This window comes from Impatiens glandulifera, chromosome 1 (assembly GCF_907164915.1).
Source record: "Impatiens glandulifera chromosome 1, dImpGla2.1, whole genome shotgun sequence".
Classification (NCBI taxonomy): Eukaryota; Viridiplantae; Streptophyta; class Magnoliopsida; order Ericales; family Balsaminaceae; genus Impatiens; species Impatiens glandulifera.
The window spans coordinates 70,727,653-70,799,741 of NC_061862.1; the positions used below are offsets into that span (position 1 = coordinate 70,727,653).

General features: G+C 31.5%; 7 protein-coding genes across 10 annotated transcripts in view; 6 read left to right on the forward strand and 1 right to left on the reverse strand.

Moving 5' to 3' along the window:
* The first annotated feature begins 8,168 nt into the window (after window positions 1–8,168).
* Window positions 8,169–9,445, forward strand: LOC124921495 (thaumatin-like protein 1). Of its 2 annotated transcripts, none has more exons than XM_047462167.1 (2): window positions 8,169–9,017; window positions 9,165–9,445. In XM_047462167.1, exons 1-2 carry the CDS (start codon window positions 8,290–8,292, stop codon window positions 9,388–9,390), a joined length of 954 nt encoding a protein of 317 aa, XP_047318123.1. In that variant the 5' UTR covers window positions 8,169–8,289; the 3' UTR covers window positions 9,391–9,445. The 2 variants fall into 2 exon arrangements, with proteins under 2 accessions (XP_047318123.1, XP_047318124.1); XM_047462168.1 differs by having other exon boundaries at window positions 9,168–9,445.
* Window positions 9,446–21,757: 12,312 nt separating this feature from the next.
* On the reverse strand, window positions 21,758–23,011 carry LOC124931713. The gene has a single exon (XM_047472243.1). It carries the CDS (start codon window positions 23,009–23,011, stop codon window positions 21,758–21,760), a length of 1,254 nt encoding a protein of 417 aa, XP_047328199.1.
* Window positions 23,012–33,879: 10,868 nt separating this feature from the next.
* Window positions 33,880–34,698, forward strand: LOC124931724 (secreted RxLR effector protein 161-like). Its single transcript, XM_047472270.1, has 3 exons — window positions 33,880–34,171; window positions 34,217–34,461; window positions 34,630–34,698. Exons 1-3 carry the CDS (start codon window positions 33,880–33,882, stop codon window positions 34,696–34,698), a joined length of 606 nt encoding a protein of 201 aa, XP_047328226.1.
* A 1,382-nt stretch (window positions 34,699–36,080) lies between these two features.
* Window positions 36,081–41,773, forward strand: LOC124918854 (histidine kinase 1-like). Of its 3 annotated transcripts, none has more exons than XM_047458916.1 (13): window positions 36,081–36,215; window positions 36,305–36,534; window positions 36,608–36,850; window positions 37,204–38,001; window positions 38,289–38,536; window positions 38,605–38,764; window positions 38,850–38,976; window positions 39,055–39,144; window positions 39,213–39,365; window positions 39,441–39,510; window positions 39,599–39,641; window positions 40,155–40,310; window positions 40,396–41,300. In XM_047458916.1, exons 2-13 carry the CDS (start codon window positions 36,367–36,369, stop codon window positions 41,290–41,292), a joined length of 3,153 nt encoding a protein of 1,050 aa, XP_047314872.1. In that variant the 5' UTR covers window positions 36,081–36,215; window positions 36,305–36,366; the 3' UTR covers window positions 41,293–41,300. The 3 variants fall into 3 exon arrangements, with proteins under 3 accessions (XP_047314872.1, XP_047314875.1, XP_047314873.1); XM_047458919.1 differs by adding an exon at window positions 41,369–41,773 and having other exon boundaries at window positions 36,113–36,534; window positions 40,396–41,271; XM_047458917.1 differs by having other exon boundaries at window positions 36,114–36,195.
* A 2,644-nt stretch (window positions 41,774–44,417) lies between these two features.
* On the forward strand, window positions 44,418–46,347 carry LOC124921418 (proteasome subunit alpha type-7-like). Its single transcript, XM_047462081.1, has 3 exons — window positions 44,418–44,714; window positions 44,954–45,368; window positions 45,982–46,347. Exons 1-3 carry the CDS (start codon window positions 44,542–44,544, stop codon window positions 46,138–46,140), a joined length of 747 nt encoding a protein of 248 aa, XP_047318037.1. The 5' UTR covers window positions 44,418–44,541; the 3' UTR covers window positions 46,141–46,347.
* Window positions 46,348–47,608: 1,261 nt separating this feature from the next.
* LOC124931731 (prostatic spermine-binding protein-like) lies at window positions 47,609–58,688 on the forward strand. The gene is made up of 3 exons (XM_047472282.1): window positions 47,609–47,728; window positions 47,815–48,001; window positions 58,567–58,688. Exons 1-3 carry the CDS (start codon window positions 47,609–47,611, stop codon window positions 58,686–58,688), a joined length of 429 nt encoding a protein of 142 aa, XP_047328238.1.
* Window positions 58,689–70,303: 11,615 nt separating this feature from the next.
* Window positions 70,304–72,089, forward strand: part of LOC124921419 (protein POLLENLESS 3-LIKE 2-like) — a 1,982-nt gene continuing 196 nt past the window's right edge. The window contains exons 1-4 of the mRNA XM_047462082.1: window positions 70,304–70,635; window positions 70,715–70,927; window positions 71,001–71,156; window positions 71,238–72,089. The exon at window positions 71,238–72,089 is cut by the window's right edge and continues 196 nt beyond it. Of these exons, the coding sequence (XP_047318038.1) occupies window positions 70,468–70,635; window positions 70,715–70,927; window positions 71,001–71,156; window positions 71,238–72,089 (1,389 nt within the window). The 5' untranslated portion in view covers window positions 70,304–70,467. The remainder of the gene's footprint in view (window positions 70,636–70,714; window positions 70,928–71,000; window positions 71,157–71,237) is intronic.

Here is a 72,089-nt window from a genome sequence, read left to right on the forward strand (position 1 = left end):
TAAGTTCGAAAAGGGAAATGATCACAATAGTTGTATGATATTTCCCCCTATATCCATAGCTCGTCCCAATAGTTATGGGGATAGAAATCGGTCGAACAACTTGACAAGCAATTATATATTTTTTTTTATCAAAATGAGCCAACTCCAACCATCAACCGACTTCAATTGGTTATAAAAAAGGATCCCGCCTAGGACAAAGGAGGAGGAACCAACCTCAAGTCATCAATCAAACTCTACAAGAACTCCGCCATTAAATTTTTTAAGATTTTAAGATTTTTGTGAAACTTTGTACAAATTTTTAAACTCGATTTTAAATCATCATAAAGCTTCAACATGAGTGTGGGAGTGATCTACAATTCACTATAAGTCAGGATTCATGTTGTAATTCATGTCATGAATAAAATTTGAAAATTTATTATTTTTGTTTATGTGTTTTTCAATACTGCATTATTGTCCAATTTCTTGATTTGAATTTAATCATAAATTCATATGTGAGTTTTTTTTATGGAAATTCAATTAAATCAATTCACTTTAAATAAAAAAAAATACTTATTTCAAGTTAACATTTTCAAAAAATACAATGATTTTTCTTGAGCTATAGTTGAAGAAAAGTCATTTAAAAAGTTTCCTAACACATTCCAAATGATGTTTTGAAAATTTTCAAAGCGATCCAAAGACGTTTGAGGTTGTTTGCCCAAATTTGAAAATGTCTTGAAAGGCCTCAGGTTTTAGTTTTAAAAACGGATAAAATATGTAGCTAGTTATGTTTAAGCAATTGTTAGTCTTAATGAATCATAGGAAGCTTTTGGCAAGCTCATAATTTGAGTTAAAACCTCGAATCAAAAATGAAATTTTCACAATAAAAAATATTGTTTTTGTCGAGACTATGTTGAGGTCTCCATTGGTTGAATGATGACTCCAGAGTCCTCCCAACTAGTTTTAAATGGTAGCCGAAGCTCTTTATGCCCTCAGATCGATAATTAAACCTTCCTAACAAAAAAACGCGGCCAAAACTCAGCTTCAACGCACGAGTTAGCCCTGCCTCACCCGTTCCACTCGTGTGCGCCTCTCCCCCATTGACTAAATCACATACCACATTGACCCGAGCTCTGACCGCACCTAATCCGACCCAATGTGCTCTCAACCACTTCACGCGTTCACGCGTATGGTCCATTTCATGGCCATAGGCCGTTTGTTTTCAATCTTTTGTTTTAAATGTTAAGCTCCAAATTATTTTTAAAGAATTCAGAAAAAATAGAAAACGAACTCTAAAATATTTTCATAAAATATATTTTACTAAGGGTCCATTTAGATTTATTTTTAAATCTAACTTGTTTAAATTGCTCATTTCAAGTATCATTTTTATAATTTCCGACATCAATCGAATGTATTGACTTTTATTTAATGTTTTAACATTTAAGATTTAAAATTCAAATATATGTTTAAATTTTGAAAAATAATTGTATAAATAAAATGTAAAAATCTAATTTTCTTAAAAAGTCAAAATTTTGTGAGATAGAAATCGTTTTTTAATAGGTACAGAGAATATAACGCATTATTATCCAACGTCATATAAAAAAAATCTCTAATATATGTTTGTATACGTAAAACATTTTGATTTTATAAAAATCAATTGACGACTTTTAAAATACAAAGTATAATTATTTAATTAAAATATTTTTAATCAAATCTATCATTTTGTTTTTTTATGAGATTCTAGAAAATAATAAATACAAAATTTCGATTATTAAAATAGTTAGCCTAAAAATTAAATTTATGTCTAATTTTTCCCATAAATAGTGGACGATGCTTTCGGACACTTAGAACATTGAATAATAATAGTTAATTCACATTTGAATGAATTCTAAATTTTATTTATCTAAATTTTATTTTTATTCTTAAATGAAATTAGATTAACTAGCATTTAGCCCGTGCATTTGCACGAGTAATAATATAAAAAACCGTGAAAAAATTACGGATAACATTTTTAATTTTATTTTTAACCGTTTTAAGTTTATGGGTGGGTTTACCCACAATCCGACCCAAGTATCCAAATTAACCACAGCTCTCGACCCGGCAATCCGGACACTTTAAAAATTAAGCATCATTATATATATATATATATATAGATTTTTAATTTTATTTTTAACCGTTTTAAATTTTAAAACGGGTCAACCCACAATCCGACCCAAGTATCCAAATTAACCACAGCTCTCGACCCGGCAATCCGGACACTTTAAAAATTAAGCATCATTATATATATATAGATTAGTTAGTTAAAAAGTTGAACTTATATTAATATTAAAACGTCCCGCATTTATCAAATTTGGTGTTGAATTTAAAATATAAAGTCTTTGTAACTTAGTTGGTTAAAGAGTTGTACTTGTTTTGTTAGGTTGCAAGTTTGAAACATACCTCTAGCATTTTTAATTTTATTTTTAACCGTTTTAAATTTTAAAACGGGTCAACCCACAATCCGACCCAAGTATCCAAATTAACCACAGCTCTCGACCCGGCAATCCGGACACTTTAAAAATTAAGCATCATTATATATATATAGATTAGTTAGTTAAAAAGTTGAACTTATATTAATATTAAAACGTCCCGCGTTTATCAAATTTGGTGTTGAATTTAAAATATAAAGTCTTTGTAGCCTAGTTGGTTAAAGAGTTGTACTTGTTTTGTAGGTTGCAAGTTCGAAACATACCTCTAGCATTTTTAATTTTATTTTTAACCGTTTTAAATTTTAAAACGGGTCAACCCACAATCCGACCCAAGTATCCAAATTAACCACAGCTCTCGACCCGGCAATCCGGACACTTTAAAAATTAAGCATCATTATACATAAAGATTAGTTAGTTAAAAAGTTGAACTTATATTAATATTAAAACGTCCCGCGTTTATCAAATTTGGTGTTGAATTTAAAATATAAAGTCTTTGTAGCCTAGTTGGTTAAAGAGTTGTACTTGTTTTGTTAGGTTGCAAGTTCGAAACATACCTCTAGCATTTTTAATTTTATTTTTAACCATTTTAATTTTTAAAACGGGTCAACCCACAATCCGACCCAAGTATCCAAATTAACCACAGCTCTCGACCCGGCAATCCGGACACTTTAAAAATTAAGCATCATTATATATATATAGATTTCAAATTATATAACAATGGACACATTTACATTAATCAATATAATTTAGAAAAGCAATTCGAGTAAAAAATGAAGAAATCCTAATTAAACACGATTCTCCCCTTTCCCTTAATTAAATAACCCATATTTTTTCAATCCTCGAACCTTCTAGGTTCAAGATTCAAGATTCTTGGAAACTTGTGAAAAAGATTGCTTTCAAGTGGAGATGGATTGCTTTCAAGTATGTCGTTTGAAAACCAAATGCTTATTTCAAACAATTCCACATCTTATTGTTTTTTAAATTGACCCACCGACTTTTATCCTTTTTATATGTTGCCTTAAATTTTAATTGCCTTTACTTTCGACAGGGACTTTGGGCTAGGCTGGGCTGGTATAAAAACAAATCCCATTAAATTTATTATTATTATTTTTATAATAATAATAATAATATGATTTTTCCATTATTATTAGTAGTAGTACGTTGATTCATTTAATTAATTTGAGATTTATGGATAAGAAGTGAATTCACGGATAATTCTTTATTTTAATTTGGTGAGGTGTAAGCATTTTTAAAATGAAAACAACATTTTTCTATCACTTTTATTTTAAAATTAAAATATTAGAAATTGAATAAAATTAATTTTGTAAAATAATTATTTATTTAAAAATATTCAAAAATCAAAAAAGAAACAATATATAAAATAATATTTTAAACTATTTCACATTTTTAAAACTAAAAATAAAAACATTTCATTAAATGAATATATATATATATATATATATATTTAAAATTTTACCACTTAAAATATTTTAAATTAGAGCTCTGTTATAATTGTGTGAATAATGTTAACATCTTACATTAAAAATATATATCACTAAATTTTGATAATTTATTTTAAATATAAAAAATTATTTTTTACCTATATTTTTATTTAGAAAAAATAATTTATTCTCTATTAAAAAGGCTTGTCCCATGAACTTTACTTTCAAGTATAATATAATAAGACTTGTTTTTAATGAGAATTAAATTTCATTTTATGATCTTTGCATACAAAAAAAAGATCACTAGTTATTTTTATTGATTTAATTTTAAAATTATTTCAATAAATTGTTTTTTTTTCTTTTTTTAGCTAAATTCTGTTTTTCTTTCTAGGGTTGCATCATGTTAGTTAAATACATAAATTCTGAGGGAGAATAGTCCACATCTTGATTAGAGATAAAATAAAATGTATAAAATTGTTAGTATATTAGCTATATTTGGTTGGGGTATTATAATATTGGTATAGTATAAACTATATTAATACTGTTTTAATATGGTATTTTTTACATTTTATTATTGGTATTAAAATATACTCTTATATAATTTATACTTCATATTTACTATAAAATAGTAACTAGTCCTTTCTAGGTACAACACTATGTTTATATATATTATTTAATTTTTAATTTCTCATTATACTCTTTATTAATAATATATAACATATTAAATATGTTTTATTTAATTTTAATATTTTATTATATATAATCATTTTAAATATAAATATTTTTAAAATATTTAAATATTTTAATTAAAAAATATTTATTTATTTTTATAACAATAATTTTATTAATTATTATTTTTTATATTTACTTATATTATTATAAATAATATTTTAATTTTAATTTATTTTATTACAATTATTAATCATATTTAAATTAAATAAACATAATTTATCATTTGTATTATAATTAAAATTATGTTAATTATTAAATAATAGCGATACAATAATTTATAATAATAATAATAAACAATATTATTTATTATATAAATAATAATATTAATAATAAAAAAAATTAAATTAATATTTATACAAGATATACTACATTCTTATAATATATACCAAACACAAAATTATAAACCATATACAACTTATATCATTTCTTATAATTTATACCAAACATCAATAACTTATACAACTTATATTATTTATACCTCGTTACAATTTATATTCCTATACAACTTATACCATATATAATTTATAATTTATATAGACTATTATTGTTTGGTTGGAAATATAAGACATTATATAAATTATATAGGTTTATAATTTTTTGTTTGGTAGATTGTATAAAGTATAAATATAAGAATAAAATATTTTTTTAATTTGTTTTATCTTTATTAATTTTTTAAATATTATTTTTAATTAATCTTATTGTTATTTTAATGTTACTTAAAATTTATTTTAATTACTTTAACTATTATTAATATTATATCAAATAAATAAATAATAATATAATTACGTTATTATTTTAAATTAATAATAGTATATAAAAATAAATATTTAGTATTATTTAATAATTTTATTGAAAATATGAATGATAGTATAGATATATTTTTAGTTATTGAACTAACAGTTAAGAATTAATAATTATAATTATTAATATTATTATTTTTTTTATACTACTAATTATAAAATAAATCTTAACTTTTTTTTGTAAAATAAATAAAATTTAAAATTATTTAAAATTTTAAATATTAAAATTTATAAAAAAAATTTATTTTAAAAAAAGTAATATAAACTAAAATTAAAAATAATAAAATCTTAATAATTAAACTTTAATGAAAAATTAAAAAACTAAATTAATGATAATATTAGAATAATAGGATTAAAAAATATTTAAAATAAATTAAAATTTTAATACCTTTTGATATAACATGTGTAATGTGTAGGGTATTACTAATTTATACCATTTTCAATTTCAAGATATAATTTATACCTTAATTTTATTATAAATGATAATTATACTATCCCAATAATGTAGAACCTTAATAAAGGGTTTGTTACATTTTTATTATTACTATAAATTTATAGTCTATATAATTAAAATTAATAATTAGTCCTCATAAGTTTAACATTATTCTTATATTACTTAATTTTTAATTTATCTATCTTATTAATATTATATATAACTTATTATTATATAATATATTTATTTAATTTTAATATTATTATTATATATAATCATTTTTAATTTTTTTTTAAATAGTTCAATATTTTAATTAAAAAAATATTTATTTATTTTTATAACGATAATTAATTATTATTTTCTATATTTACTTATATTATAAATAATATTGTTTATTTTATATATTAGTTTTTTTTAGTTTATTTTATTATAATTATTAATAATATTTAAATTAAATAAATATAATTGTTTATATTATAAATAATTTTTATATTTTAATTAAAATTATATTAATTATTAAATAAAAACAGTAAAATAATTTATAATAATAAACAATATTATTTATGATATAAATAAATATAAAAAATAATAATAATAATTTTAAATTCATATTTATACCACTTATACTACATTTTATATTATATACCAAACACAAAATTACAAACTATATACAACTTATATCATTTCTTATCATTAATATCAAACATTAAAAATTTATACAATTTATATTACTTTATATTATTTACATCTCTTATAATTTATACTTTTATACAACATATACCTTATAAAACTTATATAATGTACAGAGATATTATAAAATAGAAGAAGAATTTGTAAAAAGAGAAAAAAAAAATTATATTATTTTTTTGATTATCTCATTAAAAAGATTTTCAAATCTTTCATATTTAAAAAAAAAAATGAAAACCTTGAACTGTTTATATGATCATGATAATTTGTGGTTTTTAACATTCTTCTATTCCAAAAAGAGTTCTGTACTTTTTTCATATAATAACTTTAAAGGTTTGTTCGGTTGACATTATTTCAATAATGCAAGATAATTATTTTATATATATATATATATATATACTCAATTCAGTAATTAAAATATTTTTAATTTTAATTATTATTTTATATTAATAATAATTATGATTTTATTTTAAAAAATAATAATAAAATTTCATTCTCATCAAAACTATCCCTCATCATTCATTTTTAAATAATAAATTGTTAAAATAAACTCGAAGCTCTAAAAGTCAAAGATCCACAATAATTCTATTAGTAATCCATGGATATTGGATTGTTTGGATCTCCATAATGATTACAAATACTCTTTGGCCCTAAATTATTAATATAGGGGGCTACTTTAACTTTAGACCAAAATTTGACAAAATTGATCAAAGCAAAATAGGCTTAGTAACGAAATTAATTTAAAATAATGTTCTTAGATCAATTTATTTCCGACCACAGAAATTTAGAGTTTTTTTATAAAAGAAAAACAAGAAAAGTTAAACTTATTTTTGCCTCGCAACGGATTAGTACGTATAATTTAAATATGTGAAAATTTTCAAGATCAGTTTTGTTTGAAAATCTTGCTTAAATACTTATTATATTGATATAATTATTTTTAAGATAAATTATTATCCAATAGATATTAAGAGTTTGATTGTTTTTTTTAAATAAAATTAAACAACATTTTTCAAATCATTTAATTCATTAACAAAAATACTCAAATATTAATTCTTTATTTAAAAATATAATATATTTATCATTATAAAAAAATAGTATACGAATTAATCACATAACCAGCTAACACACTTAATCATTTAACTAGATGTCTGATGGACTCGAACTCAGAACCTAAAAGAGTCTAAGAATATTCATTTTTATTGTTGCTAGGCTGAAAGAGGGCATTTTATTTATCATTATATATTAATACATTTTAATTTTTTTTTTTACCAAAATAAAATAAAATAATAAACTCTTCAAAATCACCCAAGATTATCTAAATAAAATCAACCACCAAACAAGCTTTAAGGGCTAGCTTGTTCCATATAAGTTAGAATTTAAAATAAAAAAAAAAAAAAAAAAAAACTTAACTATCACATATATTTTCATTAATCAAATAATTATTTAATTTTAGAAAAAAACATCTTTTATCCCAACAGAGCTCTAAGTAAATTTTTATAAATTAGTAATTAAATAGGATAAATAAAAGCATGAATCATTAATCATTAATATTTGATTGATTTTCAATCTTGTATGTATAAAAAATGTTATGTCAAGCCAACGGCACCAAACGCACTCCCCAGCCGCCCTATTCCCCTGCCCCATCGGTCTAGAGAGAGGAGAGAGTTCCGACCAAACGATCATCTTCTCCGACCACAACAACGATCTTCAAACCCAACCCAAAAAGCTCACAGTTTTAGCCATTTATATTCATGAGTATTTACAGTCACATCATTCTCTCTCTTGTTATTTTGTTAACAGAGAAAGTTTGGGCAGCTAAATTTACATTCATCAACAAATGTGATTTCACTGTATGGCCAGGAATTCTCGGAATTCCTATGCTCGACACTACTGGATTTGAGCTCCCAAATGAATCCTCCCGTTCATTCCAAGCTCCAACCGGATGGTCCGGCCGTTTCTGGGGCCGAACTGGTTGCAATTTCCAATCTCCAACACCCAGATCCTGCTCTACCGGCGACTGCGGCTCCGGCGAGATCGAATGCAACAACGCCGGCTCCGAACCACCGACGACTCTAGCAGAGTTCACTCTCGGTTCTGGTTCGGGTCAAGATTTCTACGACGTTAGTCTAGTCGACGGCTATAATCTCCCCATGGCTGTGGATGCGAGGGGGGGATCCGGCGCTTGTGAGTCCACGGGATGTGCGGTGGATATAAATAAACATTGCCCGAGTGAGCTGAGGGCAGCGGACGGCGACGCTTGTAAGAGCGCTTGCGGCGCTTTTGGGTCACCGGAATACTGCTGTAGCGGCGAATATAACTCGCCGGCGGTTTGTATGCCGTCGATGTATTCGGAAATGTTCAAGAATGCCTGCCCTAGATCTTATAGTTATGCTTATGATGATGAATCAAGTACTTTTACTTGTACGGCTGCTGATTATACCATCACATTTTGCCCGTCTAATTTTACTTCTACCCCAAGGTACATTTATAATATATGATCTATAGTGTATTTTTTTTATTTTTTTTATTTAGACCTATTTTGTTTGTTTGGAATATCACAAAAAAAACGGTGAAAACATATTTACCATTTTTATAAAACCTTTAATTGACTTGTTGTGGTCTCTAGCAGTGATAAAAAAGGGACACCCACATCTAATACTCCAACAAATGGTTCGGATTCAGGCTCGGGTTATTCAGATCGAGGCTCGCCGAAGCTCGAGGATGTTTCGTGGTTTGCAAATTTGGCCACGGGAGACTCAACGATCGCATGTCGGTCTAGTTTTACTCTTAGGCTAGTCTTAATGGTAGCTTTTGTAGTGAATTATACTATTATAGACTTATTTGTGGGTTAGTCCCAAATTTCACTTATTAGATGTAATGCAATATGCATTAATATTCATTTCTCAATTTGGAACTCTTAATTAGGAGTTAGAGGGTTATGGAGCCAGCTTCATCTATATAGGTAATATTTCATTCAGCTCAGCGATGAATAAAAGCATTTGTCTTGAAAGATTTACAAATTGTATAAATAGTAATAATAAGAAATCCAAATTATCGACGATAAAAGTTTGAATGTGCTTTCAATTCTGTGTAACATGTCATTCATAATCTCCTTCCAAACATGTTTAAATTGTAATTTTATATATTAACTTAGATAAATGAAGCTAAATTACATATAAATATGATCTTAGCCTCTTAGGGAGGAATATTTTCTTTCTGCGCATAAGCATCAATGGATACTTTTTGTTCACATTAATCAAAAAGTGATTGGATACTTTTGGTCACAAATAAAAAGTGATTAGAGAATCATTACAAAATTTATTCTCTTAACCACTATCACATCAATTAATTTCATTATGATTTATTTTTATTTAAACAGTTTAGTGTTTAAAATTTAGTGTCATTTTATTAAAAGTCTAAAATAGAAAAAAAAAATACAAAAATTTAAGATCAGATCTAAACAATTTCTAAATTTAACAGTGAAACAAGAACTGAATTATAGATATCAACAACAACCATCAGCGCATATAGCGTTGTTACTTTGATTCTACTTGTGACTTTCTCAAACGAAATATCTTATATCTGGCAAAACTTTCTATTGTCTTCATTCTTTTCTATTCATCTTCAGAATTGAAGGAGTGCATTTTCATCCGAAGTTATATCTTCCTAAATATCTTCATCAACTTTACTTCTTCCACGGTGAGTTCTTGAATTTTTTTTATTTTCAAATATTATAAATTACTATTCCAAAGGGGAAATTTGAGGAGATGACCCTCAAAAATGTGTGAAATGCGGAAAGTGTAGAGGATAAAAAAAAAGCGCTGGAGACCACTTTTACTGTTTTTGGACGAAAATGCCTCAGTTGCGTCACGCAACCTGAGGTTGCGTGACGCAATTTTTTATTTTTTTATTTTTCAAAATATTTTAATTGTGAATTTTTTTGGGACGAAAATGCCCCAGTTGCGTCACGCAATCGCGTCACGCAACTCCAGTTGCGTCACGCAATCGCATCACGCAACTCCCCAGTTGCGTCACGCAATCACAAGACGAAAAAAACATATTTCAGTTGCGTTACGCAAAGGTACAATTGTCATTAAAAAAAGGGTCACCGGCGCTATTTAAATTATGCACTCACACAATCGGTTATTCACCCTATCAGTGGGGTCATTTCCTCAAATTCCCCTTCCAAAATAGTATTTCAGCATATTTACAATAAACTATTAAAAGTTAGAAACTAAAATATTATTTTTATACAAATATTAATTGGAAACTTAACCATTATTAATAAACAAACATATCATGAGGTTCGTTTTAATTCTGATTATTTGCTCCAAACTTATTTGTTAATAATTTTTGGTTCGGAAACAACAAACTAAATAAATGATATTACAACCCATTGGGCCAAATGCGCTCAATCAAATAGTTGACCCATTAGCAACATTAAAAACAATTAGCTTCTCCTATGAGTTTGTCACATACATTTGCTAATTAATCAAAATATGGTGAAATTTGAGGTCAGCACGGAAGTGAATGGTTTAGTCATTTGTGCTCATTAATAAGCATGTACACACAACCCATCATTTGTACTAATTAATAAACATTGACATACCTCATCTTATTTGAAACCATTTCTTTCTCTATTCAACTTCCATTCACTTTTTTTTTCCAATATACCCACCTACCTATTTAATTTCCCTAAATATTTAAATTCTCTCAATAAACACATAATTAACTTATTAATTACACATTTAATAATTAAAAATTCTCAAATAAAGATTAATATATTTTATCTATATAATTAAATTAATAATACTTAAATAATTAATTTAAATAAAATAAAATAAATTTAAATATTATATATTAAAATAATATATATATATATATATATATTATATAAATATTAATTACACTACTTAATTTTATAATTATAATTCTATAATTAAAATTAGACATATTAAATTAAATAATTTAAATAAATATACATTACATAAACGTTAAAATAAAATTATATAAATAAAATTAAACTACATAGATAAAATATACATTTTATTTTATTGTTTACGTAATGTATTTTATTTTAATTTATAATATTTATTTAAATTATTTAATTTTAAGTACATTTATCATTATTTGACTAGTTAGAAAATTTATAACTATATATTTAATTTTAATTATATATTATATTTTGTAAAATTAAATAAAAATAAAAATAAATATACATTATATAAACATTAAAATAAAATGTATAAAAATAAATTAAGTGTATAATAAAGTTTAATTATGTCCCAACTATCTAAGAATTTGTGTCTTATAATAAAATTAATGATAATATATTTATAAATTCAAGTAAAGATAAAAATAAATAAATATATTAAATAAAATGTATAAAGATAAAATAAACTTCTAAGAATAAAATGCATTTTATTTTAATTTATAATATTTATTTTTGAATTATTTAATTTAATATGTTTAATTTTAAATATACATATTATATTTATAAAATATGTTAATATTTATTTAATATATTTTATTTTAATATTTATATAATATATTTTATTTTAATATATAATATTTAAATTTTATTGTAATTATTTAATAAAGTATTATTAATTTAAATTATATATATTATATTTATAAAATTAAATGATTATTAAATTTATTGAGAGTAATATGCAATTAATAGGTTAATTAATGAATTTATTGAAAAAAATTTACTATTTTCGTTAATGAATGAAAAGGTTTAGGGAAAAGAATGAAAGTTGGGTATACAAGTAGATGGTTCCATTTTCTCAACCCATTTCTTTATTTTAGTAAATATTGTCTCACTTCATGTATTTAATGGAGTGACCATTGGCTAATTATATTGGAAATTGTATAGGATGCTCTTTGTTCCATTTTGATTTAGACCAATATGATCAATGACCCAACACCACTACTTAGTCCACTAGCACTCAATTGGACAACCATAATCGTATTTTTATTTATTAATATAGAAAATAGCATAAAAGTTTTTTAAAATATTAAATTAAATAAGATAATATTTTAAAACGTTAAATTCTTCACGTTAGAACATAAAGTGACTATTACTATCTTAGATTTAATCGAATTCTAAAAAAAATCGACAAAACCTTCACAATAGAAGATTCCGTAAATATTTCGTCCCAAAAATAGAAATTTTGAAACAATTGAGATTTTTTTTTGTATTGGGCTTTGACGGTATTTATCATGCACTTCTGGATCTGACACTCTTGTAGAATCTTTTCCATTTTTTTGGTTATATGCTTCTCCATTGTCGTGTCAAATTCGCATTAAAAAAAAGTTGATCTAGAAAGAAAAAAATAGAAGAAATTATTTTTTTTTCAATTTAAATTTGTTCATTTGGAATGGAAGACCTGTTGATAAGGTATTCAACTAATTATGAGTAACTTCACAAATGAATGTAGGACAAATATTTGAATGTTCGCTCTCTTTCATGAAAGTTTAGTTTTTAACGCGAATGGTTTGTAGGAAACTCTACCTTCTCTGATCCACTTGATGCTAGCATTATCAAACTGACTGCAATCTTTTTCTGTCGGTGAGATTCAACCATAGTAATTTTATGTTGATCAGCAGATGTTGAAGCTGAATAAACTATTTGCATTCATTTTGTAATGAAGTAGTTAGTTATGAGAATTCAATAATATTTTGATTCCAATCAAAATTCTTTGGGGATGATTTTGTACTTCATTTTGGTGGAGGAACATTAGGAAACCCTTGGGAAAATGCACCAAGTTCTGTAGCTAATTGAGTCGCTCTAGAAGCATGTGGGCTATTTCATTTCGAACTGAAGTTTTACCAAGCTTATTTTTTTTTTCACTTTCTAGCTAATGACCTGACTCTTCAGTTAAGCGCTTCTTTTAATAAAAATCGTGATTTTATTCCGGTTATACAAAATAAGATTAAGAGAGAGGAGTTATTTCTTGGTTTCGTCCCGTCATTAATAACTTGATTATTTTTCGGTTGACCTATCTATTCATCAAATAACTAAGTTTTGAGAGTTACGAAGGAAGTTTCGAGTCATATTGGTCATGGGTTGAAAATTAGATTTAGGAAAAGAATATTATACAAGATACTGAAATGATGTACTATAGTTTCAAACTTTCTATTATTGGAATGCAATATTAATTATATGTCGAGTTAGGCTTTTTTTATCCGGTGATCATTCGGACCTTTCAATTCATAGATGCGGATCTCGGACCTATTAATGGGATATTTCCAAAATTCAGAGGTGTTTTAGAAATGTCTGCGATCGAGTAAATAGTTCTACGAACGAATTAGGTTCGACCTCAATGGGAAAAAATGAGTTGGGTTAAGTCCCGCAACTAGCGCAACCCTCGTGTTTAGTTATCATCATTTTGAACGGACTGTTGTTGATAAGATTAGGAAGACGAATAAGAGAGCAATTCAATCTCTTACTAACTGGAATCTAGATTTGTTCTGTTTTGGACGGTAATGGACTAGGGTTAAGGGTTAACAAAACCAACAAAAATCCTAACATGTTTTTCTTGAAATGTTAAATTTTCTTTTTAAATATTGATGAATGGTAATATGTGTTTTTTAAATAAAATCATAATTGATAATATCTATCCAAGAGTATAACAAGAGAAAGAACAAAAAGAAAAGAAAAAAATTGAAAATGAAAAGAAAATTGATAATATTGATGAATGGTAATATTTTGAAAATGAAAATTGAAAAGAAAACAAATAAATGTTTTCAACTAATTCTTATTTTTTTAAACTACCACTACTAACTGCATTCATGACTACTATTTTGGTTTAGGGCGTTTGTAGTGTCACTCAAACTTATGACTTAATTTATTAGGCCAGACTTTTTCCATCTGAATTATCATATATATATATATATATATATATATATATATATATATATATATATATATATATATATATATATATATATATATATATATATATATATATATATATATATTACTGAATTAAAGTTTAAAAATATTCTTAAGAATACACATTAAAACACTATAAGTGAAAGTAATTAATGTTGGGTCATATTGGGTCGTGCTAGCTTCTAACCTTTAACAAAAAAAATTACAAATATTTTTAATACAATTAAATTTAAGATATTTGAACTAACTATTATCTAGAAATTTAAAAGCATTCTTTATGTGGATTCATATAACCCAAAGTTTAGTAAAAGATATCATAAAAAAAAAATGCAAAATAGGCTGGCTAAAATCCATTAATTATTGTCGTGAATGGTCAATAACAATCAATCATTTTTTTAGGAAAAAAAATACTTTGTGGTAAATAAATTACGTAATAGATTCAACCTATAAGGTTAAGTTATCATTAATAATGTTTTGATTTTAATGAAAGTAATAATTATAAGAGATCATAATAGTTTTCCAATAAAACAAATTTCCATTAAAAAAATCCACTTAACATATATCTCATTGCACCGATTTCAACCCATCACGCCCTTTTATATAATAATACTTTCTTTTTACAAATTTAATATGTTTTTTTACTTGTTGAGAGAATAAAAGTATGACAAAAAAATAGATAAAAAAAGCAACTAAAGAATGTCGACGAAATTGACCCAAGTGAAACTGAGACCACAAGTTGTATTAGTTATAGATAAACTCTACAAATATTTTAGATTATTACTTTAAGTTGTAGATAAGTTTTGAAGTATTTTATTCCAGTTAAGATTAGCCTTTACTTTATGATCTTAATTATGATCTATAGTTCAATTGTAAGAAATTTGGAAACAGCATTTTCTCAATTTTGAAATATCAAATTTAATTTCGTTATAACGTTCTATTGTAATTAGCTGATGTTAATATAAGTTCACTTTTAACACTAAGACAAATAGATTATTATTTTAGGAATGGGATGGGAGGGTATGTGAGAGAGAATTACGTGACATCAACTGCTTATTTTCATTTCATTAAAAATCTCAAAATAGAAAAAAAAAATTGACATGAATTGTTTGTATCATATTAAACAAAACTTAAACATGGTTTATGAAGACAACCAAAGTAACCTACCTCCAAATTACAAGCTAATGAATTATTACAAACAAAATTTAAGTTTTATCTCGCCTTTGAATTTCTCACTTGAGTGAAAATGAATAAGTATCACGAGAGAGAAAAGAGATTAATTTTATTAATTTTTCAGACAGTCAGATTGTGTCACGTTATTCTTTCACCCAAATTTTTTCTTCCTATCCTCTCTTTAATATTTTAATCAATTAATTTCTTTATTTTTGTTCTAGTATATATTATACTCGTATACTCGTTTTTATTGTTTCAGACTGGTCAATAACAAAGTGCATTCCTTAATTCTTTCAAGCCAACATAATAATAATAATAATAATAATAATAATAATAATAATAAACATGTTGCATATGTGTTACCCACAAGAGACTAATTCAATGGCCTTTTTATCACTTATCTTATAATTAGCAATAGAGTATTGGAAGTCTGAATTTAAAATTGATGCATTTCAAGAAGATAAATGATTAAAATAAGCACAAGGGCAAGTGTAGACAATAAGTGTAAAGTTGAGGTGGAATCACTATATATGGCAATGATCTAAATGTTTTGGGCTATACAATTAGAAAGTCAAGCCATAAACATAATTCATAATGCATGTCCTAACTTCTTCTTTTTGGTATTTACATATTAATGGCCTATATATGTTCTTTTTCTTCAAAATCATAATTTATTTATTTTTTGAAGAAAGTTAGTACGGTCTTCTAATCATGACTCTCACTTCAAAACATCGTACAATGTTTTTGAGTGAAAATCGAACATAAAATCTATTATACTAGATTTTTTTTCCTCTTGAGTTATACCCTAGTAGGTTATATGTTAAAGTTAAAAACTATAATATGTCAATTTTTCATCTTATTTTACTTTTTTTTTTTGTTAAGAATTGTCGTTTTGAATTGTTTTTAATGAGGTTATAAATAAATCACGGAAATTATAGTAAATATATAATGTAGTCAATAAAGTAATTACTTCTCAAACTTCTTCCTTGTGGTAAATTTGCCCATTTTCTTTCAAATTTCACTTTTCTTCTCTTAAATTCAAATGAAGTTCTTTATTTCATAATCTATACTGTCTTCAATGAGTTGTTTTCACCAAAATTTTAAAATTTTCATAAATATATAAATTAATGAAAACTTTCTTTAAAACAAAAACTTAAAAAAGTTTATTCTCATGGTTGGTCGAGGCAGCAAATGTCAATGCACAAATTTTGCAATGATGAGCATAGTCGTCAGAAAATATAGTGAAAATGAATGAAATAGGGGATTACAAGGAGAGATCTCACACTCGATGGGAGTGCCTACCAAGAAAAAAGAGGTGAAACAATCAAATTGGAATGCAATTGGGAAAAACATATTCTACGTTAGAACTAAAAGCTTTGCGGTTACAACTAGTAAATACATAGTCATCTCGTCGTGGATAATGAAGTGCAATGCGAGGGTTTCCCCTATCTGAAATGGAAAGGCCATGGGCGGTCTAGATATTGCTCCGAGCTCAGGACTCTTCAGAATGAATTCACAACTTACATGTACATTTGTTGTTACAAAATTGATATGGTTTGCTCATTGCATAAATGGATTGGACGTGTAAATGATCACTAGTTTAAACAAATCGTAATATTAGTTGATATAATTAAACTTGATCTTTAACTTCTTCATTTCCTATAGAGAATAAATAGCAAAAAGAGCAACACGAGGTTGAAAACCCTAAAAATGCAGTTCATATAGATTATTGGAGACCTTATGTCCATCCTATTAGTATCATTCCCACATCAAACAATGATGTTAGTACGATTCCTGTTAGTATGAGCTTGCCTTCAACTTAAAACTTCCTTCGTTTATTAATGTCTTTTAATTAAGTTTATGTTTAATTTATGATAATATTTGTTATAATTTATACTTAGCCACTTTTTTTATCTTAGTAATTTAAAAAAAAAAAGATTAATAAAATTGTTACACATTTTTTCCTTTAAAAAAAGGGAAATCACAAGCCTCTTGCCTGAGTGGACAAAAGGTTTTTATTTTTTTAATTTTTTATTTTTGCCTTTTGAGCATCTGTAGTTAGTGGTTATTTACATGAATGCCACTAGTTGGAGCAAATCAATTAAGAATCGTATTTTATCTGACCATGTGTGGGTGGGTGACAGTGCTTCATAATCTTCAATCTACTAATTATAATCATTTTTTTGTCACCAGTTTTTCTAAGAATAAATTTTGCTAAATATCTCAATTCCAACATCCATGAGATTACAAATTTAACGATTTTTTTAAAACAGTTTTTTTTTTTTTTTTTTTTAATTTATGAAGTTAGCGTTATCGCATTTTTTTTAATATTTAAAAAAATAACACAATCACAGTTAATATTATACTTTAGAACTTTACATCAATATTGCACATTGTAACCAAGTCTTATTGTCATAGGTTGTCCTCCATTGTGCATGTGAGTCCTCCACTAAATGTTGAATTGTTGATCCCTGTCGGTAAGATGGATGTAAAGACCTTCAATTGGCCTCGCACATGATATTCATCCCACCCAAAAGGTTGGAAATCATTTCAAGGTTTATGCAACTTTTATTTATTTTTTATCCTCTCTTCTAACCTAACAGTAATAAGATGTGGATACTTACCATAAGATCCTAGATTCGAGTCTGCCAGATGACAAGTTCTGCGTCTGGTTAAATGATTAAATGTGTTTGCGGGCTACATATTTAATCCGTTGTCTAATTTTTTTTTTCAAAAAAAAAACTTTTATTTATTTTCAATTATTTAAAAAAATTATAAAAATTTATACTAGGTTAATGGAGAATGTTGTCAAGTAACTTATATATATAAAAGGTGGTCTCAAAATTTTGGATAAATAGATTACAAAATTGTTGACACATTAATTGTTGGCCCAGAAATAGAATCACTCACAAAACTTTGAGAAAATATCTATAAAATCTTAAAAAAACGATTACAAGAGTTGTTATCTCTCTCTTATTTTTCTTCCTCTAATGAGATCAACATACACTTTATTTATACTAAAATAAAAAAAAAACTCTTAATTTTCTAATTTAATGAAATTTATTGAAAATATTCTATTTTCCTCATTATTGCAAATATTTTGTTTTCCTCATCATTGCAAATCTGTCGTTTTCCTCATTAATGCAGATCTTCCATTTATTTGTAAACGTTGTAACAGCCAGGAGTAATACAACATTCTCCCCCTTAGTCCTGGCGTGGTTCGAGATCACGAACACCGATCAGGTGTCGCATCATCACCAGTTTTGATGCTGGAAAAGCTTTCGTAAGTATGTCGGCCTTCTGTTCATCCGTTCGAACAAACTCTACCTTGATTTGACTTCCTTCAACACACTCTCGAATGAAATGATATTTCGTGTCGATGTGTTTGCTACGACCATGAAAAACTGGGTTTTTCATGAGTGCAAGTGCAGACTTGTTGTCAACGTAGAGCTTCACTGCCTTAGGTTTCGAACCACTTAGTTCAAACAACAATGATTTCAACCAAAGTGCTTGACACGCTGCCGCTGCTGCAGCCATGAACTCTGCTTCACATGAGGATAATGCCACTGTTTTCTGTTTCTGGGAGTTCCACGAAACAAGACTATCGTTAATGTAGAACGCCATGCCCCCCGTACTTTTCCGGTCATCTAGGTCACCTGCGAGATCACTATCAGAGTAACCCACTATTTCCTCGTCACCGCCTCCTTTTCGAAACACTAGACCTAAGTGTATAGTGCCTTGAAGGTATCGAAGCACCTGCTTCGATGCCTTGTGATGTATCTCAGTTGGCCTCTCCATGAATCTACTGACAACACCAACAACATAAGAAAGATCTGACCTTGTATGAAGGAGATATCGCAGACAACCAATGACTCTTCGATATTCAGTTGCATCAATCGGTTGTCCTTCGGGATCCTTATAGAGTTGAGCCCTATGCTCCATTGGTGCCTTTGTTGAGTTACAATCAAGCATTCCAAATTGGTTCAGCACCTTTTTGGCATATGTTGTCTGCTTGATCGATACACCTCCTTCGAACTGATCTACCTCGATTCCAAGGTAGTATGAAAGCAATCCGAGATCACTCATCTCGAACTCCCCCATTATCTGCTTTTTGAAAAGTTTGACACCCTTTGGATCTCCACCTGTTAAAATAAGATCATCCACGTAAATACCAACAATAATTCGGGTATTACCGTTGCCTCTTGTGTACACCGCTTGCTCCTGTGTACACTTTTCGAAGCCCATTTTCTTCAAACTTTTGTCCAACTTTAGATTCCACGCACGAGGAGCTTGCCTTAGGCCATACAATGCTTTTTTTAATTTAAGCACCATATTCTCCTTCCCTGTTGCCTTGAATCCTTCCGGTTGAGTTACGTACACTTCCTCTTCCAGTTCTCCATTGAGAAAAGCTGACTTTACATCGAGATGATAAATTTTCCAACCACAATTGGCTGCCAAGGCAAGAATGACTCGAATTGTGTCCATTCGAGCAACTGGAGCGAAGGTTTCTTCGAAGTCAATGCCTTGTCGTTGCACATATCCCTTTGCAACTAACCGAGCTTTGTGTTGGATCACCTCACTATCTGAGTTTTTCTTGAGCTTAAATACCAATTTGAGTCCAATTACCTTGTGTCCGACTGGCAATGGGACGAGAGACCACGTCTCATTCTTCTCGATGGCTTCAATTTCTTTAGTCATTGCTTCTTCCCATTGTGGTTGTCCAACCGCTTCATTGTAGCAAGAAGGTTCCTCCATCTGTGCTAACATCAAGTCTTCAAAATCAAGTGTCACTCGAGGTGTTTCTTCCAAGATATCGGTCATGTTCTTGTATCGAACAGGTCCTTCATCACTCCCAATGTGTCCACCTGACCATGGAGTGGGTAAATCATCGCCTTGGTCTATTTGTTCAGTCACTTGCTCGAGCTGTGGAGGATTCGAGACAGCCTCTTGGAACATTTCTGAAGTATACTGTCCTCTTGTCGATCCACTCTCAAATGGGATCGTTCGAATTCCATCATGCTCGTGATTAACCTCTTCGTAAACTTTGAAGGGTTGATCACTCTTTTCATTTTGCCAATCCCATGCTGCACTTTCTTCGAACACAACGTCACGACTCACATGGATCTTGTCATTTTGTGGTTCGAGCAACCTGTGTGCCTTACTTCCTTCTTCGACACCTAAATAGACAAACGACTGACTTCTGTCGTCTAACTTTTTTAGATGGGGAGTGGTCACCTTGGCATGCGCAGTACACCCAAAAACACGAAGGTGCGCTAGGTGTGGCTTCATTCCAGTCCACATCTCAAATGGAGTTTTGTCTCGAACAGCTTTGGTTGGAACTCGGTTGAGAAGATAGACTGCATGACGAACTGCCTCCCCCCAATACTTGCTCGGGACTGCCATGCTTTTGAGCAACGACCTAGCCATGGCCATCACTGTTCGATTACGCCTCTCCACCACACCATTTTGTTGAGGAGAGTATGGTGCTGTGAATTGTCGCTCTATCCCTGCTTCTTCACACATCTCTCTAAATTCCCTCGAGAAAAATTCACCTCCTCTATCTGAACGAAGGACTTTGATTCGAAGTCCGGTCACATTCTCGACCAATTGCTTCGTCTTCTTAAACGAAGAGCATGCTTCGTCCTTTGTTTTCAACATATGGAGCCATGTCCACATGGAATTATCATCAACAATCAGCATGAAGTATCGATTTCCTCCTGGGGTTGATGGCGTGATTGGCCCACATAAGTCAATGTGCAACAATTCGAGTGGCTTTTTCGCTCGAAACTTGGCTTCTAACGCAAACGGCTGTCTCGTTTGTTTTGCAACTAGGCATGTTCGACAAAGTTGTTTTGGAGGAGAAATTTTTGGAACACCAGCAGCCATTCCCTTATTTATGAGGGACTTTAGTGCTTGGAAGTTAACATGACCGAGACGAGCGTGCCATAACCATGCTGGATCTTCAAGATTAGCTAAAAGACAAACCGTTTTTGCTAATTTCAAGCAAATTTGATATAGTCGATTATGCGTTCGTCTCACTTTCATGATAAGGCATGAAGGGTTCTTAGCGAAGACTTCAAGCTCTTCTCCATCCATCACCACCCTGTGACCTGTCTCGGTAAGTTGCCCGAGACTCACTAGATTAATTTTTAAAGAAGGAATGAAAAAACTCCCTCGAGAAGCCACTGGTCGCCATTTTTGCATTCGAACATGATAGAACCTTTACCACAAATTTGTACCGTGGAACCATCTCCGAACTTCACCTTTCCAGTGACTGCCTCGTCTAGTTCAAAGAACTTCTCTTTATCGCCAGTCATGTGATTGCTAGCGCCATTGTCCAAGAACCAAGCATCTCTTGATGTCTCATCGTTCTTAGCTTCTAGAATTTCTGGAGTCTTCATTTCATTCAGCATGACAACATTGATTGGAGGAATCTCCTCCGAGATTGCCATAAGTAATGCTGGTTCGACGTTGTCTGCGTGGGTAAGGTGTGATACCTCGTTCTTCTTTGCTCGACATTGTGTTGAGTAATGTCCCATCTCGTTGCAATTAAAACAACGAATGTGACTCTTGTCTCGAGGAGCTCCTCGACCACCTGAACCACCTTCTTTGTCTTTCCGAGATGGTGCTCCTCGGCCTCCTCTCCCTTGGCCTCTACCTCGGGTTCTACCTCCTTGACCACGGGTCCCACTATCTGTGGAATCCTTTTTCCACTGGTTCAATGAGTCTTCCTCGTCCTTTTTAAACCGTGCTTTCCACTCCTCCTGAGTGAGTAGCACTTGTCCTTCGTTTCCTCCAAAGTTTGTGTTTTTCTTGCGCGTACGCTCCTCGAAGACCTTCAGCCTTCCAACAGCTTCCTCAAATGTTAACGTCTCGAGGTTGTAAAACTGCTCGATGCCGGCTACCACACTGATAAACCTTTCTGGCACGGTGTCGAAGAGCTTCTTTACTATCGCAATATCATTTAGTGTTTCTCCAAGGCTTGAGTACCTGACTGATATGGATGTGAGTCGACCAGCATATTGATCGAGCGACTCACTATCGTTCATATGCATCCTATCAAACTCACTCTTCAATGTCTGTAATCGTGCATTCTTCACTCGGTCTGCGCCGACGAACCTCGTCTTGAGACAATCCCACACTTCCTTCGCCGTCTTCTTATTTGCCACCTGCATTAGAAGATCCTCCGGAAGTGCTTGTAGAAGATGTGATCTCGCCTTTTTATCAAGTCGGACGTCAATCTCTGTGCCTTCTACTGACTCGACTGCCTCCCATACTCCTTGGTCCTCCATCATAGCCTGTACACGAATCACCCAACTGATGTAGTTCGTGTGTGTTAGCTGCGGATAGTGGAATATGCCATTGTTTTGTTGCGCTCCTGATGATCCTGCACCCTTCGACATTTGATCCCACCGGATGATTTTGGGCATTCACCTGATGCTCTGATACCAAATGTTGGCCCAGAAATAGAATCACTCACAAAACTTTGAGAAAATATCTATAAAATCTTAAAAAAACGATTACAAGAGTTGTTATCTCTCTCTTATTTTTCTTCCTCTAATGAGATCAACATACACTTTATTTATACTAAAATAAAAAAAAACTCTTAATTTTCTAATTTAATGAAATTTATTGAAAATATTCTATTTTCCTCATTATTGCAAATATTTTGTTTTCCTCATCATTGCAAATCTGCCGTTTTCCTCATTAATGCAGATCTTCCATTTATTATTTGTAAACGTTGTAACAGCCAGGAGTAATACAACATTAATGTCATGTGATACGAATGTATGAATGTATCATATAATATTTGCATACCATCTCTATGTTTTTGTCCTAAGAGAGGACTCTGATAAGGAGCTTACTTTTATCATATTTTTTAAAGTTTTTTTAACTAATTATTTTTCTGATCTTTTTTAAGATCGCATATAAACTTCGTATAAAATAGTTAAATTTAATCATAATTGTTCATCAGTTGATTTAATTATGTTTACAGACCATATTCATTTTTACAAGAGTTTCTCAAAATAATATTATGTGTATTTCTGATATATTTTTATAAATCCTTATTTGCATTAGGTCAAAAAATTAATATACAGTACTAAATCTTTAATGCCCTTTCCAAATAATAGTACTCTTATGCATACTAAAAAGTAAAAACTCCCTGATCTTCTTTGTATTACAATTGTCCATTGTCGATGTCATTATCTTGATATTCCTTTAATTGAGGTGTTTACAAAAATATAAATTGTTAGGAAAATTAAATGATATTATTATTTCAAAAAATTAGCAAGTTTGGAAGGTAACCTTCTTAGTCAAATTAGGAAAAATTTATTTTAAGTCTTATGTCCAAGCAATTTCAGCCCACTACCTATTTGTGTTTAAATTTCTAAGTAATTCATCAATTGGATGCATTTATTAATCACTACTTTTTGGTAAAAATCTAACAAGGAAAAAAATGTGTTCAATAGTCCTCTTGGGACAATCCAAGGGTGTAATGAGGTTTAAAATTTTGAAAAGTGTAATTTGACTTTACTTACTAAGCAATCATGAAGACTAATTTCAAATTCACAAAATTTATGGGATAAATTAGTGAAAGATTTATACTTCTCTCATGACTCTATATCTCATTGAGAGAAAAAAAAAAATAGTAGTCCGTTGTGTTGGTCTAGTATCCTCCTGAGAGAGGAGACTTACTCAAAGTCAATTGAAATTGACAAATCATAGATGGATCATCCACTTTTTTTTATATAATGATAATTAGCTACCCATTAAAAATTTTAGTGGTGTTTTTCAATTTAAAAGTCCTAAGAACCTTTTCTCAAATACCACATATGAGCATTTGTTTGTTAATCATGTTATTAACCCTCAAAATATTAGGATTCGGTTCTTTATATGAATTGTTAGGTAAGCAACTCATGACCTATAATATTCTTAAGCTCACAATTAGTGTTTGGGATCATGTGACATGTTTATAAGGAATGATAATTCCAATTGAATATATTATGGGAGTCTTGGATATAATTTCGCACTCAAAAGTCATAACTCTTCTAGATCAAGACTCACTCATCATTATTTCAAGTACACCCAATACTTTGGAAGACTAACTGGAGCCTTAAATGTCTACAAAAATTAGGAGTTTCCTTTGTAAAGCTTGCCATAGTGTCCTCAACTCTTAAGAATTGTCAGAATTGTTTTTGACGACAAATCTCATCCCCTATCTACCCTAGGTGTTTTTCCAACATGAAAGACGCCGAACACTCATTCTTACTATACCAAGAAAATCTTGATACATTGTCACTATCTAGTTTCTCTCATTCTGAATTTACTATTAATAGATTTGACACATTGTTACTTGATACTTTTGAACCTCACATGATTGTTTTAACAATAATGTTATTGTCACTTTAGTTGGAATCTATATAAAAGCAGAAACCACTCTTTCATTGATAAATCAAAATTCTTGACTGTAGTGTATCAACTTAGTCTAAACGATGTTTAAGACAATTTTAATTATATGAATGATTTATCAAACTAAGACTTCCCCAAGAGTCGTTGTGCGTTGGACATCGCCGAATACTGACTAGATAAAAATCAACTATAATGCCTCATTTCTTTAGACAGATCCAAAGCGGTCTTCCTAAATCATTATTCAGGATTAAATGGGCAATCTTCTTAGAGTATTTAGTCATAACCTTAGATGTATTAACTCTGTTATGGTCGAAGTCATAACAATTCATCAAGCAATGTAGTGTGCTATGGCACAATGTCATTTTTGAGTTAGACGCCAAATATGTAGTCTCTACCATTCTTGATGTACCAAAAGAAGTTATTGGAGTCTCAAATTAATCTAGTATACAAGACATTAAAGTCTCGTCACCGTCTCTTTAAAATTTAATTTATTCTCGGCAGTGCTAATGAATCCGTAAATTTGGTAATAAAATATTGTCGGAAATTTTATTTCTATAATTATTTTTCTTTTCTATTCTACACCACTCAAAACCTTTTTTTTATAATAATACGGTAAGTTTTTAAGTTATTGGAAGATAATTTATCAAAAAAAATAATTAACAAACTAATTTATTTTAGAGGAGTGATATGGGAGAGAATTTGGAAGAGAAAATGACTTGTCATCACCCATTGATTTGGAAAATATAAAAGTGGTAAGAAAAGAGATAAGAGGAAGAAATTATTTAATTTTTTGAGCCAATCAGATTGAGCCACATCATTTCCTCTCATATTTCCTTACTCAAATTCTCTCTCCTAATCATATCTCTTTATTTTATTTGTTCTTTTTAAATGTAATTTAGTCTACAATTAAAACTCAGTTATTTTATTTATTTTTATATTTTAACATTTTTATTAATATTATAATTTATCATTAAATAATTCTAAATTTAATTATATATATATATATTTAAATTTTTATTTTTATATAATATGATAGTATATCATATAATTATTATCATAATTTTAATTTCTTATTTTTTATATTTTATTTTTTATTATTTATAAAAAAATAAATATATAATTTTAAATTTTAAAATATTATATTAAGTTATATTATATTATGATATTATTATACTGTAAATAAGAAGATTTTAATAATTTTGATTTTTTTTTAATTAATAATTATTATATTGTAGTTGTTAAGATATATGGTCGAGATGCTTAGTTTTGGAGTAAAAATCTCATAAGAATTCACATGAAATTAAACTCTAAGATTAAAAAAAGAAAAAAGAAAAAAGAAAAAAAAAAAAAAATTGTATGAACATTATTGTACTAATTTTGATATTATTTGAAACTTATATTTTCTCTCACAAGGAGATGCAAAATAGTAAAAAAATATTTAAAAAAAAATTAGACACTCATGAAAGATTTCCTCCTCTGTGAAACGAAGGTGAAACCGGGAAAAGGTTTCTGCCTCCATCAAAGTCTAATAGTATAGTTTAACTTATAAGAATTTTATATAAAAAATAAAAATCTCATGCTAATTTCTCACTAAAAATATTTTCATTTAAATATTAATTGAGGAGGTGAATTATAACTCCTCTTAAGGTATCCAATCTGAATTGTCTCGGTTAGACGGTTTTCCTAATTTCATAAATAATAAATAATTAATCATGGATTTGAATGAAAAATATTTGTGTTTTTGTCCCGATTCCGTCTGAATATTAATAAATAAAATTAAATATAAAACATCACATATATATTTATTTATTATTTATATTTTAAGTTTTAAATTTAATTTTAATTTTTTATAATAATATGAATTTTTAATATATTACACTATATAAAAATATATTTTTTATGATTTTATCACAATTTCTTATTTATTTTAGAGAACATGTTATCTCGCGAGTATTGTTCGAAAACTGAACAGGCGGAGAATGATAGTAAAAAAAATTATAAAGTAAAACGGAATAGAAATGATAAGAGCACCCCGCCCCAATCTATCATATTTTCATCCCTAATAATAACCACATCTTAAAACCCATATTACATTTTTTTGACATGTTAAAGTTGATCTTAACCTCAAATAAATTAAATCAAACAAACCTTAAAGTCACGTTTGTGTCTTAGTTTTTTTAGGTTCTTTTTTTATTTTACTCATTTTTCTTAGGAGTTCTCTCTAAATCATTATTATCAAATAACTCATTTTATTAATTATATTATTAAAATTCTTTTACTTTATTTTTATAAATATAAATGAATATTATAATAGTTAAATAAATTAAAATTTCAAATAACTTATTTTAAAAAAAAATCTAAACAAAAATGTGAAATCTTGTTTGATCTTTATTTTTTTAGGATTTTTTTCCAAAATTCATTGTTTCGGATAAAAGAAAAAAAAAGTTATTTTAGTTTTTAATTAATATAATTACTCAAGTATTTAAAATTTAATAAAAATAAGTGAATATATTTTAATATTTTAGTTGATGAAACGAGAATATGATGACTATAAGGGTGTAAGCGGTTCAGTTTGATCGATTATTTAATCGAAATGCACATTCAAACCGTTGACATTGGTTTATTAAATTTCAAACGATCACTTGGTCGATTTGAACGATTAAAATATCAGTTTAGTCGGTTTAATTAGTTTGATCCATTAACAAATTTCTTAAAATAGATTAAATAAATATTAATATTATGAATAAGATCCGATAACATATTTAATGAATACTAGCTAGCCTAATTTTCAAAACAAATATATTATACTAAGAATGAGTCAATAAATGAAATTAAATTTGTACGTTCATAATATTCTCTCATTCGGTTTAAAATGATATTTAGTTTTAACTGTTTCGATTCGATTTAGTTAGTTTATTTACTCCCTTAATTATAATGATTTATAAAAAAAAATGAATAAAATAGTAAAACGGTTGAAATTAATGTTTTTAATTAATTGTAGTATTAATTAGGATACTATGGAGAGGTTATAAGTTACGTTATTTAATTCTAAGAAAAGATTAGATTTTTATCTTGATTATATATTTATCTGGTAATGTAATAATGTAATGGGAAGATGGAATAATAGAAGAAAATAATAATATTTCATTTCCTTTTGTAACTTTCCTTCCTTATTTTTCTATTCAACCCAACATAGTGGTATCAAAGCTTCGAGATCGATCTATGGCGATGCTAGGAGATTCTTGGCCGATACAAGGAGCCCAACTCGTTTTCGACGAAGAAGATTATGATTATTGGAGTGTTATGATGAAGACACTCTTAGTCTCACAAGATCTGTGGGATTTGGTGGAGAACGGACACATTGAAGATCAAGATGCCGCAGAATCATCAAATTGTTCATCCGATAAAAAGTTAAAGGAGAACAAAAAGAAAGATGTGAAGGCCTTGTTTATTATTCAATAAAGTATTTCTCGTAAGAGTTTTCCGATAATAATAGGGGTTAATACATCGAAGGAAGCGTGGGATATATTGCAAAAGGAATTTGAAGGGAGCAACAAAATGAAGACAGTAAAGCTCTTGACTCTCAAATGAGAGTTTCAAAATTTGAGGATGAAGGAGAAAGAAACTCTACAAGAGTACTTCTCAAGGGTGATCGAAGTTGTAAATCAAATCAAGTGTCTTGGCAACGACTTGACCGACAAAATGATTTGCGAGAAGATTTTGATAAGTCTTTCTCCGAAGTATGACAATATGGTGGCTATTATTGAAGAAATGAAAGACCTCTCGTCACTTAGTATTCACGATTTGATGGGTTCTTTTAAGATGCATGAACAACGGATGAAGCGACATACTGAAGCTTCCCTCGAAACTGAATTTCAATCGAAAGTGAGTGTAAAAGAAGATTCTACTGAAAGCTCGAGTAAACATCAATATTTTCGTGGCGGTGGAAGTTATGAAAGAGGTCGAGGGCGTGTCCGAGGGGAGGTAGAAACTCCCATGATACAAATTTTGTCATTATTGTAAAAGATCGGGTCACGTTGAAGAAAATTGTTATCACAAAGGTAAACCTCAATGTTTTAATTGCAAGAGGTTTGGTCATATGTAAAAGGATTGTCGAGATCAAAGTAGAGAGCAAGTCAATTATACCAAGGAGAAAAGGAATTGTGAAAGTGATGGAAGCACATTTTTTGTATGTCAAGCGGCTATCGGAAAAAAATGATAAGGAGTGGTATGTTGATAGTGGGTGCAATAATCACATGACCGGAGATGAGTCGATTTTTTGCAAAATTGACAAAAGCGACACAACTCGGATCACAATGGGTAATGGTGTTGTGGTGAAATCAAATGGAAGAGGAACGATTGCCGTAGATTCAAAGAAAGGTAAATTGCTCATCCATGATGTGTTGTTTGTTCCGGATTTAGCTCAAAATTTGTTGAGTGTTGGGCAACTTATGCAAAATAATCATGCATTATACTTCGATGATGATTATTGTAAAAATTTTGACAAGAAAAATAATAGAGAGTTGATTGCGGTTGTTAAGATAGAGAGGAAGCAAAATTTTCCTCTTAATCTTAAACCCGCAAGTTGTGCATCGATGAAGGTCAATATTGAAGATATGTCGTGGTTGTGGCATAAACGGCTTGGGCATGTGAACTTTGAGAGCTTGAAATTGTTGAGCAGAAAAAATATGGTGTATGGGTTGCCAAATATTAACGACAAACATGATGTTTGCGAGGCATGTTCTCTTGGTAAAATCCATCGAGAGACGTTCCGAAAGAGAAAGCCTAGAGAGCAAAATCATTGTTGGAGCTCGTTCACACTAATATTTGTGGTCCGATGTCCAAAAACTCTCATGGAGGTAACAAATATTTTATCACTTTTATCGACGATTTTTCAAGAATGTGTTGGGTCTATTTTTTTAGGCAAAAATCGGAAGCACTTTCCGTTTTCAAGAAGTTTCAAACAATAGATGGGAGACAAAGTGGTAAGGTGATTAAAAGATTAAGAAATGATAGAGGAGGAGAATAAAACTCGAAGGAGTTCGATAAATATTGTGAAGATATTGGTCTTGAAAGACAATTGACGACGAGGAAGAATCGAACAATTGTTGAGATGGCGAGAACCATAATGAATGCAAAGGGGTTACCATTGACTTTTTGGGCCGAAGCAACTTATACAACAGTTTATTTGTTGAATCGATGTCCGACAAAGGCAGTTGAAAACAAGACATCATTCGAGGAATGGTCCGGGGGTAAAAAGTTGTCGGTCAATCACTTGAAAGTGTTCAGATTCATTTTCTATGCTCATGTCCCGAAGAAAATGAGAAACAAACTTGAAGATAAAGGTGAAAAATGTATATTCGTTGGCTATAACACCAAGTCGAAGGGATATCAACTTTTTAGCTTGAAAAAAAATAAGGTGATTGAAAGTCGGGATGTGATCTACAATGAAAAAGAACAATGAGATTGGAAAGAGAAAGGTGTTGAGGATGTACATATGCCGATTTTTTAAGAAGACTATAGAGAGAAATCGAAACAAGTTAATGAAAGTGGATATGAAAAAAGTGAACATCAACAATCTCCGACAATACAACCCGGGGAGAGTTCATCCATTCCGATCCTTACTCTAGTAAAAATGAGAAATTTAAACGACATATATGCTCGATGTAATTTCTGTGTTGTAGAACCCAAAATCTTTGAACAAGCTATTCAAGAGGAGGTTTGGGTGAAAGCGATGGAAGAAGAAATCAACATGATCGAAAAAAATGAAACTTGGGAGTTAGTATAGAAGCCGAAAGAAAAATATGTGATTGGGTTGAAGTGGATTTACAAGACAAAAATAAGTCCCGATGGTTCGGTTAAAAAAATGTAAGGCAAGATTGGTGGCAAAAGGGTATTCTTAACAACCCGGAGTCGACTATCATGAGACATTTGCACCGGTTGCAAGACACGAAACGATAAGGATGTTGATTGCATTAGCCGCTCACAAAGGTTGGAAGTTTTACCAACTTGATGTGAAATCTGCATTCTTGAATGGAGTATTGAAAGAAGAGGTGTATGCGGTACAACCTCAAGGCTTCAATGTTGAAGGAGAAGAAGAAAAAGTATACAAGTTAAAGAAAGCGTTGTACGGATTGAACCAAGCACCTCGTGCATGGTATGGAAATATCAATGAGTATTTCTTTAAGAGAAGATTTTTCAGGAGTCCTAGCGAGCCGACACTCTACATCAAGCACGGTGAATCCAGTATGCTCATAGTCTCTCTTTATGTTGATGACTTGATATTTACTGGAAATGATGAAAACATGATTAATGAGTTCAAAACTGATATGATGAAGAAATATGAGATGAATGATTTGGGTTTGTTACATTACTTCTTAGGTATTGAGATTGATCAAAATGATGGAGGTGTGTTTATTTGTCAAAAGAAGTATGCCCAAAGTATTCATTCAAAATTCAAAATGGAGTATTGTAATCCCGTGATGACTCAATTGGTTGTAAATGAGAAGTTGGTGAAAGATGATGGTAGTGGTGATGTTGATGCATTGTGTTGGGTTTCTTTGCCTAGAATATTCTTTTTGTATGATTGTCCCACATCGGAAGATGATGGGAGTTGGGGAAGTTTCTTAGTGTATAAAAGAAACTCTCCCCTCTTTGATTCATTGCACCCAATATTTGTTAGTTCTCTTTTGAACTATTCTGAGTATCTGTAATCCGTGTTAACGATTATAGTGAAATATTTTTCAGTGGCTCTGCCCGTGGATTAGTCAGCAATTTTGCTGGATACCACGTTAAATCGGGTGTCGTTTTCATTCTGTCTTTTACTATTATTATCATTGTTCTTGCATCCGCATAACAAACTGGTATCAGAGCAGGGTTGTTCAGATCTGCTCAGGCAAGAACGATGGTTGGATGTAAAAGTTTGAAAGCCGACAAGTTTACCGAGAGGAATAGTTTCAGTCTGTGGTAGATCAAGGTCCGGGCATTGTTGAAAACAACACGGCCTATGGGCTCCCTTGATGAAGCCTGCACATGTCCCACCACCTGCTGATATGAAGTCTTTGGAAGAAAAGGCACACTCAACATTGCTCTTGGCTTTGGCAGACGATATCATTACTGAGGTGGCTGAGGAGGAAACCGCTGCTGGTTTGTGGTCTAAGCTGGAGACTTTATACATGAAGAAGAGCTTAACTAACAAGTTTCTTTTGAAGCAAAGTCTGTTCAGTCTGCGTATGCAAGAAGGTACATCTCTTAGAGATCATATAGATCAATTAAATGTAATATTATTAGATCTGCGTAATATTGATATTAAGATAGATGATGAGGATGCTGTCTTGACTCTGTTAGTTTCTTTACCAATATCATATGAAAACTTTAGGGAGTTTTTCATTAGTGGTAAAGATTCATTGGCTTTAGAAGAAGTTAGATATGCCCTTCACAGTAGAGAATTGCGACATAGCTGTAGTGGCATTGTTTCGGACAGTCAGGTTGTTGGGCTAATTGCAAATAACCAACAGGGATATGGTAAACCGGGGAAAAAGGAGTTCCCCAAGAAACCAGTCAGTAGGGGTTCGAAACCAACAGATGTGTGCAATTACTGTAAGGAAAAGGGACATTAGAAGAATGAATGTCCAAAGAAGAGACAAAATCAACATGAGAAGGCACCAGGTACTGTTGCAGTTGCTGAAGATGGTACAAATTCCGAAGAGGATATTGCCTTAGTTGTTGATGGTCACACACATTACACTAATGTGTGGGTTCTGGAGCATCTTATCATATTTGTCCTAGGAGGGAATGGTTTTCAACCTATGAGCAGATAGATTGTGGTGTCGAGAAATAGGTGGAGCAGGAAATGACTGAGGCTAGTTGTGAAGCAGAGGAGAGTTTTTCTCAACCACTTTCAGCGGTAGATTTTCCATTTGTTCCATCATCATCTGTAGAACATCAAAATCTAGCTCTTAATCGCCCTAGAAGAGCTAATTTTGGTGTACCTCCTTCAATGTATGTCTATGAGGACATGGTTGCCTATGTTTTATAGGTTGTAGAGGAAATGGATTCTCATGAGCCATCCACCTATAAGGAAGCTGTTACGGGTACTGAGTCTGTCCAATGGCTTGCTGCCATGGGAGATGAGATGGCATCACTTCAAAAGAATCAGACTTGGGAATTAGCTAGAATACCACCAGGGAGAAAAGTTGTCACTTGTAAATGGTTGTTCAAGAAGAAAGAAGGGTTGTTACCAGTTGAGGGGGTCAAATATAAGGCCAGGTTAGTTGCTAGAGGGTTCAGTCAGAAAGAGGGAGTGAACTATAATGAGATATTCTCACCAGTAGTCAGACATACTTCTATCAAGGTGCTACTTGCTATAGTTGCACATCAGGACCTGGAACTTGAACAGCTAGATGTGAAGACAGTTTTCTTACATGGAGAGTTGGAAGAAGAGATATACATGACTCAGCCAGATGGTTTTCAGGAACCTGGAAAAGAGGAATATGTTTGCAAGTTGAAGAAGTCCTTATATGGACTGAAACAGTCCCCGATGCAGTGGTATAAGCGGTTCGATAGCTACATGTTTAAGATTGGCTATTCAAGGAGTCCGTATGACAATTGTGTCTACTACAACAAACTCAAAGATGGTTCCTTCATCTATTTGGTATTGTATGTAGATGATATGTTGCTAGCTACTGAGAAGAAGTCTGACATTCAAAAGTTGAAGGGACTACTCAGTATAGAATTCAAAATGAAGGATTTAGGTGCTGCTAAGAAAATTCTGGGAATGGAGATCTATAGAGATAGAAGTCATAAGAAGTTATTCTTGTCACAGAAGGGGTATATTTAGAAAGTTCTATCAAGGTTTGGAATGGCTACTACTAAGCCTATTGATACTCCTAATGCTTCAAATGCACATTTGTCTGTAGCATTTGCACCTAAATCATCTCAGGAAAAGGAATACATGTCACATGTTCCTTATGCTAGTGCAATGGGAAGCTTGATGTATGTTATGGTCTGCACTAGACCGGATCTTGCACATGCTGTTAGTGTTGTCAGTAGGTTCATGGGAGACCCCGGTAAGGAACACTGGCAAGCAGTGAAGAGGATTTTCTGCTACCTCAAGGGTACATCTGATATTGGTCTCAGTTATGGTGGTGATAGTTAGTGTCTAGTATCTAGTTACTCAGATTCTGACTATGCTGAAGATGTAGACAGTAGAAGATCGATGACCGGTTATGTATTCACGCTTGGTGGTTCTGTTGTGAGTTGGAAGGCTACTCTGCAGCCGACAGTAATCTTGTCTACTACAGAGGCAGAATATATGGCCTTGATAGAAGCTGCTAAGAAGGGAATCTGGTTGAAAGGATTGGTTAGTGACTTGGGTCTACACCACGATCAAGCTTCAGTGTACTGCGACAGTTTGAGTGCAATATGCTTAACCAAGGATCAAGTTCACCATGAAAGAACAAAACACATTGATGTGAGGTACCATTTTTCTGAAAAGTGAGAAGAGGATCAAGGTAAATAAAGTGGGGACTTCAGACAATCCAGCTGATATGTTTACCAAGCTGGTTCCGCAGAGCAAGTTTCAACACTGTTTGAACTTGCTCAATGTTAGAAGCTGTTGATTGCCCTTGAAGGGGCAAGGCCTGAGGCAGAGCAGGTCACATCTGGGCATTCAGTGTAATGCATCTGTTTTGTTTATCTGGGCATTTAGTGTAATGCATCTGTTTTGTTTATCTAGGCATTTAGTGTAATGCATCTGTTTTGTTTATTTGGGTATTCAGTGTAATGCATCTGTTTTGTTTATCTGGGCATTCGGTGTAATGCATCTGTTTTGTTTATCTGGGCATTTAGTGTAATGCATCTGTTCTGTTTATCTGGGCATTCAGTGTAATGCATCTGGCACATCTGGTATTTAAAGTACATCTGGTGCATCTGGCTATCTGGGAAAATATTCAAGTCAAGGTGGAGATTTGTTGGTTTCTTTGCCTAGAATATTCTTTTTTTATTTTGGATGATTGTCCCACATCGGAAGATGATGGGAGTTGGGGAAGTTTCTTAGTGTATAAAAGAAACTCTCCTCTCTTTGGTTTATTGCATCCAATATTTGTTAGTTCTAAGTTTGGTTGAGAGTTTGTTGTATCTTACGACTACAAGACCCGATATCATGTATGCACCGACCAAGCAAAATTCATCTTGAAGTTGCAAAGAGAGTTTTGCAATAAATTAAAGAGATTATGGAGTATGGTCTCATGTTTGAAAGAAATGATAGTGAAGATATTGAGTTGTTTGGGTTTTGTGATAGTGATTGGGCTAGAAGCATGGATGATATGAAGAGTACATCTGGGTATTGTTATTCACTCGGTTCATGTATTTTTTCATGGGCGTCGAAGAAGCAAGAGAGAGTTGCACATTTCTCCGCCGAAGCCGAATACGTATCGGCAAACGAAGTAGCCAAACAAGTGGTTTGGTTAAGAAAGATTTTAGAAGACATGGGGAAGAAACAAGATATGGCTACAGTTCTCTTTTGCGATAGTAAATCGACAATTGCTATGTCGAAAAATGCGGTATTTCATAGTCGAACAAAACACATCAACCTCAAACATCACTATATTCGTGAAGCAGTTGATGATGAAGAAGTGATGATTAAGCACGTAAAGACCGAAGATCAACTTGCAGATATCTTCACTAAAGCACTTCCTTTGAACAAATTCGTCTAGAGATTTGTTGGGCATGACCAACAAAAACATTAAGGGAGAGTATTAAAATTAATGTTTTTATTTAAAATTAATGTTTTTTTAATTAATTATGATATTGATTAGTATAATATGGGAGGTTATAAGTTATGTTATTTAGTTATTTAATTCTAAGATAAATTTTTTTTTTATTTGATCATATATATTCATCACGTAATGAGAAGATGGAATAACAGATAAAATAATAATAATTTTTTTTTTAACTTACTTTCCTTATTTTTTTCTTCAAACCAACAAAAACAAAATTCAAAGAATAGGTCTAAAAGTAACAAAGAAGAAAATTAATAAATAATGGTCATGGCTATTGGGTGTTCAAATTAGATGCATGCAGTTGGAAAGTAGAAGAAAGGAGAAGGTGAATGAAGAATACAAGTGAACAGCATTACAAATTCCCACTTCTGAATGAACTAGGCAACAAATTAATGGTGCCTCCATAAAGTTTGAAGTGACAGTCATTCTCTCTCTCTCTCTTCACTTCTTCTACTTGCAGATGTTTCATGTCATCATCATCATTCTATTACATTTCCTTGCCAGATTAAAACCCCGACGACCTAAGAAGAAGAAATCCATTCTTTCATCTCTGCTGCACCATCACTATGAGGATTCTCACCGTAATTTCTCGATTATGTGAAAGGAACAATAACAGGGTTCCTCGCGGAAGAAGAGCCTTCCGCAGAGATATTGAACAAGACGAGTTTGAATACGCCTGCACTCATTGTCTATCGTCTTATTACAGTGTCTTCGTTGTCCGTCTTGCTATCATGGTTTGTACTACAGTTTATACTGTCTAAAGCGTTAATTAATCATGGAATTCACTCATCTTCTTCGTTTGTGCAGGTGATGCTGGCGATTTTGATCGGATTGCTTACGCTACTCACTTGGCACTTCACTAGGGTTTACACAACGGAATCGTTGGAGAGTTTGGCGTACGGACTCCGGTATGAGGTTCTGCAACGTCCGATTCTGCGTATGTGGAATATATTGAATTCGACTGTAGAGATCGCTACTGCTCAGGTTAAGCTATCCGAGTATGTGATTAGACGATACAATAAACCTGCAAATCAAGCAGAACAAGTTCAGGTTTTCATTCATTCCTTGATATTCTTTCATTATTCCTAGAAGGAGCATCATTAATCTTCAATCATTTATTTAGTTTGAGCCAAATTTCAACTAAAAGGGCATTTAAACATGGGATGTTCAAGTGTTTCTTTCACCTCTACACATTGAAAACATGATTCAGCTTACCAAGGAATGCTAGTCATAAGTTGAACTGGTGTCTATGAACAATTTTTAAGGACGAAACCAGCTTTCACCATTTTATTGTTATTTAAGTTCAATGCTTTTGTAGTATTCCATATTCCTTCTTTGAGGTTATCATAAACATTCATTATGACGAATTTACTTTTTTATTTTTGCTTGTTCTTCTCCATCAGCTCTATCAAGTAATGAAGGATGTAACATGGGCATTATTCGCAAGTAAAAAAGCTCTCAATTCAATCACCATAAACTATAGAAACGGTTTTGTTCAAGCCTTTCACAGAGACCACCGAAGCAACAACACATTCTACATATACTCCGATCTAGTTAACTACTCCATAACAGAATCCAACAACACTGAAAACCTCTCTTCATCCCACGAAGGCTGGAATGATCAATCAATTCGCAGCAACGTTTCTGCAATTTGGTATCGAGAGCAGTTGGATCCAATAACCGGCGACAGAATAGGAAAACAGAAACCAATTCCTCCAGATGATCTGATCAACATAGCCGGCCTTTCACAAGTACCAGACAAAACAGCGACATGGCACATCGCGGTTAGCAAATACACTGATTCGCCTCTACTCTCGGCTGCTCTTCCTGTGTGGGATCCATCGAACCAGAGCATAGTTGCGGTTGTGGGAGTTACAACGGCTCTATACAGTGTAGGGCAGTTAATGAAAGAGCTGGTTGAGTTTCATAGTGGACATATTTACTTGACTTCTCAACAAGGATGGTTGCTTGCAACTTCTGCAGATGCCCCTTTATTCAAAAACACCACAAATGGGCCGAATCTTATGATGGCTGTTGATTCTCATGATCCTGTCATTCGTCTGGGAGCCTCGTGGCTGCAGAGAACCTATGGAAATAATAATTTCCCTCCTAGCCATGAAATTCACGCAAAGAATGCTAAGCTTGGAGGCCAGCTTTATTACATTGATTCGTTTTTTCTCAACTTAAAGAGGCTTCCCATGGTAAGAATCTCTCCAATTCGCAAATTTGAATCATTTTCGCGATGAGATACTCCCTTTTGGTAGAACAATATTTACTTTTCCAGAAGATCAGAAAATGTTAACTAAACAATTTCCTGTAAGATGATCTAAAAATTTGTCAAAAACTCGTTTTTTTCATTCATTTTTTACCCAAAATAGTTTCATCTAATTCAATCATACTTTTCATACAAAATGCAAACAAATAATTTTCAAAAGTGATTGTCATGAAATACCACTTTTCAGAAAGGTCACTAAGCTTTTTTTTTCAGGTTGGTGTGATTATAATCCCAAGAAAGTACATAATGGGGAAGGTGGATGGACGTGCGTTTAAGACATTTGTCGTATTGATATGTGCTTCGGTTTGTATACTGGTTATTGGATGCGTTTGCATCTTCATATTGACGACTGGAGTTTCAAAGGAGATGAAGTTAAGGGCAGAGTTAATAAGCCATTTGGATGCAAGAAGAAAAGCAGAAGCATCAAGCAATTACAAGAGCCAGTTTTTAGCAAATATGAGGTATTTAAAAACTTTTTTTCTCTTTTCTATTTTGGCAAACAAAACCAGTTGATTTTATTGTGTTACAGTCATGAATTACGGACACCAATGGCTGCTGTAATTGGATTGCTCGATATCCTTATAAGTGACGATTCTTTAACGAATGAGCAATTCGCAAACATTACCCAGATTCGTAAATGTTCGACTGCTTTACTCCGGCTTCTGAACAACATTCTGGACCTTAGTAAGGTGAAATTACAATGAAACACGGTTTTTTATTTTATTTTATATTACGAGTTTATATTTAAAAGCTTCGTTGTTAAAATGTTGACAGGTTGAATCCGGGAAACTGGTCCTGGAAGAAGCCGAGTTTGATCTGGGAAGAGAACTTGAAGGTCTTGTTGATATGTTCTCGTTTCAATGCATCAATCACAATGTTGAAACTGTTATTGATCTCTCTGGTATGATTCTATTTTCGGTTCAACTTTTTTTTCCTTTAGTTTTTGGTTGTTCTTAGTCTAAATTCTGAGTTGTGACAGATGACATGCCAAGATTGGTTCGAGGTGATTCGGCGAGAGTAGTTCAGATATTCGCAAATTTGATTAGCAATTCTATCAAGTTTACAACATGTATGTGTGTGTTTAAAAGAAATTATTATTATTTTCATCGAATTTAGTCTTTAATAAATGGTTTACAGCGGGATATATTATTGTTCGAGGATGGTGTGAGGATTCTAACACTTCAAGAAACAGTTGGAAATTATCTCTGAATCCAAACCATGGAAAGAAATCCAGTAAAAAGGAGAATAAAATGAAGATTCTTTGGTTTGAAGTTGATGATACAGGCTGTGGTATGATCAAATAATCATTTGAATTTACTTACTACCTCTGTTCAACAATCTTATAAAATCATGAACTTCTTTCAGGAATAGATCCAAGCAAATGGGAATCTGTTTTTGAAAGCTTTGAACAAGCTGATCCTTCAACAACTCGCCTGTAAGCACAAGATTACACAACTTGTAACTGATTGGTAATGGCAAATTTAAAAATTTTATCTCACAGTTTATTTTTTCCAAATAATCAGGCATGGTGGCACGGGTCTTGGGCTATGCATTGTGAGAACATTGGTGAGTAAGATTCATTTTGAAACACTTTTGTATCTGGATCCGAGTTTGGGTGAAAACTCGCCAGTGAATTTCTACAAAAATCCATATGGGGTATTTGAGATTATTTTCAAATAACCCACTATCTAATCAATAATATACCTCATTCAATCTCTAAAACTATATGTTTGTACCCCTATTGTCTTTTTATCTAAATAACATGATTTTCAGTAACCTACATCAAACAAGGTTATTTGGAAATAATCGCTTAGTTATTTAAATAACCCTAGATTAAACAATGTCTTGGTATTAAATGTGTTGCTCTCGGGCACACATTGGAAATCGCGCAACCTTCAAATGACTTTTGTTGTCGATTCAACTGTCCAATTACCTTCACTGTGCGGCACATGCACCCAGTTGCCAAATGAATTCTCTTCTTGATCGATTCACATGCAGATTAAACGATGTTTTCAAATAAAACTGATTTATCTTGCAAATTATTTGAAGTCAATAAATTATGATGATGATGATGAACAGGTAAACAAAATGGGTGGTGAAATCAAAGTTGTAAAGAAGGAAACTCCAGGGACTTTAATGAGGTTATGTTTATGTCTTAACACCCCACCATTAGTAGATGGCAATGGAGAATTTGGCCAAGGCATGATCAACAACTTCAGACAACATAAAATGATGGTCAAGTTTCTTTCTTCATCTTATTAGCATCAGTCTCTTCAATATGAAATTCTAAACCTAAAACTGCTTCAAATTTTGATTGCAGGTCTTGTTTGCAATTAATGGAAAAATGGGTAAATCCATTATGTCGCAGTGGTTACAGAAAAACGGAGTTCTTACATGTGAAGCATCCGAATGGAATGGCCTGACACAAATTCTTCACCAACTCTTTCCAGTTGAGACCGATGGAGGTATAAAAACAACAACACGTCTAGAAGTATCAAAGAGTTCTTCGATGTTCATCATAATGATCGAAATTAGCCTACTTGACTTAAACACCAGCATATGGAAAGAACAGCTAGATTTCCTCGATAAATACTGTAAATCCGCAAAATTCGCGTGGATACTAAACCACGACACGTCAAACAGTGTTAAGACGGAGCTTCGAAACAAAGGGTATCTGATAATGGTGAACAAACCGCTATATCAAGCAAAAATTATCCAGATTCTGGAAGCTGCAATAATAAAGGATAGAAACTCTAAAACTGATGAGAATGATGGGTTGCATCATGAATGTGTTGTAACTGATCCCATTCAGTATGGAACAGTTAGTTCCTCGGATGATTCCGATAAATCTGGAATTGAAAGTCCAAATTTTGTAAAAGAACGGAATCAACAGTCGATTATGGCTGCTGGTAGTATTATTAGGCATCCTAGAACAGAAAGTGCGATGAAACCACTGGAAGGATTACAGATATTACTGGCAGAAGATACTCCTGTACTACAGAGAGTTGCGACGATAATGCTGGAGAAAATGGGTGCTTTTGTCACGGCGGTTGGTGATGGAGAGCAGGCAGTTAATGCCTTGAGAGCTACACTTTCTGCAGAAGAAGAATCTCCTTTAGAAGAAGATGGTAATAGAAGAAATCAAAATGGAATCAAGGCTAGTCCTCCTTTTGACCTGGTTCTAATGGATTGTCAGGTAAGAAAGATCTCCCAATAGTTTTCTATCTCATTCGGGTTAGACCCAACATTGTGTTAATAAAGTTTAGCATTTTTCTACTTAAAAAAACAAACAGATGCCGAAGATGGATGGGTACGAAGCGACGAAAACCATTAGACAGTCAGAAAAGAGCACAAATTCTCACATTCCAATTGTGGCATTAACAGCACATGCAATGTCATCAGATGAAGCAAAATGCTTGCAGGTTGGTATGGATGCTTACTTAACAAAGCCTATTAATTCCATCCTCATGGTTTCAACCATCCTTTCATTGACAAAAAAGAGAAAGAACCTGACTGAACTGAATGAATTCCACAAGCAAAATGTAAAATGAAGTTGTATTAGTTCTTATATATATATGATGTATCAATACAAAAATGAGTCTAAATAGGCCTTTTCAATCATCATCTTATATTGTAACATGTTGATAGAAATATTTGTATATTAATTAATTAATTAGAAATGTGTAACTTTATAAATGTTTTGTATTGATATTAATGTATATGAATATTTATTTTTCCTTCTCGGATAAATTTGTTCTGGTTTTCTGGCTAACCATATAAATATCATTCTTGCTTCACTCCTGACAAACTGGATTTAAATTGTCAGTAAGGATTTAAAATTTGCCACCAAATACCCTTACACAAATGTTTTCTGCAAGCAAGAATATAGAATTATGTTTTGGGTTATGTCTATTAAGTGGTTTTCGATCTGAATGATTTCGTTTTAACCGGGATGATATTAGTGTTTCATGCAAAAACACGACTAAATATGCATAACATAAACTATAAATATATAAGAGTTTTAAGTTTTATTGGTATAATAATATAATATATATTATTATTATTATATCATAAATAATAACATCAACTATATATTTATATATATATATTATATAAAAGAGTAATGATACATACAGTAATTACCTCATTTGAAAAGAAATTGAAAATATATCTTAAAAAAATACTAAGAGAGAGAAAAATATTTTTTCTTTCTTTCCAAATGAGGTCTATGCGAAGGTGTATAACTGTGTTGTATATATAATTTTATCATAAATAAATTTTATTTTTTCTATATGATATAAACCATATCCTATGTACTATAAAGCTTATGTTTGGTACAATGTATAAGACTGTTAGTATAGGATAATTGTATATACAGTAAATTATTATGTTTGTTTGGTTAGTTAATACTCATATGTATAGTAATATTTAGGTATAAATTGTACCTTGAATTGAGTATAATATAATACATATTCTAACTTGTTACAAGGATATATAAACTTTTATAAAATTTAATATTCCTCATTTACCCTTTTTGATTTTATAAAATTATAATTTCTTTATTATATTTTAAAATATAATAATAATAAATTATAAATATATATATTTAATTGGGTTTAATTTTATAATTTAAATAATAATAATAAATATTTACTTATTTTTATTTGATTTTTAATTTAAATATATATATATATTATCTCTATAAACAAAAATTATATTATAAAAAATTTAAATGTGACAATTTTATATCTGATTAAATAAAATAATTATTTAAAAAAACAAATAATGTTAATAAATAAGGATGACAATTTGAAACCATCCCGCAAAAACTGAAACGAATTGCCCCGTTTGGGCCGGTTTTTTCCGAAACCGAACGGGAATGGTATTTGTGTCCCCCGTTCCGCCCCGATCTCACCCCGTTTCTGTCCCGAACACTATAAATATAATTAAATATATTAAATTATAAATATATTTATCTATTTTTTATATTTTATAAGAGTAATAAGTTTATTTCTTTATAATAATATAAATTTTTAATATATTACCATATATATTATATTAAAAAATTCGTTTATATAATTTTATTATTTAAAAAAATATATATTTTATTAACGGTGCCCCTCGGGATTTTCTGAAACCGAACAAAATCGAATGGAGTGGGGATGGTATTAAAAAAATCCCCAAAATAAAAACGGGGCGGGAATTGTAAATGAATTTCCCGGTCCCGAACCGCCCCATTGTCATCCCTAGTGTTATATATAATTAATTTATAAAATAAAATTTTATTACATTATTAATAAATAATATTTATAATTAATTATATAAATTAGTGATATTATTATTAATTAATAAAACTTATATATATATATATATAAATTATTTCTAAAATTAATTTATAATTATACCATTCTAATTTAAAATATGATTTTATTAAAATTATTATTATTAATTAATATATAAATAAGTTTTATTTATATAATTATATAAATTAAATTATGAGGAATTATATAAAAAATAATATAATTCATATAATATTATTATTTATTTTAAAAATACATTAATATAATAATTATATATTATTTTTATTAATTTTAATATAATTAATAATACAAACTATATCTAAAATAAATATTAAGATAATAATTTATATAAATATAAGGATAAAATGGTCTTTTATATTTTTACTGCTTTCTTATACCACCAACCAAACACAAAAATAATAAAATCTATATAATTTATACATATTTTATATTCCAAACCAAACACTAAAAACCTATATAATTTATACCTCATAATAGCTCCTTACAATTTATACCCCTTATAATTTATACCTATATAATTAATACTATCTACCAAACATAACCTTAGGTATTAAAAAAAATCAAACTAAAACTGATTCAACGTTTTAATTAATTAGTTTAAAGATGAATTGCTAAATTAGATCAACCTATCTAGTTATAATTTAAAATATTATATTTAAGTTGGTTACAATTTATAGTTAAGAAGAATAAACAAATTTTTTTAATAACTAAGTTTTCAATTATTAAACTATAATATGCATAGTTAATTATAGCTGTTTTCAAAACAAAATTGAGATAAACTTGTATTATTTAATAATAATTTTTAGAAAAGAAATAAAATCGATGGAATTGATTAAACCGTCCAAACTTGACCCATTTTCTAAAAATGATTTCAATAAATTAGTTATGTAAACATCCCAATTAAATATCTCTAAAAAAAAATAAGAAGATCTAAATATTGAATAGAGTTGTTTTTTCAAATAATAGAGTGAATAGACGAAAAGAACCCTAATAAGACTAAGACTGCTGGTATCTTTTCTTCCAAGAAAAAAGAAAGAGAGATCACCTATAGTCTATAGAACACCCAAAGAAGAGAAGAGCAAATCACAATCAAACAATCGAAGAATCGAGGAATCAGCAGCATCTAGAAGAAGAAGAAGAAGATAATGGCGAGATACGACAGAGCCATAACTGTATTCTCCCCCGATGGACATCTTTTCCAGGTCGAATACGCCCTCGAAGCTGTTCGTAAGGGAAACGCCGCCGTCGGCGTTAGGGGCACAGACACCGTCGTCCTCGGCGTCGAGAAGAAGTCCACGGCCAAGCTCCAAGATTCCAGGTCCTCTCCTCCTCCTTCCCTTTCCCATCTTTCTACTTCCTAGGGTTACGATCTTACATTGTCATAACTCAATTTTCTTCATTCTCATCCATTTCCTCCATTAAAGTTTCCATCTTTTTTCAAATCGCTCATAAATGTTGCTGCTGCTGCTGCAATCATTGATTGTTTCATTTCCCTGCTGTGAATCTCTGTCTATAGATCCAAGTATCATTTTAATAGATTTAACCCTTGTGATGCAGATCAGTAAGGAAGATTGTAAACCTGGATAATCACATTGCATTAGCCTGTGCTGGGCTTAAAGCAGATGCCCGTGTCCTTATTAACAGGGCACGTATAGAATGTCAAAGCCACAGGCTTACTGTTGAGGATCCAGTAACTGTTGAATACATTACTCGTTACATAGCTGCCCTCCAGCAGAAGTATACACAGAGTGGTGGTGTCAGGCCATTTGGGCTTTCAACTTTAATTGTTGGCTTTGATCCCTATACTGATGTACCATCACTCTATCAAACTGACCCATCAGGAACATTTTCTGCCTGGAAGGCTAATGCAACTGGAAGAAATTCCAACTCGATGAGAGAATTTTTGGAGAAGAACTTTAAAGAAACTTCTGGCCAAGAAACTGTCAAACTTGCTATTCGGGCCTTGCTCGAGGTGAGTCTCTCTCTTTTTTTCTTTCTCCATGTTCAATATTTGTTTGATTATATTAGCTTAGACCCATTTTTTAAAATATCTGCTGTAATTGTTCTTTCAAATTCATATTAAAACACTCAAAAACAGTTTTCAAATAGGTTTTTTTCAAACACTTTTTTCATTGAGTTATCTCATATGTAAGTGGATTAAGATGAGATCACATTAGAAATCAGAACTTAGTTCTGTTAAATTGTTGTTTCATCTATTACAAGGCTTGTGAGTTTATGTGAATACTATTCTTCTTCACTTTTGGTATTGCACATCTATGTAATAAGAAAGATGCTTTTGAGTTTTGATTAATGTTTTGTCGAACTTGAAGAATCTTTGTTTAGTGTTTTTTTCTTTCTTTATAATAAGGAAAGTATCATGTTTGAACAATGTGGTTCAAGGAAGTCCAAACTCTTATAAGCGGCTTGTTTGATCTGGGATTATTTTGAAACAAAAGTGGTTTATTTGAACTAATTGGTCTAAATGAACATAATATTTTGAAGAATAAAGGAATAATATTTTAGTATTTTAATTGACGATGTGATAACTTATGTATTCTTTATTTTGTACCCATGATCATTATTAGGTTGTTGAGAGTGGAGGAAAGAATATCGAAGTTGCTGTTATGACAAAGGAGGGATTGCGTCAACTTGAAGAAGGTGAGATCGATGCTATTGTTGCTGAAATTGAGAAAGAGAAAGCGGATGCTGAGGCTTCCAAAAAAGGCCCTCCCAAGGAAACATAATTTTCTTCTTTGATCAGATTTTAAGATATACTTGACTTCATTTGCATCAGTTAGTACTCTCAGCAAGGCTATATTTATCTGCACAACTCTTTGTTTTAAATGTCATTTCGAGGCCTGTACCGATCAAATCATACCCGAAAAGGAAGATTTTGGTAGACAGAAAGGCTGACCTCAAATTCAAAAAATGTTTTTCAGTGTTATTGTGTTGTAGAGTATATTTATCATCGAGATGTAGGGATGCCATCCGAGTGGGTCGAGTTATGGTTATGTTGGGCATAACCCACTTCTTTGCGATTAGGGTTATATTGAAGTAGGTAGGGTTAACCCACTACAATTAATTGGATGGGTTGGCATTTTACTTTCATCATCCTTATGTTGATTGAAGATTGACAAAAATAACTCATTCTCAAACACATTCACCTACTTCACTTTTTATTTCAAAGAAAATTCTCTCCCTTTAATTCAAAAAGATAGTATTGTTGGATCAAAAGTTACTTTTTATTTTTCTATAGAATTTAACTTTAATCTAGAGGCATCCTCTAATAAATGAGTTTCTTGTTATTTTGACCATATTTTGTTTTTTTGATGATAGTTATCATTATGTAGAATTTTTCGGTGTTGCTTACAAACCCTCGGATAAAGACAAATATCATTGTTGCTCAGAATTTTGTATAGAAATTTTTCCGACGCCGCTTAATTAATTTGTTTGGCTTACTCTTCGTCATTGTTAAATATTTTCATTATAATTTTAATATTTGTAAATTTGTAAAATTTAACCTCTATTATATTTTATTATTTACAAATTAATTATTTATTACTCCTTTAATTTAATGAAAATAATTCCTTATAAAAAGAAAAAAAAATCCAATTCAACTTATTAAAAATTGAAGGTTCAAATTTTAAATCATTTTTATATTTGATAACATAAATTAAAATCTTTTAATTTTAATAAAATTGAATATCCAAATATATATATATATATATATATATATATATATAATATAATGTAAGTTCAACCCAAGTCCATATATCCATTACGCCTTAAGTTAGAAAAGTTGGTGCTTACTCAAAAATTACAATTTGTGTATCAACTAAGAGAGAGAGAGATATGTGCCGTCGTCCTCATCCTCGTCGTCCTCGTCGTCGGGTTAATTTAGAGGTACATTCATTTCATAATCTGCAGTAATTATTAATTAATTAATCTTCATGAGATCGATCATCCTTAATTAATTTATCAAACATTTTACAACTTTTCCGAGGAAGTTTCATTGTTCTTAATTTATTTGAAAATAATTTGATTAAGAATTTAAGAACTTCTTGGACCAAAAATGATTGGAATCTTGAAATCAAGAAACGAGAAAATTCAAATTCAAGTGGAATTCTTTGGAATGTTTTTGACAACTTTGATAATCTTGATCATCTTTGAATATTTTTATTTGTTTGTTTGTAATTGAAGATGGTAAGAAAAATGATAGATAGGGAGAAACAACGATCAGCTGATACTCTTTTTAACTACTCAAGATTTGTACTTATGTGTCTATGGAATAATCAACTACGACCATGTGAAATGAGATTGCATCTAATGCAGGTAATTCATTCATTCATTGTTTATATATATATAACTTCTTCATTCATTCTTAGTGATTAATTAATTATTTGTTTGAATATTTTCAGGAGATTTCTGGCTTGGCCATTCCATGGATGATGGATCATGGCTCATTTTCCGATGATGGAGAGGATCTTGTTTATGATGATAACAGCGAGGGTGATGACGCTGACGCCGACGATGATGACAGTGACGACGACGACAGTGACGAGGACAATGAGGACGAGGACGATGAGGACGATGACGATAATGATAGTAATGAAACAAATAGTTCATCCAACTCCGATACATCAAATTTATCATATTGATAGTTTTCGTACAATATAATCTTTTTCGCTATATTTTTTTGTTGCTAAGATTTTTCCTTATAATTTTTACTATTTGGTATTTTTTAAGAGTTAACATGTATATAGATTGGTAGTTGTTTTTCTTTAGTCCTTGTTTGTGTCCTTTCTTTTCACTGCATATTGACATATATACTGTGAATGATCCAACATAACGAAAGAGAATTATTTTCTATTGTCGCCTGCGGTTTAATGATAATAACTTTGGCAGTCAATAAAATGATTTGTAATTGAAGATAGTAAAAAAAGATAGATAGGGAAAAACAACAATCAGCTGATATTCTTTTTAACTACTCAAGATTTGTACTTATGTGTCTATGGAATAAATAACGACGACCATGTGACATAAGATTGCATCTAATGAAGGTAACTAATGATTAATTGTTTATAGTTATATAACTTAATTAATGTTGGAATTAAGCTAATTCCATTAATAAATGGAAATAAGATTGTGAATAAATAAAATCAAATAAAATTCACACAAATTCAAACGTGAATTAACGGTGAGTATAATGTTATGATAAACATTTAACTTTAATTGCCTATCAATTGGCTAACGTTTAGACTTTTCAATTTGCTAGCATTGAATGTCTAACATTGTATTTCAACGAATTAAAATTAACGTATAGGCGTTACGGACTAATTGACAAATTAATGAGCAATATTCATTGCTAATAAACGTTTTGGATGGTTTTATTTGAAAGTTTAATTCTCAGCAATATATACCCATTCATTATTCATTTCACATCACAACTTTATCATTTCATTCTTTCTTACTCTAAAATTCCAAAAGCCATCTTCTTATTTTTTGAGTGTTCTTCAAGTTCTTCGCTCGATATTTTCCGTTAAAACCCGATGATAGTTCAGGTACGTTGATCAAGTTCGACGAGTAGTGATTTCAGTGCAGAATCACTACTGGATTCGTTATACCCTGGGAGATAGCCATCTACGATAATCTCCAGCACAAACGGGAGACGATGGAACTGTTTTAAGGGAAATGTGTCTAACACATACCTCAAATCAACATTTTATTTGGTGATTTCGTTCTTGTAATATTGTATTTATTTAATTTATTTGTAACATCATTATATATATATTTTTTCTGTTATTTCAAGACATTATTTCTAACAATCTTAAAACAGTTTCGTGTGCTAAGTTATTTAGTAGTTTTTGCCGTCGAAAATCTTTGTCTTTGATGTTTCAGAAATACGAGTTGCGGTGTTGCGAAAGAGATGATGTTCATTTCGAAAAAAATGAAAAAGATTCATCTTAAGGAATCAACAAATAAAGATAAGTCTTTATTGCATATAAATATGTTTGATTATTAACACATATGTTCTTATGCTTTTAAAGCTTAGTTTTATAGGCTAATATATTTTGATATGAAAATTTTCTCAAGAAACATTAATTTGTATATTCATTATACAAATGTTATATATAAAATAAATTAGAACACAATAATTTAATTTGTTCTAGTCTTATTTAAAGATTTGTTTGGTTATTAAAATTATAAATAATAATGAATGAAAATAAGTAAGTAGCTAATATGTTAGCTTTCAATTTTTATAAAATTTATGGTGTTAAAATTAATTATAATTGAAACATATGGTTTCAGTTTTAAAATAATTAATTATAATATATACCTTCTTTTTAATTAAGTAATATAGTTAATAAGAATATGGTAGGATGATTTAATAAATAAAGAGAAATGATATCTTTATTTATACATATCTTTATTTATACATTGTTTTATATATTACATTTTATTATGGTAGTAAGTTATCGTTTTAAATGTGTATATATTCATTGGTTGACAGAGTCTGGTCAAATATGAAGTATAAGTTGTCTCTAGAAAGAAGACAAAAGGTCATAAAAGCGATACGACAATGAAATGGCGCATTGGTGCAGTGGTTCAAAGTTTAGACGCAATGGTGCGTGATGGAAGGGAGGTCCCTTGTTCAAATCCAACTGATAAGATGATTTCTTTTGTAGTGGAACCATTCAAATTTCTTTTATAGAAATTATTAGATGAATGTAGCCAATGATTTATTTCATAGAAATCTGATGTGTTATAAAATGACTAGTCATTTATGTTGAAACCATTCCAATTTCTTTTGTAGAAATTATGAGTTGAATGGGGGTAGTCAATGATTTCTTTATAGAAATCAGATTTGTTAAAATGACTCTAGTCATTGATATTAAAACCATTTCAATTTCTTGTGTAGAAATTATGAGTTGAATGTGTAGTCAATGATTTCTTGGTAGAAATCAGACTCGTTAAAATGATTCTATCCATTAATGTTGGAGATGAATGAGGTAGTTAATGATTTCTTTATAGAAATCAGACTTGAGTCATTGATGTGAAAATCATTATAATTTTTTGTGTAAAAATTGTTAAATGAAATGAAATGGGGCACTATAGAAATCATGTGATTCATAATGACAGAAAATGAAGGTCATATGTATAATGAGATTAAATAAGTTATTTGTTTTAGAACTTATTCTAATCATGCATTTAAAGAGACACGATTATGTTAGTCGAAATTGTCTTCGCAAAAATTGTCTTGACGAGAATAATCTACTCAGATTTATTTTGAACATGCATAGTCGTTTAACGTCGATTATTGTTCAAAACATGGCAATGTAAGTGCTTCAATTAAAATATGAAATATATTTGTAGATGTGAAATATATTTGTAGATGTGAAATATATTTGTAGATATGAAATATATTTGTAGTTATATTTAATTTGATTATGTGCTAATTGATTATTAATATAAATCATGCATATTAGCTAATAATATGATGATTAATGTTATTCATAATAAGTATGATTATCTAGAAATTTATATATATATAAATTAAGATTTATTTTCTATCTATTTTTATTTTAATAGATAATTTTGAAATTTGTCACAAATCATGTGTTATTTGATTGACAAAGATTTGTTATAGAATGTTAAAGGTCACCTAATTAATTAAGAAACGAATAATTGATGACATGAATATTTATTTATATAATTAGTTTGTTTTATATTTGATTAAAGATAAATGATCAACATTCTAATTAAGTGTAATAATTAATATTCTAATTAATTATCATGTATTTTTTAAACGGTATTTTTAATGATAAATGAAATTATATTAATATTTGTTTAATAATATATGAAATATTATTTATTTGATTATGTTTCTATGTTATTGATTATATATATTATAGTTGTTTTGTTGTGGTGACAAAAATTCATAAAGCAATAATATACAATATAATATATATGGATATATTAATTTTGGTTTAATATAATATATTTGATATACATTGTTCAACGCATCATTAAGACTTACTTAATTTGATAATTTTGAAATCAAATAATTACAAGGAAAGTCTTGTTTGATTTGAGAATAATGTGGTAAACGTGCCGATATTATGGGATGTAAACGTGCAACCGAAAATAAATATTTGAGCGACTTCGGTCAAAGATGTTTGAAATATTATGATTTCTTTTGTAGAAATCATGTGATACGGTGAATATTTATTTGATTAAATATTCTAATTTCTTTTATAGAAATGAAGTGTTAAAATAAATATTTTAATTAATTAAATATTTTAATTTCTTATGTAGAGATTATGCGAAGAATGATTTATAAATGAATAAACATTCTAATCTCTCGTATAGAAATTATGTTTTATTCAATTAAATATTTATAATATAGTTATTTTATTCAATGTGATACCAACACGAATGTGGGGGCAAATATTGTTATTGATTATAACACAAAAATAATTGTGTATATTATGATAAATGTAAAAATAATTTGTTGTTAGAGAAATGTGTTCTCCATAAAAGATAAAGTTGCGCAACTTTATAAAAAGAAATAAAATAACAAGAAAATGTCTTTTTTTTTTTTTTTTTTGGAAAACGACTTAGCGTCATTTCATTAAAAATTCCCAAAAACGGGAAAAAAAACCACGAGTTTAAGAGATCATTCTAGACAGGCCTAGAATGATTTTGAAGTCGTAACATTCTGAATAAAAGCTAAAAACGTAAATGAATTATCTGTTTACAATGCTTTCAATTCTAGTGAGTTTAAAAAACGGTAAATTTCAGTTCCTGCAGATATTCCAGTTCTGCTCTGTGCTTGGAATTCCTCTCCACGTTCCCGCGAGGGCGCTGCAGTCCGATACAATATCTTTCCATAACTCGTCAATGCTCCTACGGGTTCTATCATATACCCTTGCATTCCGTTCTTGCCAAATGTTATACACCACTACTCCAAAGCCGCACTTGAACACGCTTGTTGCAAATCTATTTCCCTTGGCTTTGAGTAGTGTCGCTTCTTTGATTTCATTCCATTCGCTCGGGAAACTGATCAGCTCTAGGCTTTTATAGAATCTGTCCCAAAGCTCCGAAGCAATACAACAGCTCCCAAATAGGTGATCTATGGTTTCTTCATTTCCTATGCATAAAAGACAACTCGCGTCCGGGATGCTCATATACTTACTGATACGATCACGTGTGCTGAGTCTTTCCCAGAAGGCGAGCCATATGATGAACTGGTGTCGAGGGATAATCTTCGTTGACCATACAAGAGGAGCCCATTCTACTTTCTACGCTTTTTCCCGGATTACCTCCCATATTTTCTTCAATACCAGCTTCCCATTGTCCTCAGCTTTCCATTCATGAATATCCGGTCTGTCGTGTAGTTGTATGTTACTTATATGATCAAGTATCCTCTTTCCTTCTGGAATTCTTCTCAAGAGCAAGTTCTAATTCCCGTATTTGATGTCTCTGATTTTCGCTTTTGCGCAGTCCCTTCTGATACGAGTATTTTGAAACTGCTCCTTGTCGATGATAGGCTGGTTTTCAAACCAAGGGTCGTGCCAGAATAGAGTGCATTTCCCGTCCCCTAGTCGGATTTCATAAAGATCTGCAATATCGCTTCTTAGTTTAAGAATCTTTTTTAGAGACCAGCTCATACCTTCGTGAATTTTGCAGGTCCAGATGCTGGTTTCGTGTTTCATAAATCTCGTATGCACCCATTTGATCTATAGTGACTCCTGATTGCGCTCCAAAGCCCACAAATGCTTGAAGGTTAGAGCCTTGTTCCACTCGATACAGTTCTTCAAGTCGATGCCTCTCTCGTCCTTCGGTTTGCAGAGAGCGGTCCATTTGACTTTCTTTCCTCCTCTTCCACTATTACCCCAGATAAAGTTTCTCATCAGTGTGTCGAGTTCCTTCATTACCTTTTTCGGAATGACCATTTGCTGCGCCCAATAGCCAACTATGCCCATAACCACGGTTTTGATAAGTTCGATCCTCCCTACATAAGAAAGTTTTTTCGCTGCCCAGCCAGATATCGTGTTTTTTACCTTTTCAATCAGCGGCTTGCAGTGTGAGATCTCGATCTGCTTCGCAGTTAACGGAATTCCTAAGTACCTTATGGGAAATCTGCCTTCCTTGATGCCCATGATGTTGAAGATGTCCTGCTTTGTTTCGTCCTTCACGCCTCCATAAAATGCCACACTTTTACTTTCATTAATAGTTAAACATGTTACCTCAGAAAAGAACGTTAGTGCAGCCCTAATAGTTTTAATGGAATCAACGTCCGCGTGCGCTAGAATGAACAAATCGTCAGCAAAGCATAAATGTGTTACCTCCTCTACCTCACAGAATGGGTGAAAGATGTATGGACGATTCTTTCGGAACATCGCCATGATAGCTACGAAAAGGTAAGAAGAGGGGGGTCCCCTTGCCTTACCCCGTTTTCACCCTTGAAATAGCCTCTGTGGACTCCATTGACGCTAACAACAAAGCAGGATGATGAAACGCATTGCATAATCCAATCGATAAAAATCATAGGAAAAGCAGAAACAACAAGAAAGTCTTGAATGGCTTCCCATCTAACATAGTCAAAAGCTTTCTTGATATCTATTTTGAAAGCCACTCTCGAGGATATTTTCTTTTTCCCGTAGCCTTTTAATAGGCTCTGCATGAGAAGAATATTATGAGAGATTGTCCTACCGGGGATGAATGCAGATTGATTAAGATTTATTATTTTTCCTATAACATTTTTAAAACGTTTAGAAATGATTTTTGAAATTATTTTATAAATCACATTGCAGCAGGAAATTGGTCTGAAATCTTGTACTTTCTCAGGTACCGCAGTTTTGGGGATCAAGGTTAGGACCGCTGTATTCCATTGCTTTAACATCTTCTTGTTTTTGAAAAACTCCTGAACCCCATCAGTAACATCTTTACCCACAACCGACCAATTATCTTTGAAGAACTGTGCATTAAACCCATCAGGACCCGGGCTTTTATTCCCATCAATACTAAACAGAGCTTCTTTAACCTCAACCTTCGTGACCACCCTTATCAACTCGCGACTATCTTCTGCAGAGATTTTCTTATCAATAATTTGATACAAGGTATTCAGGTGACTTTGATGCTGCTTTCTTGTACCCATAAGCTGTTTATAGAAATCAATAGCCAGATCTTGGACACCCTTTTGACCCTGAACATATTCACCATCATCATTCTTTAGCCTGTACACATTGTTTCTCATGTTTCTAGCCTTGCATTTTCTGTAGAAGAAAGTTGTGTTTTTGTCACCCAACGAAAGCTAGCTTTGTCTTGATTTCTGGCTAACAAAATTCTCTTTAAGCAGACTCAACTTCCTGAAGTTTTCAAGCGCATATCTTTCTGTTTCATTGAGTTGTTCATCACTATCATCCCTTAATAACTTTTTCTGAACCTCTTCCAGTTCTTCTCTAGCAGCCAGAACTCTATTGGAGATATTGCTGAACTTCTTCTTGTCAAAGCTTTGAAGATGATTCTTCAGGAGCTTAAGCTTCTCAGAAACCCTGTACATGTTGGAACCTCTGACATCTGTTGACCATACGCTTTCGAGGATACCCTTGAATTTATCGTTATCCATCCAGAAATTGAAAATTTTAAAGGGCCTTTTGAACCTTTCTTCCTTTTCCCAGAACAATTTAATCGGGCAGTGATCCGATATACCCGGATTCAAAACATGAAGTTGACTTCTCGGAAATTGGTTAATCCAGTTCTCATTTACCAGACATCTGTCAATTCTACTTTTTCTAATTTGTTCATTCCCTCTCGTAGAAGACCAAGTGAAGAAGTTCCCAGAATTGGTAGGCTCGATACAACCCATATCTCTGATGCAGTCATTAAATTCAATCATATCCCGAGTAATTTCAGATTCTGGGCTACAATCAGATTCGTTTCTAGTTACGTTGTAATCACCGAGGACAACCCAAGATTTATCAATACCGATCCAGTTTCTAAGACAATTCCAGAGGAGTCTTCTGTCCGTGCTTGAGTTGCTACCATAGACAATAGCAAGATTAAACACGATTCTTGTGATTCTGTCTTTGACCTCCACCAGGATTGTTTATCATTCGAAAAAAGAGTCATCACCTCAACAACTTTGTTATCCCAAATAACCCAGATTCTGCCCGTTTTGTCATTTGAGTTGTGAATGATTTCCCAGCTACTATTAATACACAGTTTGCTAACCTTCTCAACGTTCCGACTTTTGACTTTTGTCTCAAGAATACCCATAATAGTGATCTTCTGATTCTCAATAATCCTCCTGATTTATTTACATTTTAGAGGGTCATTGAGTCCCCTTATGTTCCATGTCACTATATTCATGAATGAATATAAGTGTTGGGTTCCTGACTTTCCAGACTGTCCTGGACCTCTTCATCAGAGAAATCATAAGCACCACTTGCCTCACTATCCTCAATGGCTATAGTTTGATTACATGGAATACTATTGCCATTATGTGAGGGTTGCCTCATGTTGATCTCATCTTCTCCCGTGATAGATTTAGTAGCTTCTAGATCCAGGATCTTTCTGCTTTGTCTTCGATTTTCATCTTGTTCTGCTTTAGTAGGTCTTTTCTGACTTTGAACCTCTTCACTACTGGATTCATGTTTGTTATCGGTTTTTATTCGCCCTACTTCAGAATTAAGGCTCACTGCCTTATTCAAGACCAAATTGTCTTCTTCTGCACTTGATCTTTTGATTTCACAAAACCTAAGATTTCCCAGTCCATTCTCAAGAGCTTCTTTATTACTTATTCCAAGATTCTCTTGTTCATCATCTCGAAAGGTGGCTCTGAGCCCAAGGGTCAGGTCATTTCGAATTTTGATGACATTGTTTTTTAGGTTCATGCTTGCATTCCTAGAACTGTGAAGAGTAGACTCACGACCTATTGGAGTGCCTTCAAATCCAATTTTGCTTGTTTTATATGGGCCAAGTATTCCCCGTCCCATAGATCTTTGAATTTCAGAAACTTTGGAACTAGGACATGTAGTTACATCAAGACCAGTTCTTTGATCAGTATTGGGATCGGTGGAGTTAGGACCAACAATAGTATCATCCACAATAATAGGACTTGTGTAGTATTATGACCAATATAGCCGGGATCAGCAATGGTTGCACATTTTTCATCAGGACCTGTAGTAGCAAGTCCGATAGCTTGAGTAGTTTCATGATCAACAAGTCCAAGACCAGGCTTAATATGGTCAATATGGCTAGGAATAGTAGCTTTATGAGAAGCTCTAGGACCGGTGTGTCTATGTCCAGCTTTATCAGGACCGATACCCTGACCAGGACTGACATTTTGAACATGACCTATTCTTGAGAAAACAGAATCCCTAGGACCGGTGCCCTGAACATGACCAATATGATCAACGTTAGCCAAGTAAAATATATAATCGTTTACACGAAGGAAGAATAGTTCAAAGACATTTTGTCTACTAGTTAGCCAAGTAAACAATATTTTCATAAAAAAAATTAAATGATAAGCATGTACGAATAACTATGCTTCTTATTAGAAGATGTTCCAAGGTTAACTAAGAATGTACCAACATAAATTTCTAATTATTGTGATAGTAATTATAAATTGGACAAGCTTAGAGTCAGTGACAAGTCTAGACATACACGTCTTAGACATAATGTCATTAGACTATACTCTTTAATGGAGTTATCAAATTTGACTATGTAAGTCAAAGATAACATTGTGGATCCACTAATCAGATTATTGAATAGAGAGATAGTTTGAAATCTTTTGAGACATTAGCCTACTATAAGTTGGTATGAAGGAAAACACAACCTATGCAGACTGGAGATCCCAAGAACTAGGTTCAATGGGACAACCTAATTGTACTGACTTGGAAAATTATTGTTGAGAATTAATCCTATAACAAAACAATATATATTTTGACGAGGATAAGCATGTCGCTTTTAATGATTCTTTGTGAGCAAAGAGATCATCTATGTGAGGGAGAAGTGGGGCCGCTTCGAAGGAATTGCACGGCTCAATTCTAGACCCACTCACAGAACCATGCGCGTGTTCCATGGCCAAAACGGACGCAACCATGAGAGCTTGACATGTATCAAGGAGAATTCTATGTGAAAGTGTGTAATCGTTTACACAAATGGAAGAATAGTTCAAGGACATCAAGTCTACTAATAGGCTAGTAAAGTTATATACTTTCATAAGGGAAGGTTCAAAGGGTTACACCTACTTATCCTATGTAGAATTCAACTGTTGAACCTTTCACCGGGTTAATCTTTCAATTTCTATTAATGTGGGGGATTATTGGAATTAAGCTAATTCCATTAATAAATAGAAATAAGATTGTGAATAAATAAAATCAAATAAAATTCACACAAAATTCAAACGTGAATTAACGGTGAATTTAATCCAAATTATAATTAAATATTAATTATTTAATTAATATTTAATGCCTAATTAGAAAATTAAAGTATAATGTTATGATAAACATTTAACTTTAATTGCCTATCAATTGGCTAACGTTTAGACTTTTCAATTTGCTAGCATTGAATGTCTAACATTGTATTTCAACAAATTAACGTATAGGCAACGATGTTAATTAGTTACGGACTAATTGACAAATTAATGAGCAATATTCATTGCTAATAAACATTTTGGATGGTTTTATTTGAAAGTTTAATTTTCAACAATATATACCCATTCATTATTCATTTCACATCACAACTTCATCATTTCATTCTTTCTTACTCTAGAATTCCAAAAGCCATCTTCTTATTTTTTGAGTGTTCTTCGAGTTCTTCGCTCGATATTTTCCGTTAAAATCCGGTGATAGTTCAGGTACGCTGATCAAGTTCGACGAGTAGTGATTTCAGTGCAGAATCACTACTGGATTCGTTGTACCCTGGGAGACAACCATCTACGATAAGCTCCAGCACAAACGGGAGACGATGGAACTGTTTTAAGGGAAATGTGTCTAACACATGCCTTGAATCAACATTTTATCTTGTGATTTCGTTCTTGTAATATTGTATTTATTTAATTTATTTGTAACATCATTATATATATATTTTTTTATGTTATTTCAAGACATTATTTCTAACAATTAATTATTAGTGATTTCATTTGCTTGAATATGTTTCAGGAGATTTCTGGCTTCGTCATTCCATGGAAGATGGGACATATATGTCATTATCTAATGATGACTATGATGGTCTTTGTGTTCATAACCACGTAAACGACTACAACGATGATGATAATGACTAAGACAATGATGGCGACTATAACAATGACGACTCCGACGATGATCAAAATGATGGACGATGAAACAAATAGTTCCTCTAACTTTGATCCATCGAAGTTATCATAAAGTTTGACAGCTTTAATACAATATTACCATTTTCGTTATATTTTATTTTATTAATATATGGATAAATATATGATATATGTTTACATAGATATGCCTATGTTTTGAGTTTGTAATTAAATTATGTTTGATTATAATTTATACATTGTTATTATAAATGTTTTTGCTAAGTTATAAACTAAATATTAGTTAAATAATTAGTTTATACATTAGCTAAAATAATAGGGACCAATGTAATATTTTAATACATATAAAAGGGAGACAGTCCCTTAGGATCAGTTACTTTTTGCTAATTCTCAATTCATCGAAACATAATTTCTCTCTAGCTTTGTTTTGGTTCTTCTACTCAAATCTCTTCAAAAATTTACATGGTATCAGAGCAAGAAAGCGATTTAACTAGAGGTAAAGATATTTCGACGAACGCAAACGATCGCAGAAGAAATTGAAAGAAATTCGGCAAGAATTGTAATAAACTTGCAAGAAGGTGGAGAGAAATCGACAACGAACACAGAAGGAAGAATGGTGCAAGGCGTGGATGATCCTTTGCATGTATCATATCATGATAACCAATGGTTACAAAGGTTGTACCTATGAACCAACCTGTATCAGATAAGTACATGTTCATATAGAGGTAGACTAAATAATGGAAGTAGACATACATCATCATCTGCTACAATTCAATCATCTTTCGTGAAGTATGAGTAAGGAAGGAGACGTGGAAGAAAGCAACATGGCCTACAAGACGAATATGGAAATAACAACAAAAAATGGGAACGTTAATTATAATCTTTGATTGTACTATTGTTTGATTGCTACCATTCAGAAACTCTAGGATCGTTTGTTTGTCATTTTATAATCAAAACTAAGTTTGTCTAATTTTGATTTTTTGACTCTCCCACTTTTTAGGCTTCTTAATGAAATGGTGTTAAACTATTTTCCAATAAAAAAATCCTGGTATGTTGATTGTTATAACACTTTTCTCTGAAAAAAAACTATATTAGTTGGAGTAGAAGTATTGGGATATCATTTACAACAAAAATCGATACAAGGTTTTATTGATGGTTCATTCGTTTGTCCTGAAGATGATGTTGATTATGCTAGATCTATTAATGCAGATTCTCTAATTAAGTCTCGGGTGCTTAATTCTTTAATTCCTGAATTAAAGAGTATTTTGTGCATATTGAGACCACTCTTGAATTATGAGAGGGTATTAATAAAAGATACAAAGTTAAGAATGAGCAGTCTTCATTTCAATTACAAACTAAAATTAGTTCAATGAAACATAATGATGGAGAACTAGAGGCATACTACTCTAAGATTAACAGATTATGGAATGAGTTGTGTGCCCTTAATCCACTTCGAAGATGTGACTGTAGAATAAGGGTAAACAAATGTTATAAGATTTAGAAGAACAAGATGTCAAAAGAAGATTAGTGTAATTTTTGACAGGACTTCATTTTACTTTTGACTATGTGAGAAGTCAAATTCTGGTTTCTGAACTTCCACCAGATAATGATAGAGTTTATGCTTCACTTTTGTCGGTTCAAAAATAAAGAAAATTAGTAATGTCGGACAAGAGAATGTGGATCATTCTGCTATGTCTATTAATTCAGGGTGAGGATATGAAAAAGGAAAGATGTGGAATGATAACAAGTCTAAAGGAGGAAATTCAAGTTCGAAAGTCAATCTTTATTGTCTAAACTGCAAGGGTACTGAGCATCTCCAAGAAGGGTGTTTTAAACTTATTGGGTATCTGGATTGGTGGAAAGGAAATCGGGATTTAAAAGGGAAGAACTCCGTGAACATGACATTCACTTCTCTTGATATGGATTGTGAAGATAAAAAAAAGAATATTTTACAAAAAGGATACTCGAATGAAGCTATATAGATGCTGAGCATTATGTTAAATCAAATGAAACAGTCAAGCTCTTCCGAAGCATCTTCTAGAAAAAACTACGCTGATAAATTATGTTTTAACTTGTTTTCTAATATACATAATTGTTCAAAGTTTAACCAAAATTTTAAAAAGAATCAGTTATAGATTATCGATACAGGTGCAAACAATCATATTTGATTTTAAAAAGAAAAAAAATATTTGTGTTAGGATCGAATATAACGGTAGAAGGGGTTGAATAATGTTTTTATATTTTTCACTTAAATTCGATTTAAATCCTGTTAGAGATTGAAAATATATTTCTTGGACAAATTGTAGCAAACTTTTGAACGGTTATAAATGCGGAAAATGCGTGTGGGATTTGAAGCGGCAAATATAAAACTAAATGAAGAAGTAAAGAGATAACACAAGGTTTTATGAATGTTTGGAGATAAAACTCTTACGTCACACATTTTTCTGTTTCCAGAAGGATTCCACTAGAAGACATTGATTTGATAGTCTCTACACAAACCCACTTAGATCACAGGTCTTAACACTTGCCTATCTGAATTCCTAGCTCTCACACTATCTCATTGAACAAACAACTTTTTGTTCAACTTACAAATAAATTCACTATCAAATGATACAAAAGATTATCGCTCAACGTATATTGTCTTGTGTATGCTTAACGTAGTGACTTGCAAAGAACTTGAATGAATATCACTTTTTAATCCAGAGAGAACTAAGAGGATTTCACCAACAAAACCGATTCACCGTTGTTCTCTGATATTATTTTATCCTTGAATCATGATAACGGTCGAATTCATTTTGTTGACACGTGGCAATGATACGTTTGTCGTACGCCTGGTGTACAGGGTAGTACGCAGACGAATGAAATATTTGTTAGTGCGTGACGTATGGGATTATAGTGCGTAGGAGAATGAAATATTTGTTAATGCATGGTGTACGATATTGTAGTGCGTAGGAGAATGGAATATTCATTTATCGTTTTGCTTGTCAGAGTAGAGAGCTGGTTGAACATTTTTGTCGTATTCAGCTGATGTGGAACTCAACTGATAGCGAGCTCTGTTGATGAGCTACTCTGTTGTTGGACTACCTAGCTGTTAGCGCAACTCTGTTGTTGGGATACTCAGCTGTCATCGAGTCTGCTGATGGCAACTCAGTTGTTAGCACAACATAGCTGTTGGCGCAACACTACCGATGGCAACTCATCTTGTTAGTGCAGCTCTACTGTTGGGCTACTTAGCTGTTAGCGCAACTCTACTGTCGGTCTACTAAGTTATTAGCGCAACTCTGCTGTTGGGCTACTCAGCTGTTAGCGAGTCTACTGATGACAACTCCGCTGTTAGCGCATCTTCAACTATTTGTGCAACTCAGCTGCCAACGAGGTTTTGAGTTTACATACGCATTAAAACATTGTTGAACTTAGTTTTATTCATTCATCAAAACCATGATAAACCATGTGTATTCATTTTAATTATCCTAAGTTCATTTAATCAATTAAAACGTTTTTCTTAATTCAACTTAATTAACGATTTCCCTTTTAATCTTAATCTAACGATTTCCCCATTTCCCCCCTTTAATTCTAACAATTTCCCCTTTCACCCCTTTAACTTAATCTAACAATTTGATATTAAAACATTAAAGGATCCAATTTTTGTTTATCTTCCAAATAAGACTAGAGTATCGGTTAATTTAACTAGTATAGTGAAATTAACAGATAAAATTATCTTAGAACATTTTTTTACCTGAATTTGAATACAATTTAATATCAATTTCAAAATTGTTAAAATAAAGTAAAATACAATCTATATTTGATTCTACTTGTTGCAAAATGCAGGACCTTGAAAATGAAAAATTTTAGGAGTTGGATATATTTCGAATTATCTCTATGTTTTAGATTCTTGTAATATTGACAATATTAATTTTAATAACATGAATAATACAATTTGTACTTGCATTCTAAATTTGGTTATCCATCAGATATTATTTTAAAGCATTTATTTCTAGTTTAAATCTAGTGAAGTATGCAATAAATCCAAAATATATTACCTTTTAAAACAGTTCAACAAGTACTAATTTTTTTTTTTGAATTAATTCATGTTGATGATTGGGGCCATATAGACAAGAAATATATATATATATATATATATATATATATATATTCCTGTTATGTTAGGTCTCGTTTGATGATTTTAGCAAATTTACTTGGATTTTTTTTATTAAAAATAAGGAATTAGTTTATGACATATTATTTGAATATTTTGAAATAGTTAAAACTCAATATGATACTGAGATCAAAATTATTAGAACTGATAATGGTACTGAATTTGTTAATTTAATATGTTCAAATTTATTCAAATCATTATGTATTTTTCATGAAAGATCATGTTTTTACACACCTCAACAAAATGAGGTAGTAGAAAGAAAACATAGAAATTTGTTAGAAGTTACAAGATCTCTCATGTTTCAATCTAATTTACCAATCAAGTTTTGGACATTTTCTATTCTTATGGCAACACATTTGATTAATAGGTTGTCATCTCAAATATTGAAATGGAAAACTCCATATCAAATTCTTAAAAATAAAAAACCAATTTTATAGGATATCAAAACTTTTGAATGTTTTTGTTACATCTCAAATAACAATCCTCACAAATCCAAGTTTAATATTCGAGGAATAAAATCAATTTCTCTGGGATATCAAGATAGACAAAAATCATTCAAGTTATTTGATATTGAAAAAAAACAAAAAATTTACATCTAGAGATGTAAATTTTTTGAAAAAAATTTTCATTTTAGTGAAAACAGCCATCCTAAGGAAGGAATAAATAATAATAACAACACTAATCTTATATAAAAAAAAATTCCGGAAATTGTGTTGAAATTGATTTTTTTTGTCTAATAATTCTAGTTCATCAACCGAACTAGAATTAAATGATCAAGACATTGATATTAATCAAAATTTGTCTTCTGAAAATGATAATAACTATTTTCTAAAAACTGATATTAGAAATGATGCATTAAGGAAAAGTGAAAGATTAAAACAAAAACTTATTTGGTCAAAAGATTATATAATGAGTATCAAGAAAAATAATTATGTTCTAAAAAATTCCTCATTTCAGTCATATGAAATTTATCCATGAGTCTTTTATAATGAACATTACTAGAATTAATGAGCCAGATTCTTATAAGGAAGCTTGAATGAATGAATGTTGGAATAAAGCCATGAAACAAGAAATTAAAGCTTTAGAAGCAAATCAAACTTGGAATTTAGTTGATCTTCCTAAAGGTGAAAAAACTATAGGATTTAGGTGAATTTATAATACTAAGATCAAGTTTGATGGTTCAATTTATAAATTAATAGCTAGACTCATAATCAAGTTAGTATTAGCTTTAGTAGCGACTAATTATTGGCATTTACATCAAGTAGATGTCAATAATACATTTCTTTATGGCTTTATTAATGAAAACATTTATATGACTTCACCAGAAGGATATAATCATAATGAAAATGGAAAAGTTTGCAAACTGTTGAAAAATTTATATGGCTTAAACAATCATCTAGACAATAGAATGAAGAGTTTACTAATAAATTAATTTTTCATGGTTTTAAACAATCTTCACATGATAATTATCTATTTAGATCAAGTGGGTTCACACGCGGTTTATGAAACATGAAGCAAGCGTTTGGACGAGCAAAATAAATGAAGGTATGAAATGGTCATTAAAGAAAATTCTTAAGCTTAAAAACAATATTGCAAGATTATTTGATATACGTTTGGGAGACGGCAAAGGAACATTGTTTTGGCACGATCCGTGGTATGAAGATTAAGCGTTAATTCATAAAGAGGAATTTATAAATGTGAGGATCAAACGAAACTGCCTAACTGCCAAGGTTAGAGATGTTAAAGACGGACTATGAAATTCATTCCTTAGGCAAATACTGGAGGGGCAGCTCATTCTCGAACATATCGGCAACATCCAATTCAACGAAAGAACACACGTACACCGATGGAAAGCCGAGAAAAACGAGAAGATGATATCCAACAAAGTGTGGACATCTAGGAGAAGGAACAAACTATAGATTAGGCTAAATTGGTCTGGTCATCAAAGGTTATCCCGAGACACCAATTCATCTTATGGATTGCATTTCAGAAAAGGCTAAACACGAGAGATCGCATCAGGAAGTATATGGAGATCCCGAATATGAGATGTCTGTTGTGTGAAGAGAACGAAGAAACATCTGATCATCTTTTCGGGAACTGTTCATTTGCCTCAAAGCTTTGGGGAAAATTTGCAAAAAATATGGAGATGACCAGATTCCCGAGGGATTGGAAAGAGATTAAGGACGTGGCTGTAAAGAAAGCGAAGGCATAAAATTTAATCAAAGATATTCAAATGTGGAATTGGCTCAACAGTTTATAACATCTGACGGGAGACAAACACGAGAGCCTTCTCGAGAAACCGGATAAGCCTAGAGCAGACCTAGAATGATATTGTAACTAATTGTAACTCTAATATCCAGACGTGAAGAAGAACCCCAAAGAACGAACAAAATTGGAGCCTCTACGGAAACTAAAAAGTGTCATATCATGAAGTCACCAAAAATGTTGATTTTTTAGCAAGATAAACGCTATTTGAACTTGTTTGTAATTCCGTTATATTTTTTACTGTTTCGAATTAAATTTTTCTAGGCTTGTCTAGAAAAATACAATAACGCTTTGGTTTGTTTTTCTATTTTTTGAGATTTTTTAATGAAATGACCTTAAATCGTTTTCCAAAAAAAATTGTGTATTTGTTCAACATAAAGGAAATAGTATTACTGTTCTAGTTATATATGTGGATGATATACTCATTACAAGAAATGATTTGTTTGAAATTTCAAATATTAAAAAATTTCTTGATAAACATTTTTTTATAAAAGATTTTAAAGAAGCTAAATTCTTTCTTGGCTTAGAAATATAAAAATAAAACAGGATGAAATTTATGTGAATAAACGCAAATATATTTTGGATATACTGCGTGAAACATGGCTTATTTCTTTTAAACCAGAAAATTCACCAATGATGAAAGGAATCATGTTAGAAGAAAATGGACATGATTTGTTAAAAGATCCTGAGAAATTCAGAAGGCTCATCGGTCGACCTATATACCTTAACTTCATGACTAGACCGGATATTGCTCTTAGTGTTCAATAATTGAGTCAATACATGCATCAACTGAATGTATTACATTGGAATTCAACATTAAGGATTTTAAAATATCTTAAAGGTAAGTAATATTTTGTTGGGACTTTTTTATCCATACAAAGCTAACAAAATCATTGACATATTTTTTAGATGTCGGTTGGGCAAATTTCTCAGATAGTCGTAGGTCTTTGACAGGATTTTGCATAAAATTGGGTGATTCGATCTTCTCATGGAAAACTTAAAAACAAACCACTATTTCAAAGTCAAGTGCTGAAGCAGAGTATCACAACTTAGCTTTTTTGGTATGTGAGTTTGTTTGGATTTCATATATCCTAGCTGATTTGAAAGAAAATATTAAACTGGCAATTACGATGTGGTGTGATAACCAATCAGCAATTCACATTACCCAAAATCTTGTTTTTAATGAAAGAGCAAAACATTTAGAAATCGATTGTCACATTACAAAGGATAAATTCAAAGAGGGTTTTATTGTACCAAAACGCATTTATTCTCATGCTGATTTTTTTACAAAGACCCTTAATCCTGTTCAATTTCGAATGTTACTATCCAGGTTAAACCTAAAGGATGTTCACCTTGAAGGGGGAGTGTTAAATATATGGTTTATGTTTACATGTGTATGCCTATGTTTATTGAGTCTGTAATTAAATTATGTTTGATTATAATTTATACATTGTTATTGTAAATGTTTGTTGCTAAGTTATAAAGCAAATATTAGTTAAATATTTAGTTTATACATTAGCTAAAACAATAAGTACCAATGTAATATTTTGATATATATAAAAGGGAGACAGTCTCTTAGGATCTGTTACTTTTTTCTAATTCTCAATTCATTAAAACGTAATTTCTCTCTAGCTTAGTTCTAGTTCTTCTATAAAAATCTCATATATCCCTATAATTCTTACTATCAATTTGTTATAAGAGTTAGTGTCACTAGAGTGAAAAACATGAGTTTCCTATGCCAATTTGGCCACTATTATAATAGATAAAATAATTCTGTCCGCTTCGGAATTCCAAATAAGCTTACTTATTACTCTCCACTCTTCCTAAGAGGACCAGGAGTCCAGGCAGGCTATTCCCTTTCATCGTCTTTGAGACCCGGAAATGCTCTTCTTAACTGGACTAGGACAGCTGGAAGAGGAGTGGATGCTGGAACTGGTTCAAGGGCTAGGAGTGAAAGTTAGGCTGTCTAAGATGTGAGCTCAGCTCTGAGACTTGCGCCTTTCTAGCTAATAAAACCTCTTCGACCAATCCCTACATTTGAACTCTTAGTTGTGGAACTACGACATATGTCCCTCCCGCTTCACCTAACTAACCCAATAACAAAAATTTTGTAAGGGGACTGAAGCCGACTACCATTAGAACAAAAGATATTCTTCCTAAAGAGATTCAAAACTATTATATGTCAAATGTCTAATATTGAAATAATTTCAGAAATTTTCCCTGACTTTGTCTGTCTGTGTCAACAAAGAATTCGAAATACCTCAAATTTTTTAGAACAAGTTTGAGTCAAATAGCAATCATTTGAAGCACTCCTTTTTACCCTATTTCGGAAACACAAGGACTCAATCGTATAGATATCTAAAATACACAATTTTCAATTCTATAAGAAAATGAGCTTTTTATCTATATCTCCTTATTTGGACTATTCACCTCTTTGGGCTGAAATGTATAGTCTATATTGGTATCAAATCTGTTCCCATGTTCCGATCTTCCCATTTTTTTAATCCATTTATTGGGTAAAGTCTCTCAACTATATTTGTAATAACTTCATTTTTAAAAAAAATAATGCTTAAAGTAAAAAACTAATCTTTGGGTCTTCAAATATGTAAAAGAATCATTTTTCCATTTTAGACTTTTTTGACGAAGGTTCTGTTACTAACATGATTACTTCCATTGTGGGTAATGTATTTGGGTTCAAATTTTCGCGCGCTCTATATCTGGAAGATCGAAAAGGGTTTTCCATGAGATGAGAAATAAAAATGATTAGCCCCGCACGTGGTTTGTGAATAAGTGATTGTGGGGAATTTTCTGCAATGGGGAAAGTCTGACGAAACAATGTCGCGTGAAGGTTTATCTCACGGGTCGTGAACTTCTTTTCCCGGAGAAGAAGCAATGACGGTATATGGAGAATAAGCATCGGCTAACTATGTGCCAGTAGTCGTGGTAATATAGAGTTACCAGAATGATTGGACCTAATTTAAAAAAAAAATAGATCGTCCATTTTTATACCACATATCCTAATTGGGAATAATGACACTGGGTTGTGCCAATTCTGAAACTTGTTTTGGCCCAAATATTTTTGTTCTTAAAAAGAAAGAATTTGAGAATATTTAATTGTCGGAAATGAATTTCTAGATTTTCCTTCTTTTTGCTGCATTTCGTTCAAAGGGTTGAAGGGAGATAGTACCCTCCACTTCAATTGGTATTTTTTCATGAAAAACATATAGGCTTTAAGAACATTGTGACATAACCGTCGAGACATAATTGGGACCTAAAAGATAGGAGAAAGTTATGTTGATTAAGTTTGAACGGTTGCAAATAGTTAGTTACTATGATTTCATTATAAGTTATAAAATAGTAAAATTAATCAAAATTTATGGACGGTAGTTGTGCTCGACGGCTCTCCTAGGGTTCCATCATCTGGGATCACTAAGGAAGATGATCAAGTTGACCCTTACAAACAACTTGTTGTACTATCTCCCTTCAACCTTTTGAACGAAAGCGATAAAAAGAAGGAAAATTCATGGACCAACCTCATCATCTCCATCATGTAGGAACTACGGTTTCAATATTTCCCATACGAAGTCTTTTGTATAGACGTTGGGGGACGAACACTAAGTTGGATAATTCTAAAAAAAGACTAAAAAAAGATTTCACATCCCGTTGGTAACAGGAGAATTGGGGAATGCAAGAACTTCGAATCATTTATGGGGGGAATTGGGGAATGCAAGAACTTCTAATCATCATAAATGATCCGCTTGCTACCAGAACTGTTCAAGAGAAGGCAAAAATGTTGCCTTATATTAGGAAGTTTGGGAGTGGAATTACTTTCCAATCTAATTTATTATGTTGTTTTTTTATCTCGTTGGGTTCTTTAGTCCTTGTTTGTGACATCTTTGTTTTCATGCATATTGACATATTGTGAGGGACAAGACAATGATTCAAGCTATCGAATGAGAATTATTTACGTTTGTCGCTTACATTTAATAATAATAACTTTGACGATCATAAACTGATATTCCTTGGGGTAAGGATAATAATTTTGACAGTCATAAAAGGATATATGTGTCCTTGCGTTAATGATAATAACTTTATCAATCATAAAATGATATACTTATCGCTTGCATTTAATGATAATAATTTTGTTCGCACAATAAATAATATACTTGTCGCTTGCGTTTAATAATAACTTTGGCAGTCATAAAATGATATACTTCATGGTCGCATCTACAAACACGTTTTCCCGTGGGCCGATGCCTCCCTATAGTCCATGCATTGATCTATATCACTTCAGAAGAAAGAATATAAAAGTACTTACCTTCTCCTTGTGAGTCGAGGAAGCAAAGCAGTCTTCTCCATCTAGATGGTGGTAACACGGCTTCTCTATTAGATTTGACGAGGAGGAAACGAGCCTATATAGTAAATGTCACCCCTCGTAGTTCCTTGCAATTATAATAACTTTGACAGCCATAAAATAATATATTTGTCACTTGCGTTTAATGATAATAATTTTGATAGTCATAAAATGATATATTGTCGCTTGAGTTTAATAATAATAAATTTAGCAGTCACAAAATGATATACTTGTAGCTTACTTTTATTGATAATAATTTTGTCATAAATAAAATTTATACTCGACGGTCGATTGTGTTTAATAATAATAAATATTGGCAGTCATAATATAATATACTTGTCGTTTTATACATTCTTTTATAAAATATAATAGACTTGTCGTACATAAAATTTATACTTGTCGTTTTCATTTAATAATAATTTTGGCAGTCATAATATAATAGACTTGTCGCTTGCGTTAATGATAATAATTTTGTCATTATGCATAGAGATAATTTTAATAATTTTATATGTTAAAATTTTAAATATATTAAAACCTATTTGTTATTAAGTTTGTGAATAGAATAATATTTTGAAAATTTTATATTCGTTATATTTATAAATAAAAAAGATATAAAAAAAATATTCAGTAAATAATGTTTTAAACAGATATATAAAAAGAATATTTTATAGATTTTGTAAATTCACTCAGATTATGAAAATAAACTAAAGTTGTCGGGTTAAACGGACTTGTGGATCGGGTATAACAAAGATCCAGGGTTGCAAATGCGCTCCATAGTAAAATATAGCAAGAGTACAACGGCTAGTAAGTAAACGGTAACATACACAACGGTCGGAAAATTTCAAAACCCTATTGTCGTCCGTTTCGCTTCTCTCTATATTGAGCTTTTTCCTGTTCTTCTTCTTCCTCCATCTCTCTCTCTAAGAACACTCCATACATCTTGTGTTTCTCCTTCTTCACAAATCTAAGATTCCTATATTGCATTCAAATCGAAGAAGATGTTGCAAGATATGTGGAATGCTCCTCCAGGTTTCAGACCCACTAAATCAGCTCCTGCATCTCCGGCGAAGCCTCCAGGAATCTCAAGAACACGTTCTGATTCATTTCATGTCGCTCACAAAGTCCCAATTGGAGACAGTCCTTACGTTAGAGCCAAGAATGTTCAGGTAATTTCATATAATCTTCTTGATTTGCTTTTATAAATTAAAACCCAGATCAATTTACTTACGATTCCTCTTTCATTAGTTGGTGGATAAAGATCCGGAAAGAGCGATTCCCCTGTTCTGGTCGGCTATTAACGCAGGAGATAGAGTTGATAGTGCTCTTAAAGACATGGCCATCGTTATGAAACAGCAGAATCGAGCGGAGGAAGCGATTGAGGCTATCAAATCGCTTAGAAATCGCTGTTCAGATCAAGCTCAGGAAGCTCTTGATAACATCCTCTTGGATCTGTACAAGGTTTGTATTATTAGATCTTGTAGAATCTTTAAAATGGTGTTCTTGATCTAATTTATATGGGGGGGTTTTACAGAGATGTGGAAGATTGGATGATCAAATCGGTTTGTTGAAACACAAATTGTTCTTGATTCATCAAGGAATGGCTTTCAATGGTAAACGAACCAAAACCGCCCGATCTCAGGGAAAGAAATTTCAAGTCTCCGTCGAACAAGAAGCCACTCGATTACTGGTAAAGATTCACTTTTTTTCTTAAATCTTTCATTTGTAACTCATAAAATAACAAAAACATTGATTGGATTTGATGATTCAGGGAAATCTGGGATGGGCTCTAATGCAACAGAATAATTACATCGAAGCTGAAGATGCATATCGAAAGGCATTACTGATTGCCCCCGACAACAACAAGATGTGTAATTTAGGTATCTGTTTGATGAAACAAGGAAGAATTTCTGAAGCCAAACAGAACCTAAGACGGGTGAAGCCGGCAGTTTCGGACGGTCCAAGAGGAGTAGATTCACATTTGAAAGCATATGAGAGAGCCCAACAAATGCTAACGGATCTCGAATCGGAAATGATGAACCGGAGCATGGACCGGGTTGAACAAAGCAAAATGTTCGATGCTTTCCTCGGTTCTTCTTCCATTTGGCAACCCCAGCCTTGTAGAGAGCCATCAACAACAAAGAATTCTAATTTCTCCAAAACCCTAATCGACGAATTCCCCGATGAGAACTCGGTCATGAATCTGAATCCGAATCAGAAACCACAACAGGTGATGATGGGTAATAATAATATTAACAATTACTTGAACATTGATGCACAGCCATTTTACTGCTCAAATACTACAAGACTCCCACCTAAAGATCTGTTTGGAAGTCAACAACAAATTCAAGAGAATCTTAAGAGGACTCGATCTGTGAAAGCGGCGGTTGTTGCTGCTGCGGCGGCGGCGGCGGTGGTGGTGGTGGAGGAGGGTGAACCGGAGAATAAGACAAGAAGGAAATCATTAGAGAAATGGGAAAATCTGCTTCCGGATAATAAGGATTTTGATGATGCCATTATTGCAGCAGTTTTGGAAAGTGGGTGTGGAGAGGAGAAGAAGAAGAAGGTGGGAATGGTGGTTGATAAGAGGTTGAAAGTGTTTAAGGATATAACATTGTGTTTG

Excerpts from the sequence above, each read along its gene's own strand:
- LOC124931713 (XM_047472243.1), bottom strand. The coding sequence starts at position 23,011 with ATGTCGAAGGGTGCAGGATCATCAGGAGCGCAACAAAACAATGGCATA.
- LOC124931731 (XM_047472282.1), top strand. The coding sequence starts at position 47,609 with ATGATAGATAGGGAGAAACAACGATCAGCTGATACTCTTTTTAACTAC. Across the intron at positions 47,729-47,814 it reads TGAGATTGCATCTAATGCAG|GAGATTTCTGGCTTGGCCAT; the intron begins GTAATTCATTCA and ends GAATATTTTCAG. Across the intron at positions 48,002-58,566 it reads GGACGATGACGATAATGATA|GAGATTTCTGGCTTCGTCAT; the intron begins GTAATGAAACAA and ends AATATGTTTCAG.
- LOC124931724 (XM_047472270.1), top strand. The coding sequence starts at position 33,880 with ATGGCTACTACTAAGCCTATTGATACTCCTAATGCTTCAAATGCACAT. Across the intron at positions 34,172-34,216 it reads TCTCAGTTATGGTGGTGATA|ATGTAGACAGTAGAAGATCG; the intron begins GTTAGTGTCTAG and ends ACTATGCTGAAG. Across the intron at positions 34,462-34,629 it reads TATGCTTAACCAAGGATCAA|AAGCTGTTGATTGCCCTTGA; the intron begins GTTCACCATGAA and ends GCTCAATGTTAG.
- LOC124921495 (XM_047462167.1), top strand. The coding sequence starts at position 8,290 with ATGAGTATTTACAGTCACATCATTCTCTCTCTTGTTATTTTGTTAACA. Across the intron at positions 9,018-9,164 it reads AATTTTACTTCTACCCCAAG|CAGTGATAAAAAAGGGACAC; the intron begins GTACATTTATAA and ends TGTGGTCTCTAG.
- LOC124921418 (XM_047462081.1), top strand. The coding sequence starts at position 44,542 with ATGGCGAGATACGACAGAGCCATAACTGTATTCTCCCCCGATGGACAT. Across the intron at positions 44,715-44,953 it reads GCCAAGCTCCAAGATTCCAG|ATCAGTAAGGAAGATTGTAA; the intron begins GTCCTCTCCTCC and ends CTTGTGATGCAG. Across the intron at positions 45,369-45,981 it reads CTATTCGGGCCTTGCTCGAG|GTTGTTGAGAGTGGAGGAAA; the intron begins GTGAGTCTCTCT and ends GATCATTATTAG.
- LOC124918854 (XM_047458919.1), top strand. The coding sequence starts at position 36,367 with ATGAGGATTCTCACCGTAATTTCTCGATTATGTGAAAGGAACAATAAC. Across the intron at positions 36,851-37,203 it reads ATCAAGCAGAACAAGTTCAG|CTCTATCAAGTAATGAAGGA; the intron begins GTTTTCATTCAT and ends CTTCTCCATCAG. Across the intron at positions 38,002-38,288 it reads ACTTAAAGAGGCTTCCCATG|GTTGGTGTGATTATAATCCC; the intron begins GTAAGAATCTCT and ends TTTTTTTTTCAG.